Below are 72,089 nucleotides of genomic sequence, written 5' to 3'. Positions count from 1 at the left end.
TTGCACGCCGAGTGGTGTCGGTTTTGGCACCCTCGCCTGGCGACTTCCTAGGGCGCTTCGCGTTCGATGCCGTCTTGCGATTGCCCTTTCCTTTTCCCTTCGAGGGGAACTCGGTCGCCGCTCCGATCGACGTGGCTGCTCCGTAGAAGGTAAAGACCACTGTCTGTGAACCTCTATCGACCTTCTCTCTTTCCTCCCTATTGGAGGCCACTGTCTGGGTTTCTCTGTCGGGCCTCTCCCGACATTCCACCCTCTTAACATAGGCCTGCTGTTCCTGTCTTGCGACACGAACAGCTTTCCGGAGCTCCAGGAGGCTCAACTTCAACTATATTCTGCTTTGCGCTAGCGAAGTCGATTATAGAATCGAGTTGCTTCGCTACTTTGCGCATCGCAGATATTGGCCCCTCCGATGCATTGGTAGGGCTATTGCCTACCGCTGCTGGGGGGGTCACTGGTGCTTTCGGATGCAGCACTCATCGCTCCACTACTCTCCCCACGGGGGGGAGACCTCGCCAAACCACCTCTAGCGAAGGGGTTTGGCACCTCCGTTTGTTTAGTATATTTATTTTTGCTCTCCATATCAAATCCGACGAGTCGCGCGAGAAATAAATGTCCGCCACGCCAGAGCTCCGCATTAGCGTGGTAAGGGACGCTTACTGTGGGGGTTGCCCAGGTACCCCACAGGCTCCGTTAACGATCGAGCATCTTTTTCACCCCCTCGATCACTCATCCCTCGGCACGGGTCGCTTCACGCCTTGGAATTGGGGTTATGCCCTACCTTGCTTTACGTGGTGATCTCGGCCCGGATCATCACAACCATCCTCCTTTACCAGGGCTTTGGACCTGTAGCTCTGGTTCTCAACAGTTTTATGTACGTCTGTTATTACAGACATGCTACTATTGAGATCCGTCATTCGCTAGCGGAGTTGCGGTCATAGGTGTGACCATAAAGAACTGCACACAGTGTCAAATGCAACGGTGTGACGGTAGGTGTACAGTTAATGCACATAGGTTGCAGAAACTGGTTGTTCAGATAGCCTGTGCAATCGCATCCTGATAAATAATAAATAACAATAACAATTTTATTTTTTTTCATTTCTGGGAAAAATTTTCATTATGTCGTAAGTAACAATGTTAATCTTTTTGTTTACTTGATGCGAATATGAAATATAATATATTTTACGAAGCGTAGTATATTCTTCCAACTTTTGGTCACCCATACAATTCGCAATGTAATCCTTAGATGCATGATTTTTTATTTTCTTCGTTGTTTATTTTTTGGATGGATGCAATATTGTGGTTATCACTGGAAATTAGCAAAAATAGCGAAAAAACAAGATAGCTACAAGATCGCGACAAGATTAGGAAACCGCCATTTTTAAGATTTAACCTTTTCAATTCCGCAAAGCTACAAAAATGTAATTTGAATTGATTTTTATATGGAGTGTTCGAGCGACCATTGCTCTTGAACCAAGGAAAAACTTAGGAGGATGCAAAAGAATCGAGTTAGAAATCAAAAAGGCACACTAAGCAATAAATTAAATGGGTACCAAAAAATAGTAACAAATAATTTTCGATTTTCGCTCAACAGGTAGTGAAGGGGTGAATAAATCCATGAACTGTCAATTCATGACCGTCCGACACCAGACCAACAGGGCCTATATATTACTAGATGTTTGTTTTAAACTGGGCAGATAGAGCCAACAGGGTATATTTTCAATTCTTTCGCCATTTTGAATTGATTCCGTCGCATGCTAATCTTCGGGGGAAAGCACAATATTTACCTCTTGTTGAGGTGTTATATAACAAAAGTCGCTGTTGCCAAACTGCAACGAATGCATTTAAAGGTTAACATTGTTTTAGCACATCATCTAATTTCGAAGCTAATTGTTATAATCAATTTTTCACCTATCTGAAACCTACAGTTCACGGGGGAACAGAAAAGGCCATTTTGAATTATTTATTTCTTTTGTAGAGGTTTTAACCATAGGATCATTCATCTCTGTTTTCGGATAGATAACTCACATTTAGAAGAAAAAAAAAATCACTAACCCTATGCGCGGGGTTGGGAATCGCACCAAGGTGAGCTGTGTACAAGGCAATCGCACTTTGTTTTTTTTTATTTTGACGTCAGTATTGATTCCAAGTATGTTTTGAGTGTTCAACAAAAAAAACTGAATTTGAAACAAATACGCGAAATTAATAATTCGTGTATATTTTATAGTTAACTAGCTAATACCCTTCGCGCGTTGCTGCGATTTTCAACGAAATAGGAGGAAAACACAATTTGTTCCAAAGCGCCATCTGGCGGGCAGATAATCTCCAACTAATAGCACACAAACACGCCCCATACCAAATACCTACTGTGTGCAAATTTTTACGGAAATCGGTTAAGCCGTTTGGGAGTCTATAAATCATATACATACAAACTTTGACTTTTATATATATAGATAGATATTTAATATTCAATATTTCACACTCTTTGGACCATGTTGGAACAGTGTATCAATTCATTTCAACATAGGACTATTTTAACAGCTACGTGAGGTATTACAAATGTTAAACAAGCCGACAAGTTAATTCTAGAGATAAAGTCGATTGAGCAATGCAATTAGTGTTGCAGATTGTAGTTAATCAAAAAGCGAGATAAAATTCATAAGGTAGATACGTGAATGCTTAAACGATATTCAAATAGAATTAAATTATTTTATGTCTCATCCCGTCTGCTATGCCGGAATAAAATAAGGGTAATGAGTAAAAAGAAACCTATTTGATATTGGTATATTGCACCAAAGATAAGTGCTTGCTTGTGTCTGAGTGTATATGGAATCTGATGGGATTTTCGATTGACACCGGTGTAGTAGATTGCACTGGTTTTACACTTTCTAGCAGAAGTGTCAATGGAACATATCCAGTTTTCTGCACTTCTACTAGAAAGTGCAAAAACGGTGCAGTTTCAGTGCACTACACTACACCGGTGTCAATCAATCGAAAATCGTATGAATACAACTGAAGAATTGCAATCGAATTATTTGGGAGCATTCGGTAGCGCATCCTGCATGACAAAAAGATTCATCTTCTGCAGTCATATTCGTAAAGTCCGGCATCGCAACATCAGTGGAGTATGCAAGAGCTCCGGCAATGCTTCTGTATTTGGTTGACTATCTATCGGATCCTCCTTCCAATGTCACACATTAATAAAATTCGTAAACACGTCATTACTCTTCTTGTGATCTTCAAAGCTTATGAGGTATAGATATTCCTGAGTTTTTACGAGTGACCAACAGTTACACGGAGGTAATTAACTTGGTCATCAGCGACAAATGAAGAAAAAAGATTCATTTTTTTCCACTTTCGTCACTGTAACGTGACAGGCTAAGGCCAGGGATGGCCCATCCCACCAAAAGATTCATTCAAAACATATGGAAATGATAGCAAAAACATTGTCATTGTCATTTCTCAGCCCACACCCTGGCAGACGTTCATCCGCCCATCTAGACTCTGTCAAGATGAGGACCTACAAAGCCTAACTGTTCGTATGTGCTAGTCCGTATAGCACACCAGTTTCTTCCACAAGCAGGCGCCGGCTGTTAACCAGTCCCACAAGTTTCAGATACATTACATAGAGGATAGTTGGAGACAGAAAATGAAGAGATAGTAAAGAGATTTTGGTTTGCTGAAACGAGACAAGAAAAGCACAATGTTTGTGATTAGTTTTTTTTTTTTTTATCGTGCAGATGGGACTGCAGCTTAACGTAACGTCAAGTTCTCTATTTTGTCTGGTCCAATGTATCCTGCTCCTAACAACGCGTGCTAAGTCGTCAGTGATGCAATTAAAACTTCGCATTGATTCCGCTTCTATTTTCTTCCTGATCCCCTAGATCAGAAGCGGATCAATCGACTGTTAAGTAAATTAGAGATCGCAGTCAGCCGTGATGTCCGCGAATTTCATACATACATACAAACTATTTGGCGCAAGTTCAGAGCGTGTAACGTCGTTTTGCATTGAATCCGCTTCTGTCTCTTCCTAATCTCCTTTTTGTCTGCTAGTTCCGAAGCAGATCAATCGACTATTAATTGAAACGGTAAACATACTAGCAGTATTAGTCCTTACTCGCGAATACTTTTCCTTCAACTGTGCTGTTTCTTCTCTATCTTATAACATAACTCGATTAACCCTGTTCTAGTCAATATACATATTCATTACATTATGGACCAGGCAAACCCTTAATTTTTCTATTATTATTTTCCTGAGTAGCTATACCAGGTATTTTAGGATTTCGCAAAAAGAATCTCTGCCAATAAAGGCGTAAGAAATATTTATCCACTATTAACCATAAAGTTTGCTCGAACCGAATGTCCGCCTGGTTCGACTCGAATAGACCACACCGACCCGAAAGGGTTGCTTATCATTTCTGAGAGTCGGTGTGCGTGGTCGAGTTTAGTAATCATAAGAACAAGTCCTGAATAATTAACTATCTCTTAGGTGCCAGTCCTTTCCTGAACTAGCCTCATACTCACGATCAAAAGAGTCGACCACTAGTAGGATCCACATGTCCCCCACCCAAGCGAATTGATCAACTTGCAAGTAGGAGCACATATCTACCAACCAGCCAAGAAGACTTCCGAATCAATGAGAATGGACCATGCCAGTCGAAGGCCACAGGCCCAGCGCCATCTCGTACAGTGTCATTGTCATTTCTCAAGATGAGAACCTACAAAGCCTAACTGTTCGTATTTGCTAGTCCGTATAGATTTTGGTTTGCTGAAACGAAACAAGAAAAGCAAAACAATTGTGATTAGTATCGTAGCTATAAAAAATAAATAAACGATTTCTCCTCTGTTGTCGGTTTCCCTGTTCGCAGTCCTCCCTCCTATTCCTGATCTGTTTGGGCCACTGGCTTTCCGTTTCCTTGGCCGTCCCGCTCTCCCGCATACATCGTAGCAGGAGAAACAAATGAAAAGACAAAACAAAACAAAATGAAAATAAATGGACGTCTGCTATCTGTGCCTAAATTGATTTTGCTTCTCAGTTTTGCACGACCCAGGGGGGACTTGGCCTTGATCCCAATGCTCTGTCACCGATGTTACGTGATATTCGTTATGAAATATTCTTTGTTTGGGGGCCCTTCATAAACAATGTTGTACGTTTTTTTATCCCTGATCCGCTGATACGTTTAAAATTCATTTTTAGTTTTTTTATCTCGTTACGTGACGCTCTTCCCTATTGTCAATATCCAACATCATTTATGAATGGTCCCCAGGTGATATATTTAGAGCAGACAATCCAATGAGAAATAGGATTGACAGGATTTTAGTGCGCTCTTGGCACCTTGTGTCACATCTTCATGTTTGTTATACATACTAAGTATACCAAAGCATGCGATGTGATGACCGGAAGATTAGAGAAGCAACTCCTCCCCTTCCCCCCCCATATGGAAATGATAGCAAAAACATGGAGAAAAAATAAACAAACAACAGCTGATAGCGCTTTTCAGCTGTCAAAAGCGACATCTAACGGCAAACACACAGACTAGTTTTCGCGAGCAAATGTCAAAATTCCGCACGAAAAGCTTAGTATGCACCTCTTGCGAAATGAGGTCGCAAAATATTTTTCCTTCTTCCGTGCGGAATTTTGACATTTGCTCGTGAAAACTAGTCTGTGTGTTTTCTGTTAGATGTCGCTTTTGATAACTGAAAAACGACATCAGCTGTTGTTTGTTTATTTCTTTTGTATATTTCTGCTGTCATTTGAATGTTTTAAATGGTGTATTTTATTAATTCATCACTGATGTGTATGTAATCGGTGATAATTGTAAACCTATTTGCCATTCATGAAGCTATCAGGGAAGTGACGTACTCAGCGTGAATCATGTTTCGAGCATGATTAATCCTAATGCTTATTTGTGACGGTTCCGGATGTCTCAGGGAAGTTCAGTCTGACCAATTTAGGCAGCACAATTCCTGGAATCGGAATTTTAAATCATTGGCTGGCCATTTTCTATCTAAATTGGCTGCTTCTACCGTTTCTAGAAGAACCAGGGAAATTATCGAAATTCGCTAAACCAAATTTATTGCAATTATCCGAATCGTAAGTCTAAATCGGCGTGTGACCATTAAAAATCATACAAGTCTCGGGGAAACTACCTTTCGAAACACGTATCGGAATCTGGAACGGATTCCAGCGCAAATATAACAACCAACTCCGACTCAATCTGTTTCAGGTCGAACTAAACCCTAGGCTTTAAACTTTGGGTGACGTTAAAAATCGATTATGATAACAATGGCTACTACTAAAAGTTCTGGAAGTCTCAGCGAATGCTACCAATAATCAGTACAGATACAAACCTATTTTTGGTATAACAATTATGAGAATCGTAATTCAAATTTATTGCCATAAGTAATTCGTGGTAATTCTAATTGCATGAAACACTAGAAAAGGCTATAGAAAAAGTTTAAGGAATCCCGCGGAAGTGTTTCATGGTCTGAATCGTCATTCCAAATCACTGGATTATGATACTACTGTCGTCATCTTTTTTTGTGGCTGAGTTCGACAAAATTGACAACAGTTATTCCTCTACCCAGTCAAACTAGTCCGGAACCGGTTCAGACTTCCAGCATGAATTCCAGCTCAAATGCATCAACCGATTGAGTCGGAATCGGCTGTTTTCTTTAGTGCAAGATTCCACACTGAATTCATTCAGGATTTCGAACCAGTTCCGGAATGGATTTGACGGATAGTTGGGATAGGTTGGTGTGGCGGCGCTAGTGTTTATCGTATATTAATTCAAATGCTTACACACGTTTTTTTTTAATATTTTTGTTCGATCATGGATGTCTGTTCTCTGTGGGGTTTGTATTATCGCGAAATTCTCAAGCGTTGCTATGTGATGCGCGTATTTATGTGACGTGTCTAGTAGTGCATTCATAATCATTGAGTATTGCATATCAAATATAAAACATTGATCATTAAATACTAAATATCACGCATTGAATATGAATATTAAACATTGAATATTACATTTTCGGCCCCATTCTGCGCGGCGTGTGACTTGAGACGACTAATCTCACCTCACTCTAAGTGACTTTTCTCACCTAATTCTGAAGAGTCACTTCGGGTGATGTGAGACACCCATTTAACCGCAATGAGGAATCTCACATCACCCAAATCGATTCTCAGAATAGGGTGAGAAAAGTCACGTAAAGTGAGGAAAGATTAGTCGTCTCACGTCACACGCTGCGCAGTTTATATATTAAATATCAAACGTTAAATATTCAACAATAAATATTAAATATAAAATAAAAATATAAAAATATAAAATTTTAAATATTAAATACACTGAAGACCCGATTTTATCAGCCCCCGATTTTGTCACCCTCATATGAAAATTGATAGTTGGTAGTTTGATGGGCTCTAGCAGTCGAACCAAGTTGAATTCGAGTAAATCCTTTCTTGGGCATCCAAAATATGCAAAAATAAAAAACTGATTTTTCTTTATTTTGGACTGTCAGACCCGCTTAACCTATCATAACCCAGCTATGTTAAAACTTTTGGTAATTTATAAAATACTTCGTGAGCCCTCGTATTATGCCGGATTAAGTATGGGAAAAATAAAATAACCCATTTGGAACGCTTCATTTCGAAAAAAACTAGCATATGAAATTTCATACGCTGGGCTGATAGGGTATAAAATAATTATTACAGAGAAAATTCGGCTCATATCTTTATATTTAGCATAAAATCGAATATCTTCAACCTTGCGAGAAAATTCATTTAGCAGCTTTTTTGAATGATTTTAACACTTCTTTCCTCTTTCATGCCGTTTTGTTGGTTCGTTGCATCAAACCATCTTTCCCTTAAACTTTGTTCATTATAATCTGTACCTTCTCTAGTCCGGTTCGGAATCGATCCAGAGCGTCCAACCGTGGCTCCACCGTTAGATCACCGGACAGTACCGCTACCGAGTGACCATCCTGGGACATCCTACCGGTCAACCAACCGCCCGTTTTGCGTACCTGTTTCGATCGATTAACAGTTCCGAAAATAAGTTTACTTGGAGTTTACAACTGTCTTATACATCATACGACAGAAAATGATCGCTTGTCCGACGGTAATCATAATTTCTCGTCCTGGGTGCGGCACTTGACGTGGTACTGTTTTTTTTTTTTTCAATTTGTTTATTTGGTAAGGCACGTATGCGTTAGCTTAAAGGTGCCATTTTTTCATTGTTTTACATTTTGAATTTCTTAAAGCTAGGGGGTTACACATTTCAATATTATTTTGTTTTATATAATGAAACTAAAAAAAAACTTTACAGCTAACTTATACATATAAAAGAGGGTATAATATAATATTCGTAAGATTTGGGGGACGGGTCATTTTGTGTGTTCTTTGTATTGTAATTCACTTTATGATTTTTTGAAGGGAGTTTGTAGGAGAAATTAATTATTAACTAAGCTGAACATTTTACAAGCTTATTAACTAGAAATAACTAGAGAGAGTGGTTCAAGATTAAGAGGAATTAATTAGGGCTATTTAAAAGTAGTGGTACTGTTGTGCATTTCTTAACGAGATTAAATATTAATCAACTAAAACTAGAAGATAGGGGGGCACATAAGTTTTGGGAAGATATTCAAGGGGAGAAGGGGGTGAAGTCATACATCTGTGTGTCAGAGACATGGGAGGGGAGGGTGGACAAGGCTGAACGGAGGGGGGGGGGAGGGGTGAGATATAAACTTTCAGTTTCCGGCATCAGGAATTAACGGCCAGGATTACATTTTCGAACGGATTGATCAACTAAAACTAGAAGATAGGGGGCACATAAGTTTTGGGAAGATATTCAAGGGGAGAAGGGGGTGAAGACATACATCAGTGTATCAGAGACATGGGAGAGAGGGTGGAAAAGGCTGAAGGGGGGGGGGGGGGGTAGGGATAAAAACTTTCAGTTTCCGGCATCAGGAATCAACGGCCAGGATTACAGATTCGAACGGATGCATCAAGTATTGGGACGCCGGGCGGTTTTCCTCGAGTCGGCAGGGGTTCCTCCAGACGATTTCGTAGTACGGCTCAGATACGGATCGGGAACACATCGCGTTGCGCGTGTGATGTTGTACTGTAGATCTCGTGTTGTTGGTTCATTCGACAGATGTTTTGTCTCGTCTTGGAGTGGTATCAAACCATCGTTGGGGTACGGTAGTCGGAAGAGGGCACTTCTGGGAATGATAAGAGAAAAGATAGGGGCATTTAAATTTGGATATTGATGGTTTTGAGGAAGGTGTATATAAGGGACATGTAGAGAATATCGCGGCTTGCTAGTACATCTCGAACCGGGACATTGGGTGATCTTCCTCGGGCCCGAAGGGAATCGAATAGTTGAGATCTGGCAGAACAGTACTCGGCGCATGCCCAGACAACATGTTCGATTTCGTAATAACCGTTACCACAAGCGCAGATACCGCTATCCACGAGCCCAATACGCCGGAGATGTGCGTCCAGCGTGTAGTGATTGGACATGAGCCGAGACATCACGCGAATGAAATCCCGACCCACATCCATCCCCCCGGACCAAGGTTTCGTCGATACCTTAGGGATTATCGAATGTAGCCACCTTCCCAGTTCACCATTGCTCCATGAAGTTTGCCAACTTTCGAGGGTTCTCTGATGAGTAATACTGAAAAATTCGCTGAAGCTAATTGGTCTTTCATATATGTCACCTTGTAAAGCGCCCGCCTTAGCTAAAGAGTCCGCTTCTTCATTACCTGGAATGCAGCAATGCGAGGGAACCCAAACTAAGGTAATCTTGTACGATCTTACAGATAAAGCACGCAGGCGCTCCCAGATTTTCCCCAGAAAATATGGAATGTGCTTTCTAGGTTTCATTGAACGGAGAGCCTCGATTGAGCTGAGGCTATCCGAGACAATAAAGTAATGATCGGTGGGCAAAGTATCAATGATCCCAAGGGTATACTGAATAGCAGCAAGTTCTGCGACGTAAACTGAAGCAGGATCATTGAGTTTGAATGAGGCGGTGAGGTTTTGATTGAATATACCGAAGCCAGTGGAGCCGTCGAGGCTTGACCCGTCGGTGTAAAACATCTTATCTTATCTTAAATACGTTTATTTAGGCCCAAATGCTTTAGCTTAACGAGGCCGATAATTCATTTTTTTTTTTAATTACATGTCACATGTTAGTGGGGGAAAGGAAAGCCGTATTTAGGGGCGGCTTGCTCCCCTCTTATGTAAGTAAAGGAAAAAGGTAGGAAGTGGGATACATATTGTGTAATTGACATCGTCGTTTGCTGATTGATCATTGTGGCGGATATGCACACTTTGTTGTAGTGTTGTAGTTTCCAGCCTGTAATCGCAGGGGCGAGGGGAGGGTCGATATTTCGGATAATTATTGGCACTCTGATACTGTCATGATGTTCTCTATATCATCTGCATGTGAGGTATGTCATGATGTTCTGGGTAGACGGTTATCAAGAAGGGTATGCACCGAAGACTCGTGAAGCAATGCCATATTGTAGATACAGGGATAGGTTGGTGAGATTCTACTGTGAATGAGAGAGGGGAAAATGTATTAAACTTGGACATCAATGGTTTTCAAAAAGATATAGATAAGAAAAATATAGGGGTGGTCACGGCTTGCCAGGACGTCCCGGACTGGCACATAGGGTGATCTACCTCGGGCCCGAAGGGAATCTATTAGTTGGGACCTGGCAACACAGTACTCTGCGCACAGCCAAACAACATGCTCGATGTCGTGGTAGCCGTTCTCACAAACACAATGATTACTTTCAGCAAGCCCTATACGACGGAGATGCGCGTCAAACGAGTAATGGTTGGACATGATCCTTGACATCGTACGAATAAAGTCCCGGTTCACATCCAACCCCTTAAACCAAGCATTCGTTGATACCTTCGGGATAATGGAATGTAGCCACCGTCCCAGATGCCCATTGCTCCATGAGGTTTGCCAACTATCGAGCGTCCTCTGACGAGAGATACTGAAAAATTCGTTGAAGCAAATTGGTCTTTCGTAAGTGTCGCCTTCTAATGCGCCCACCTTGGCTAAAGAGTCCGCCTTCTCATTGCCCGCAATAGAACAATGTGACGGGACCCAAACCAAGGTAATCTGGTAAGATTTTTCAGATAAAGCACTCAGATATTCCCGTATTTTCCCCAGGAAATACGGTGAGTGCTTTCCAGGCTTCGCCGCACGGATGGCCTCAATGGAGCTGAGACTATCCGAAACGATGAAGTAATGGTCTGAGGGCAGGGTGTCAATGATCCCGAGAGTATACTGAATGGCAGCTAATTCTGCGACGTAAATTGAAGCAGGATCATTGAGTTTGAATGAGGCAGCAAGATTTTCGTTGAAGATACCGAAGCCTGTGGACCCGTTGAGAATTGATCCGTCAGTGTAGAACATTTTGGCGCAGTCGACTTGATGGTATTTGTTAAAGAAAATATTTGGGACCACTTGTGGGCGAATATGATCCGGAATTCCACAAATCTCTTCCTTCATGGATGTATCGAAAAATACAGTGTGATCAGAAGTATCTAAGAGATGAGCACGGTTGACGTTATACGTAGATGAATTGATGTTCTGTGCCATGTAATCGAAGTACAAGGACATGAATCGGGTCTGAGAATTAAGCTCGACAAGCCTTTCGCAATTTGCAATCACCAATGGGTTCAGAATATCGCATCGAATGAGTAATCGATATGAGAGGTCCCAAAATCGATTTTTCAGAGGAAGAACGCCCGCCAGCACTTCGAGACTCATCGTATGGGTCGAGTGCATGCAACCCAAGGCAATACGCAAGCAACGATACTGGATTCGCTCCAGTTTGATGAAATGTATGTTCGCAGCGGAGCGAAAGCAGAAACATCCGTACTCCAACACTGATAATATCGTTGTTTGGTACAGCCTGATTAGGTCTCCTGGATGGGCACCCCACCATGTTCCAGTTATTGTACGGAAAAAGTTGATCCTTTGTTGGCACTTCTGTTTCAGATACCTAATGTGACATCCCCAGGTACCTTTAGAGTCGAACCATACCCCGAGATATTTGAATGTTGAAGCCTGAAATGGCTATTTTCGTGTAAAACATCTTGTTGCAGTCGACTTCTCGAAATTTACTATGAAAGATGCTTGGGATCACTTGCGGACGTATGTGATCCGGGATTCCACGAATCTCGTCTTTCATGGATGTGTCGAAGAATACAGTTGAATCAGAAGCATGAAAGAGATTGACACGGTTGGGATAGTATGAAGAAGGATTGATATTTTGTGCCATGTAATCGAAGTACAAGGACATAAATCGGGTTTGAGAATTCAGCTCGACAAGCCTTTCGAAATTTGCAATTACTAACGGGTTCAAGATATCGCATCGGATGAGCAATCGATATGAGAGTTCCCAAAATCGATTTTTCAGCGGAAGGACGCCCGCCAGCACTTCTAAACTCATCGTATGTGTCGAGTGCATGCAACCCAAAGCAATACGCAAACAACAATATTGGATTCGCTCTAGTTTGATGAAATGTATGTTCGCAGCGGAGCGGAAACAGAAACTCCCGTACTCCATCACCGACAATATTGTTGTTTGGTACAGCCTGATCAGGTCTCCTGGGTGGGCACCCCACCATGTTCCGGTTATTGTACGGAGAAAGTTGATCCTTTGTTGGCACTTCTGTTTCAGATACCTAATGTGACATCCCCAGGTTCCTTTAGAGTCGAACCAGACCCCGAGATATTTGAAAGTTGAAACCTGAGCAATAGTTTGACCCATTAATTGAAGCTGTAGTTGCGCTGGTTCACGCTTCCTTGAAAATACGACTAGCTCAGTTTTCTCCGTGGAGAACTCGATACCTAGCTGGAGGGCCCAAGCAGACAAATTGTCCAAGGTATCTTGCAATGGTCCTTGGCAGCTTGCAGATGACGGTGTGGTCTCTATTACAGATCGATGGCTTTGGGACCTGTAATAGAGACCACACCGTCATCTGCAAGCTGCCTTAGCGTGCAGGAATTGACAAGACATTCGTCAATGTCATTCACGTAAAAGTTATAGAGAAGGGGGCTTAGACATGAGCCCTGGGGAAGACCCATGTAGCTAATTCGTGATGTCGATAAATCACCATGCGAAAAATGCATATGTTTTTCAGACAGCAAGTTTAGCAAAAAGTTGTTTAGAGTCGGTGAAAGACCATGCTGGTGCAGCTTCTCAGAAAGAATTTTGATAGAAACTGAATCAAAAGCCCCCTTTATATCTAGGAAAACTGATGCCATCTGCTCTTTGCTAGCATAAGCCATTTGAATTTCTGTTGAGAGCAACGCAAGACAATCGTTCGTCCCTTTGCCTTTGCGGAAACCAAATTGTGTATCTGACAGTAAGCCATTTGCTTCAACCCAATTATCGAGGCGAAACAAGATCATTTTCTTGAACAACTTTCGGATACAGGACAGCATCGCAATCGGTCGATACGAGTTGTGGTCGGAGGCTGGTTTTCCTGGTTTTTGAATGGCGATGACCTTCACTTGCCTCCAGTCATGAGGGACAATATTACCCTCAAGAAACTTATTAAATAAATTCAACAAGCGTCTCTTGGCAGAGTCTGGCAGATTCTTTAACAAGTTAAATTTGATTCTGTCTGACCCTGGGGCTTTATCGTTACATGACAAGAGAGCAAGTGAGAACTCCACCATCGAAAACGGTGTTTCGTTCGCGTTATTGTGAGGGGACGCGGCGCGGTAGATCTTCTGTGCCGGGGCGGAATCCGGACAAACCTTTTTGGCAAAATCGAATATCCAACGGTTTGAATATTCCACGCTCTCATTAGTACTGTTTCGGTTTCGTAAGCGCCGGGCCGTACTCCAAAGAGTGCTCATCGATGTTTCTCTCGTTAGTCCGTCGACGAACCGGCGCCAGTAGCTACGTTTTTTGGCTTTTATCAAACTCTTCATGCGCGTTTCCGCCATCGCGTACTGTCGGTAGCTAGCTGGCAGCCCGTCGTCCCGGAAGGTCTTATACGCAGCGGCCTTCTCCGCGTACACGTCTGAGCACTCTTTGTCCCACCATGGATTGGGAGGACGCCCGCGTGAGTTCGCGTCTGGTATGCGTTTAGTCTGAGCTTGAATCGCGGTATCGAGAATCAAGCCAGCCAGGAACCCGTACTCTTCCTCCGGAGGAAGCTCTTGAGTGCACTCGATTTTATCGGATATCGCGGACGCGTAACTCTTCCAATCAATATTTCGTGTGAGGTCATACGAAACATTGATTATATTCGGTGGCCCTGAACCGTTAGAAATATTAATTACGATTGGCAGATGGTCGCTGCCGTGGGGATCAGAGACTACCTTCCACATGCAATCTAACCGCAGCGATGTCGAGCAGAGGGACAGATCTAAGGCGCTCGGTCGCGCTGGAGGGGCAGGAATCCGTGTCATTTCACCCGTATTCAAAATAGTCATATTGAAGTTGTCGCAAAGCTCATAGAGTAGGGTAGATCGATTATCGTCATGAAGGCAACCCCATGCCGTGCCGTGGGAGTTGAAGTCACCTAAAACTAGCGTCGGTGCGGGGAGAAGTTCCGCAATATCGCAAAGCCGTCGGTGGCTAACTAAGGCTCTAGGGGGATGTAGGTGGAAGCAACCTTTGGTCTTTGCCTTTTATTCTGGTTTGGCAAGCGACAACTTCAATGCCTGGTGTCGAGGGGAGGTCGATCCGATTGAAAGAATAGCACTTTTTGATCCCCAAAAGTACTCCTCCGTAAGAGTCTTCTCGATCCAAGCGAATAATATTAAAATCGTGGAAGTGTAGGGTTATTTCTGAAGTGAGCCATGTCTCGCATAGGGCAAATGCATCGCATTTCAAATTATTTAGTAAGATTTTAAACGAATCGATTTTCGGGATAATGCTTCTGCAATTCCACTGTAGAACAGTGATTAAATCCTTGACCTCGTTCGATGAATTAGCCATCGAAGGATACAATCGCTGAAAGGAGGGGCCATTTCGCAGTAAACTGCATCAAAAATGTTTTTACTGCGGGGAGAAAGCTTATCAAGATACTTTTAAGGGGGTCAGAAATGTTTAACGCTGTAAGAATACGGTCCACAATGTCAGAGAAATTTATTAAGCCAGCGCTGTTTTCTTTCTCTGGCTGAGATATGGGAACACATGGGGTTTTTGATGTTCCTGGAAGTGCTGGGAACTCCTTTTCTGAGCTCAGGTTACTGAGACAGGGAGCGACTTGCTTCGGTTTTGCACCAGTATTTATGTGATGTGTCTAGTAGTGCATTCATAATCATTGAGTATTGCATATCAAATATAAAACATTGATCATTAAATACTAAATATCACGCATTGAATATGAATATTAAACATTGAATATTACATTTTCGGCCCCATTCTGCGCGGCGTGTGACTTGAGACGACTAATCTCACCTCACTCTAAGTGACTTTTCTCACCTAATTCTGAAGAGTCACTTCGGGTGATGTGAGACACCCATTTAACCGCAATGGGGAATCTCACATCACCCAAATCGATTCTCAGAATAGGGTGAGAAAAGTCACGTAAAGTGAGGAGAGATTAGTCGTCTCACGTCACACGCTGCGCAGTTTATATATTAAATATCAAACGTTAAATATTCAACAATAAATATTAAATATAAAATAAAAATATAAAAATATAAAATTTTAAATATTAAATACACTGAAGACCCGATTTTATCAGCCCCCGATTTTGTCACCCTCATATGAAAATTGATAGTTGGTAGTTTGATGGGCTCTAGCAGTCGAACCAAGTTGAATTCGAGTAAATCCTTTCTTGGGCATCTAAAATATGCAAAAATAAAAAACTGATTTTTCTTTATTTTGGACTGTCAGACCCGCTTAACCTATCATAACCCAGCTATGTTAAAACTTTTGGTAATTTATAAAATGCTTCGTGAGCCCTCGTATTATGCCGGATTAAGTATGGGAAAAATAAAATAACCCATTTGGAACGCTTCATTTCGAAAAAAAACTAGCATATGAAATTTCATACGCTGGGCTGATGGGTATAAAATAATTATTACAGAGAAAATTCGGCTCATATCTTTATATTTAGCATAAAATCGTATATCTTCAACCTTGCGAGAAAATTCATTTAGCAGCTTTTTTGAATGATTTTAACACTTCTTTCCTCTTTCATGCCGTTTTGTTGGTTCGTTGCATCAAACCATCTTTCCCTTAAACTTTGTTCATTATAATCTGTACCTTCTCTAGTCCGGTTCGGAATCGATCCAGAGCGTCCAACCGTGGCTCCACCGTTAGATCACCGGACAGTACCGCTACCGAGTGACCATCCTGGGACATCCTACCGGTCAACCAACCGCCCGTTTTGCGTACCTGTTTCGATCGATTAACAGTTCCGAAAATAAGTTTACTTGGAGTTTACAACTGTCTTATACATCATACGACAGAAAATGATCGCTTGTCCGACGGTAATCATAATTTCTCGTCCTGGGTGCGGCACTTGACGTAGTACTGTTTTTTTTCAATTTGTTTATTTGGTAAGGCACGTATGCGTTAGCTTAAAGGTGCCATTTTTTCATTGTTTTACATTTTGAATTTCTTAAAGCTAGGGGGTTACACATTTCAATATTATTTTGTTTTATATAATGAAACTAAAAAAAAAACTTTACAGCTAACTTATACATATAAAAGAGGGTATAATATAATATTCGTAAGATTTGGGGGACGGGTCATTTTGTGTGTTCTTTGTATTGTAATTCACTTTATGATTTTTTGAAGGGAGTTTGTAGGAGAAATTAATTATTAACTAAGCTGAACATTTTACAAGCTTATTAACTAGAAATAACTAGAGAGAGTGGTTCAAGATTAAGAGGAATTAATTAGGGCTATTTTAAAGTAGTGGTACTGTTGTGCATTTCTTAACGAGATTAAATATTAATCAACTAAAACTAGAAGATAGGGGGGCACATAAGTTTTGGGAAGATATTCAAGGGGAGAAGGGGGTGAAGTCATACATCTGTGTGTCAGAGACATGGGAGGGGAGGGTGGACAAGGCTGAACGGAGGGGGGGGGGAGGGGTGAGATATAAACTTTCAGTTTCCGGCATCAGGAATTAACGGCCAGGATTACATATTCGAACGGATTGATCAACTAAAACTAGAAGATAGGGGGCACATAAGTTTTGGGAAGATATTCAAGGGGAGAAGGGGGTGAAGACATACATCTGTGTATCAGAGACATGGGAGAGAGGGTGGAAAAGGCTGAAGGGGGGGGGGGGGGGGTAGGGATAAAAACTTTCAGTTTCCGGCATCAGGAGTCAACGGCCAGGATTACAGATTCGAACGGATGCATCAAGTATTGGGACGCCGGGCGGTTTTCCTCGAGTCGGCAGGGGTTCCTCCAGACGATTTCGTAGTACGGCTCAGATACGGATCGGGAACACATCGCGTTGCGCGTGTGATGTTGTACTGTAGATCTCGTGTTGTTGGTTCATTCGACAGATGTTTTGTCTCGTCTTGGAGTGGTATCAAACCATCGTTGGAGTACGGTAGTCGGAAGAGGGCACTTCTGGGAATGATAAGAGAAAAGATAGGGGCATTTAAATTTGGATATTGATGGTTTTGAGGAACGTGTATATAAGGGACATGTAGAGAATATCGCGGCTTGCTAGTACATCTCGAACCGGGACATTGGGTGATCTTCCTCGGGCCCGAAGGGAATCGAATAGTTGAGATCTGGCAGAACAGTACTCGGCGCATGCCCAGACAACATGTTCGATTTCGTAATAACCGTTACCACAAGCGCAGATACCGCTATCCACGAGCCCAATACGCCGGAGATGTGCGTCCAGCGTGTAGTGATTGGACATGAGCCGAGACATCACGCGAATGAAATCCCGACCCACATCCATCCCCCCGGACCAAGGTTTCGTCGATACCTTAGGGATTATCGAATGTAGCCACCTTCCCAGTTCACCATTGCTCCATGAAGTTTGCCAACTTTCGAGGGTTCTCTGATGAGTAATACTGAAAAATTCGCTGAAGCTAATTGGTCTTTCATATATGTCACCTTGTAAAGCGCCCGCCTTAGCTAAAGAGTCCGCTTCTTCATTACCTGGAATGCAGCAATGCGAGGGAACCCAAACTAAGGTAATCTTGTACGATCTTACAGATAAAGCACGCTAGCGCTCCCAGATTTTCCCCAGAAAATATGGAATGTGCTTTCTAGGTTTCATTGAACGGAGAGCCTCGATTGAGCTGAGGCTATCCGAGACAATAAAGTAATGATCGGTGGGCAAAGTATCAATGATCCCAAGGGTATACTGAATAGCAGCAAGTTCTGCGACGTAAACTGAAGCAGGATCATTGAGTTTGAATGAGGCGGTGAGGTTTTGATTGAATATACCGAAGCCAGTGGAGCCGTCGAGGCTTGACCCGTCGGTGTAAAACATCTTGTTGCAGTCGACTTCTCGAAATTTACTATGAAAGATGCTTGGGATCACTTGCGGACGTATGTGATCCGGGATTCCACGAATCTCGTCTTTCATGGATGTGTCGAAGAATACAGTTGAATCAGAAGCATGAAAGAGATTGACACGGTTGGGATAGTATGAAGAAGGATTGATATTTTGTGCCATGTAATCGAAGTACAAGGACATAAATCGGGTTTGAGAATTCAGCTCGACAAGCCTTTCGAAATTTGCAATTACTAACGGGTTCAAGATATCGCATCGGATGAGCAATCGATATGAGAGTTCCCAAAATCGATTTTTCAGCGGAAGGACGCCCGCCAGCACTTCTAAACTCATCGTATGTGTCGAGTGCATGCAACCCAAAGCAATACGCAAACAACAATATTGGATTCGCTCTAGTTTGATGAAATGTATGTTCGCAGCGGAGCGGAAACAGAAACTCCCGTACTCCATCACCGACAATATTGTTGTTTGGTACAGCCTGATCAGGTCTCCTGGGTGGGCACCCCACCATGTTCCGGTTATTGTACGGAGAAAGTTGATCCTTTGTTGGCACTTCTGTTTCAGATACCTAATGTGACATCCCCAGGTTCCTTTAGAGTCGAACCAGACCCCGAGATATTTGAAAGTTGAAACCTGAGCAATAGTTTGACCCATTAATTGAAGCTGTAGTTGCGCTGGTTCACGCTTCCTTGAAAATACGACTAGCTCAGTTTTCTCCGTGGAGAACTCGATACCTAGCTGGAGGGCCCAAGCAGACAAATTGTCCAAGGTATCTTGCAATGGTCCTTGCAGATCGATGGCTTTGGGACCTGTAATACAGACCACACCGTCATCTGCAAGCTGCCTTAGCGTGCAGGAATTGACAAGACATTCGTCAATGTCATTCACGTAAAAGTTATAGAGAAGGGGGCTTAGACATGAGCCCTGGGGAAGACCCATGTAGCTAATTCGTGATGTCGATAAATCACCATGCGAAAAATGCATATGTTTTTCAGACAGCAAGTTTAGCAAAAAGTTGTTTAGAGTCGGTGAAAGACCATGCTGGTGCAGCTTCTCAGAAAGAATTTTGATAGAAACTGAATCAAAAGCCCCCTTTATATCTAGGAAAACTGATGCCATCTGCTCTTTGCTAGCATAAGCCATTTGAATTTCTGTTGAGAGCAACGCAAGACAATCGTTCGTCCCTTTGCCTTTGCGGAAACCAAATTGTGTATCTGACAGTAAGCCATTTGCTGCAACCCAATTATCGAGGCGAAACAAGATCATTTTCTCGAACAACTTTCGGATACAGGACAGCATCGCAATCGGTCGATACGAGTTGTGGTCGGAGGCTGGTTTTCCTGGTTTTTGAATGGCGATGACCTTCACTTGCCTCCAGTCATGAGGGACAATATTACCCTCAAGAAACTTATTAAATAAATTCAACAAGCGTCTCTTGGCAGAGTCTGGCAGATTCTTTAACAAGTTAAATTTGATTCTGTCTGACCCTGCGGCTTTATTGTTACATGACAAGAGAGCAAGTGAGAACTCCACCATCGAAAACGGTGTTTCGTTCGCGTTATTGTGAGGGGACGCGGCGCGGTAGATCTTCTGTGCCGGGGCGGAATCCGGACAAACCTTTTTGGCAAAATCGAATATCGAACGGTTTGAATATTCCACGCTCTCATTAGTACTGTTTCGGTTTCGTAAGCGCCGGGCCGTACTCCAAAGAGTGCTCATCGATGTTTCTCTCGTTAGTCCGTCGACGAACCGGCGTCAGTAGCTACGTTTTTTGGCTTTTATCAAACTCTTCATGCGCGTTTCCGCCATCGCGTACTGTCGGTAGCTAGCTGGCAGCCCGTCGTCCCGGAAGGTCTTATACGCAGCGGCCTTCTCCGCGTACACGTCTGAGCACTCTTTGTCCCACCATGGATTGGGAGGACGCCCGCGTGAGTTCGCGTCTGGTATGCGTTTAGTCTGAGCTTGAATCGCGGTATCGAGAATCAAGCCAGCCAGGAACCCGTACTCTTCCTCCGGAGGAAGCTCTTGAGTGCACTCGATTTTATCGGATATCGCGGACGCGTAACTCTTCCAATCAATATTTCGTGTGAGGTCATACGAAACATTGATTATATTCGGAGGCCCTGAACCGTTAGAAATATTAATTACGATTGGCAGATGGTCGCTGCCGTGGGGATCAGAGACTACCTTCCACATGCAATCTAACCGCAGCGATGTCGAGCAGAGGGACAGATCTAAGGCGCTCGGTCGCGCTGGAGGGGCAGGAATCCGTGTCATTTCACCCGTATTCAAAATAGTCATATTGAAGTTGTCGCAAAGCTCATAGAGTAGGGTAGATCGATTATCGTCATGAAGGCAACCCCATGCCGTGCCGTGGGAGTTGAAGTCACCTAAAACTAGCGTCGGTGCGGGGAGAAGTTCCGCAATATCGCAAAGCCGTCGGTGGCTAACTAAGGCTCTAGGGGGATGTAGGTGGAAGCAATGCAAAGGTCTTTGCCTTTTATTCTGGTTTGGCAAGCGACAACTTCAATGCCTGGTGTCGAGGGGAGGTCGATCCGATTGAAAGAATAGCACTTTTTGATCCCCAAAAGTACTCCTCCGTAAGAGTCTTCTCGATCCAAGCGAATAATATTAAAATCGTGGAAGTGTAGGGTTATTTCTGAAGTGAGCCATGTCTCGCATAGGGCAAATGCATCGCATTTCAAATTATTTAGTAAGATTTTAAACGAATCGATTTTCGGGATAATGCTTCTGCAATTCCACTGTAGAACAGTGATTAAATCCTTGACCTCGTTCGATGAATTAGCCATCGAAGGATACAATCGCTGAAAGGAGGGGCCATTTCGCAGTGAACTGCATCAAAAATGTTTTTACTGCGGTGAGAAAGCTTATCAAGATACTTTTAAGGGGGTCAGAAATGTTTAACGCTGTAAGAATACGGTCCACAATGTCAGAGAAATTTATTAAGCCAGCGCTGTTTTCTTTCTCTGGCTGAGATATGGGAACACATGGGGTTTTTGATGTTCCTGGAAGTGCTGGGAACTCCTTTTCTGAGCTCAGGTTACTGAGACCGGGAGCGACTTGCTTCGGTTTTGCACCAGTACTTCCTTGAGTAGTTATTTTAGGGGGACCATGAAGAGACACCTTCTGGCCTTTACGACGAAGCTTGGAAGAGGAAATGTTCTTCCTTTTTCTACTACTTCTAGGCACAGCAGAAGATGTTCCCTCCTGGGGTTCATCACAGTCGCCTTCGTCAGTAGACAAGTTGGTATAGATGTTCGTAGAGACAGGTGGCGTAGCTATCTTAAGCATTTCTGCAAAAGATCGCTTAGAGCGTCCCTGAAAGGAACGCTTAAGATTCTCCTCGCGCTGTCTGTACGCGGGACATGAAGGGAGATCATGTGGGTTTCCCCCACAGTAGAGACACTTTTCGACATCTCTACCACAGGAATCATCCGCATGATTCCCACCGCATTTCCCACAGCGGGCTTTATTGCTACAATGGGAGGCTGTGTGTCCCAATTGTTTGCAATTAGTACAGTTCATGACCCGCGGCACAAAGAGGCGAACAGGTAGACGAACCTTGTCAAAGAGGAGGTAATTGGGCAGGGCAGAGCCGGCGAAAGTCACCCGATAAGAGTCTGAGTTGACGTATATTTTCTTGCCGCCGGCTGCGACTGATGCTGAATGCAAACGTTTGCATTCCAGTATCTTCACTGGCTTAAGCATGGGGTCTTTGAAACAGCCAGTCCCATATTTTAGCAGGTCCTCGCAATTCAGACTCGAATCGGAAACGACCCCACTGACTTCAACCCTGCTAGCTGGAATATACACCCTGTACTCCCTCGTAAAGGGCTCGTAGCCAGCAATATCGTTTGCCTGAGTTGAACTGTTAACCACCACCCGAAGCTTATCAGGGCGAATTTTCGATATTTCTGTCACGGCCGAATACCGATCCGTCAGAACTCGAGAAATCTGCAACAGATTCAAACACTTTTTTTCTTTGGTCCGAAAGAAGATCACAAATGGCCCGGTGGCCGTGCTCGGATATACCTTGAGCCGATTTTATTTCGACGTCCATCTCACCTTGAGATGAACCGCCGTCAGGGGAAGTCATTTTTGCACGGGCCTATTGCCCAGTGCACGTTATTAAGACAACCAAGAAGGGGAAACGAAAACTAATACTTAGCTTGTGTACGTAACGGTATCCAGACGGCTTACTAGAAGAACACTCTTTCACTTCACTGACCGGCTAACGGTACTCAGAAACAGAAACACAAAAGAAGGGAAAAAATACTGAAACCTCAACTAGGCGTAGAGTGTGCAAATAACCTTGAACGCGGATTAACACTATTTGTCGCTATAGAGTGTACGGACCGATGACAAAAGACTTCTATCTCGACTGAGTGCTCGATAACGAATGATGTAGTACTGTTTGATGTTATCGAGTGATTCTTGCTCCCGCGCCAGCCGAATGACGATCGGATTGGGTACGATGTACTCGGCGAACTCCATCACCTCACGCTCGTGCGTAGCCAAGAAGAACAGCGACCATAACACCCGCCTCGTCCAGTACAAAAAGGAAAAACTTCTAGGTCGTACGTCCTGAACTTTATACCCCAGTCCATTAGCTTGCCGGGTGTTCCGATGATGATATGATTAGTCAGCTTCGGCCCTTTGACGATATCCTCACCGCGAACGGCGTGAGGAAGTTTGATTTCCGGACAAAACTTTGGTATTTGGCAGCTACTTCCCCCTTCTGAATTGCCAGCTCATACGTGGGGGAAATGCAAATCACCTGCAGATAGTTCAACTGATGGACTCAACTGAGCATTGCCAGCACGAAGGCAGCGGTTTTTCCTGTTTCCGACTGACTCTGAGCGATTATATTCCGTGGCGGACCGGCCAACAGAGTAGATAGAGCCGACTGCTGAATCTTGGAAGGGGCGTTGAAACCCATCGCATAGACTCCTTGGAGAAATTCCGGCTTCATGTGCAAAGCTTGGAAAGTTTTAACCAACCAACCGGCGAAGAAGAATCCTTCCGCTGCACCTCCAGATCCAGCTTTGATTCTACTAGACCTTAGCGAACATCTTTCATTAGCAAACTTGCATCCGCCGGGCTAAAAGATTAGTCATGGATAATTTTAAAGCTGATACAAAATATGTCAGCAAAAAATTTAAAATAGGACGTAAGCAACAATGAGATTCTCTTTGGGGTCTTTCTCATCTGTTTATTAGCCAGTCATTTCAATATTTAGTACTCAACTCTTTGCCTAATATTGTAGTAAAAACCATTGGCTATGTACTGGAAAATTGGCGGTGTTATAGTGACGTCATAATAAGAGAAAGTAATCAAAGAGAGGCTCTCAATGTTTTTTATGTCCTAATCAAAATTTTCTCCAGATTTCGACTTACTTGAATGCCTCTGCGTCTTCCGCGGAGGAAGCTGTTTCTCCATTTTCTCTTGCAGCCTGTTTTTCTTCAGGAGCTGTTAGTCAGAATTTCCGTAGCTACCGAACTCAAAACTGCAGGTGCAGCCGTTTCTACGGAAGTACCAGCTTTGGTTGTGCTTGACTCCGATATCTCTAAATCATGAAGGCTATCGCTGGTAAAAATAGTGGCAGACAAGTTTTAAGGCAGAATGTGCCGATAAAATGTTTTCCGATGTGTCCATCATTCGTAAACTCCTGTTTGTTTGAGCTGTAATTTCTATTGCGTTCTAGATGTGGTTCTTTTTTGAGGGGTTGTTGGCTGCTGCTGGATTTGGAGTTGTCGGTACTGCTGCGGTTGTATCGATTTAATGTTGGTTGGCTGACTGCCAGAGCCAGGATGTTGAGACAATATTAGTTGAGCTGATTTGTCGCATCTGGTTGTTGTTGAGGAAAACTTCCAAAGTTGATCGATGGCTGCTGGTTCTGCCGCTGACCAAAAAATATTGCTCCGGTGGCCGCTTTGTTCGGGTGTGCTGTAAATAATATTAATTATTTAAATTTAATTGTTAAAGACTACAAACAATCACACTTCCAATAATATTTCTAAACTTACCATTCAAATTCGAAATATTGAATCTCTAAAACTACGAAATTTTGACAGGTTGCGATGACAAATACAAAAAATTACCAATCTTGTGTTTTTTTTATATTTTTTTATTGCAACCTGTCAAAATTTCGCGAGCCACCATGCGAAATAATACCTCTGACCATTATTTCGCAAGGAAAAAGTTTGGCTTGGTGACAGCGCATAGAAATCAGCGCTATCTCATGGAAGTATTATGAAACTTATCGTTTGTCGAACCGTGTCTCGGCTAACTGCATTTTTCGTTATCGTTTTCGCGAGAGCTGCGTACCGCTTACGAAATGGAAACGATTTTTTTTTTTCGCGTGCATTTCGCGACGTTTTTATGCATAGGTTTTGTATAGGAAATTTCATTTCGCAAGAGGTGCATACTTAGCTAAAGAAGGAAAAATATTGCTCGACCTCATTTCGCAAGAGAGCGACGGAGGGCGGTAGCATATACCCGGTCAAACCATTCGGAATTTGATTCGGAATCCTGAATGGAGTCAGTATAGATTCCAAATAAAATGCAACAACCGATTCTGAGTCGGAATCGGTTGTTGCATTTGATTTGGAACCCATAATGACTCCATTCAGAAATCCGAACCGGTTCCGGAATGAGTTTAACTGGGTAAATGCGAGATCTCAGTGTGCGTATTTTAAACGTCAGATATCTCAATTAAAAATGGCTAGGAAATTTATTTATTTATTTATTTATTTATACTGGTCTTCGATTTTCTCGTACAGACAGGTCCTTAATTAATAATAATTCTATGTTTAAAGGTAGTCTTAGCAATGTTAAAATCATACTTGTCAGCTACATCATTAAAATTACGACAGCATACATTGAACGGATTGTTTTGTGAAAAAAGAGTACGATACATCGGTAACCGAAAGAAATCAGTTCGTCTGGTGGGTCTAGGTGGTACGTTGAATCGGAGCTGGCTCAGCAACTCCGGGCTATCTATATTGTTTTCCAGAAGATCGAACACGAAGAGCCGTTGCAGCATTATCCTCCGACTTGCAAGAGTTGGCAAACGTAGAAGATTGCATCGATGTTCATAGGGCGGTAGACGAATAGGATCAGTCCAAGGTAGTAACCGCAGAGCGTAACGAACAAAGTGACGCTGAATTCGTTCGATGCGATTAATTTGAACAGCATGGTAGGGTGCCCACACAAGCACGCCGTACTCCAGGATGCTACGCACGAGTGCACAAAATAGCGTTTTTAGGCAATAAATATCGCTGAATTGCTGCGTGTTTCGCTTAATGAACCCCAGCACGGCATAGGCCTTGGCTGTAGTCATTGCAATGTGCTGCGCGAAATTTAGTTTGTTATCGATGAGAATGCCTAGGTCCTTTATCGTATTAACTCGGTTGATACTGCTTTCTGCCATTCTATAATCAAATGTCAGGACATGCCTGTTTCGACAGAACGATATCACATTGCACTTTTGCACATTTACTTCCATCCCGTTATGAGTACACCAATTTAGCAGCATATCAATATCAGCTTGAATAGCACAGCAATCGACTGCCGACGCAATTACACGGAAAAATTTCAGATCATCAGCAAACATATACTTAGGAGACTGTATAGCGGAGCACAAATCGTTTACGAATAAAATAAACAGTAGCGGGCCCAAATGACTACCCTGAGGCACACCCGACTCTATCACAAACGGAGATGATCTCGTTTCATCTATGCGCACAAAAGCACTACGCTCGGTGAGGTATGACATTATCCACCGTGTCAACCACTCAGGAAGTCCCATGCGCTCAAATTTGGCCACGATTAACAAATGAGGCACCCTATCGAACGCTTTTGCAAAATCAACGTAAACGGCATCAACCTGCTGACGTTTTCCAAGCGCGCTACTAAGTGACGAAACGTACGCCATAAGATTAGTACTCGTCGAACGTTTTTTCACAAATCCATGCTGCCACTCGGAAATGATGTGGTGAACCTTCGGGTACAGCAAATCATGAACGAGGCTTTCAAAAATTTTCGGTAAGCAGCTCAAAATTGAAATGGCTCGATAATTTTCAACATCGTGGATGCTACCTGCCTTGTGGATCGGTGTAATAGATGCTGTCTTCCAGACACTCGGGAAAATTCCTTCGGACAATGACCTGTTGAAAATTATACTCGCAGGAACAGCCAACGTTACAGCACAGCTCTTGAAGAAGATAGGCGGTAAGCCATCCGGACCAGCACCCTTAGAACCATCAATAGACTGCAACTTCAGCTCCACATCACGCGGCGAGAAATTGAATAGCGACATATTCAAATCGAACAACGGCAGGCTATTCAAATACGCTTCAGACAAAGGTGGTCGGTTATTACTTTGCACACTTTGAAAAAAGGATGAGAATAGATTTGCCGATTCAATCGGGGACTCGGCTGTAATTGCGTTGTAACTAACACGTTGTGGGATTCCGGACGACTGCTTACGGCTTCTTACAAATGACCAAAATGAATTTGGGTCCTGCTTCAGGTTCTCCTCCGTGCGATGAATATAGCAACGAAAGCAATGCGCAAGCAAAGAGTTATATTCGCTCTCAATGGCATGCAGCTCAGCTTTGTGCCGATCATCTCTCCAGCGAAAGTATCGTTTCCTAACCTTGCGAAGACGGTTCCGTAGATTCTGTAGCTCGTTATTCCACCAAGGCTGCTTTTTACCACGCGGACGACGAGGTCGCTTCACAGGAACAACATCACGAAATATTGCATACATTTTGTCATACATATTTGTCACAGCTTCATTAACACTGCAACCAACAAGAAATTCCTCCCAATGAACTTCGGCGAACAATGTGTTGAGCCTCTCGAAATCACAGCGGGTAAAATCAAAGCCAAGGGAATCAACAACAATACCAGGAGCGTTTTGCTTAATAACGTCAAGCTCGAATAGCAAGATAAAAGGCCGGTGATGTTGGTCGATCTTTAGCAATGGTAACGGTGGCTCACACAATTCAACACAATCAGTGTCACTAATGAACGCTAAGTCAAGAAGTCTCGCGTTTACGTTTTCGAGATCGTTTATCTGAGACATTCCGTTTGCCAAAACCGACTCAACCAAGGATATTTCCTGTTCAGATGAAGCATTTACCGGTATCATACAGTTTAAATTTTCATCCGACATCCAACGTAATTGAGGGAGATTATAATCCCCAACAGTCAAAACCACACCACGATCACCCGCAAGATCAATTAATTTTTTTACACATATTGCATGTTGCTCGTACAACAGGGGCTCACTGTTGGGCGGCAGATATATACAGCACACTATCATATCAAAGTTTGGTGATGAGATGCGAACGATAATTTGCTCCAATTGATCACAGTCAGCAATACAAATAGCAGAGCTCTGAAGGCCGTTTTTTACTGCTATCAGGACCCCCCCTCCTCGTCTGTGCTGGCTGGTTTGGGGGTTTCTATCACAACGGTAAATAGTATAGTTCAGAGCTAGCTCAGAGTTTGAAACGTCGTTATTCAGCCAAGTTTCAGTAAAGGCAATAACGTCATAATCGCACTGAGAAATATTTAATAGTAATAAATTTGTCTTCGTCCGGATTCCACGAGTGTTCTGATAATAAAGCGAGATTGGACGGTAACTTTTTTCACGATTCGGACCACGTCTGTTGGAGTTGGTAGCAGAAAACTGATGTGCAGACGGAGGTGTGCGGATGCAGGTTAAATCCGCTGGTAATTCTTGAGCATCAGTAGAACTTTCTGTGTGACAGTAGGAACGTGCGAAGAGTGGCTTATTGTGATTTAGTGTCTGCTGGTGTTGGCAAGAAGCGAAAAATATTACGTGTGTTCGACGATGGCTGGAAATCAAATGGTCGGAAAACAATTCCCTTCTGCCATGTTGATTTGGATAGGGATAAATCTTTCAGCTGCAAATCAATACCAGCCTTGAACGATACGAATGAAAGTTCATCAAGTGTTCTGCCTTTAGGTACAAGTTTAACAACGTTCACAGCTGTGTCTGTTTTCAAATTGTTCCTGATCAGCTTTTCGATTTGATGCACTGTTGCCTGAGGATCGAAACCAGATAAGTACAGCCAAAACTGTTTATCCTTTTTAGCTGCCACCAATGGTATAGCGTCGTCCGGTTCGATATCTTTAGTACCTTCAAAAATGTTATCGCGGTGCGGTGGTTCATCCGGGAGTAATAGCCGTGGTCTCTTGCGTGAATTTGGGTTTAGTTGTGTTCTACGTGGTGTGGTGGGAAAGGGCGTTCGCTGAAGTATTGTATTGATTTTCGTGGTGTTGAGTGCAACTTCATTCCTCAGTTCGTCCAGCACCTTGTTTTGCTCTCTGGTTATATCTGGGGAACGAACTTCTGAGCATTGGTTTATTCTGGATAAGGCTTTTCCGAGAATGAATATATTCTGGAACTTTGTTTTCTAGGATATGTTGCTTTTGAGGGAATGGTTTTCTGGAGAACACTTCTTTTTGGAGAAAACACTCTATTTGTAGTTTCTTTTATGCGGTAAAGTCGTAGAACCAAATTTTCATTCCAATATTCAACAAACCATGAATTAGCAAATTCTTAATTTTAATTCGAAATAAATAAATTCATCCTAACTTCCGGTTTCAACACAATGCAAACCATTTCAAATGTGACCGAACTGAAAACGAAGATGGAAGTGGGAACGAGTAGTACGTTTGTAAAAGATGTAATCAATCAAAAAAAGAAACTTTTCGGGGGAATGGTATACAATCAAGTGGAGATTTTGTCAGCCTCATGAAAAAATATTTTATGAGCTCTAGCAGACGAAGGAAATGTGAAGAGTCCTTTGCCTTCTGCTAAGTAGGAGGTGGTAGTCTTTGATAGAACATATCTCATCATCATATTTTACCGCCGACGCCGGCGATGATGATGAAAATAGCCAACAAAATCGATACAGTAGAATCTTGCGGCAATTGAAACATAGTAACATATAGGGACTATAGAATATTTTAACAGCTTCGATCGATTAAAAAGAGAGAAAAAATGTATACGAATTTTGTCAATAACCCGATTCTGTCATCCTAAAATAATTGATTTATTTATGGGGCTGATAAAAACGGGTCTTCGTTGTATAACCATTCGTTTATTTTTAATGGGTTCAAACGAACAAGAAGACATTGTTTTTTTCCTGTGTATTTCTCTATTGATATATGCGAGCATGCCGGTAGATCAGACGATATCATACATTTTCGTATTTGCAAATTACAGAAAATGTTTCTCCACCGAGACGTTTTGCAAGCCACTCATTTTTTACGACGGCTAGTTTCAAAGTTTCACAGGTAAATTTTGTATTGAGGTTTGTATGGAGCGCCCTTGCCATTCCAATGATAATAACCAAATCACTTTCTGCAATCTCGTCACACAAATCTGTAAAATACACAAAATTGATTAACGCTCCTAACAATCATATAGTAGATATTTAGAACTCGGATTACACTGTATTGAACAAATAAGAATTGAGAAAACATACCAGGTGTCATGAGACTGAAGTCAAGACATGGGCCATTTTGCTCATTGCCAAGGATTTTCAACATGCCAGTATCATAAGCATCACTGATAACTTCACATTCGGTGCAACATTGTGTAATTACTTCCTTCAGTTCATTATAAGTGATATCATTCAGTGCGGGGTTGGTATTGGCGCAAAGTAACACTTTCGTTTGGCGCAGTAACAGTTCTCTCACCAAAGGAATTATACCCAGTACTATGTCAATACCTGAGTTATCAGTGAAGATCGTTGCGCATCTATGCGGAGAGCCCTAGAAGATGTTCTAGTTCTGCTAATGGTTATCGTTTAGGATAAAGCAGCATCAAACCTGCATTCTTTCCAGCCACTGATCCAAACAATCAATTAGCCAGGGACGTTTTTGTATGCGTTCTAGAGCCTCTTTCAATCCGAAATTGGCGTCACTTTCAAGTATTTGAGAAACAGCTTGCGCTCCCCAGTCGAACATATTACCTATTAAAGTACATAAACAAATGGAATAACATCGAAACATTAAAAAATGTTTTAAATTATTCAATCTTAGAGGTAAATGTAACAGGATAAATGTTATTTCATAGCTATCGATCGTTCAATATTACTGGCTAAGATAGAATTGCAAATTAAGGTACATTTATTTGAAATAGTTGAACGATTTAATCAATCAATCGAACAATAAATTATATGAAGAATATAAATTATCCGTGAAAAAAGAATATAACTTAGTTAACGCTTAAAGTTTTAAAACAATAATGCAAATAAAATCTCAAAAGAGTAATGTTAAAAATGAGAAAATCCACCCAACATTTAAAAAAAGGTGAATTTGTGCATTGGAGTGTAAAGAATATTTTTTTTGAGACAGTATTAACCACAAATGAGCGATCGAGAATAAACGTCGCAAGGACATGCTTCGTTAAACCCATTTAAAACATATAAGCGACCGAAATTAAAAGTCTTAAGGATATAACATGCTTCGCAAAACCCGTTTAAAACAGCAAAATCGGAAATAAAATTCAAGCATAAAAATCGGACAGAAATCGTTCAGCATAAGATTGCTATTGTTATTTATTGTTATTTATCAGTGTGCAATCGGGGTGTCTCAACAACCTATTTCTGCAACCTATGTGCATTAACTGTACACCTACCGTCTCACCGTTGCACTTGACAGTGTGTGCAGTGCTTTATAGTCACACCTACGACCGCGCACCCGGTTTCCCATGACCGTTTTGGCGACTCAGAGGCTGTCCTTCCATGTTGCTCAGGGATACATTGCTCCTATACACATCCATGCATACAGGCATACATATGGGCTTACATTCGTACATACATTCATACATACATACAAACTATTTGGCACAAGTTTAGAGCGTGTAGCGTCATGTCATCTAGTCTGTCATCCTATGGAAAATCATCCTACCATCGCCTTGGGGTCAACGTCATTTTGGCAAATTTTGCATTGAATCCGCTTCTGTCTCTTCCTAATCTCCTTTTTGTCTCCTAGGTCCGAAGCGGATCAATCGATTTTTAATTGAACCGGTAAACATACTAGCAGTAATAGTCCTTACTCGCGAATTCCTACAACTGTGCTGTTTCATCTCTATCTTATAACATAATTCGATTATCCCTGTTCTAGTCAATATACGTATTCATTACATTATAGACCAGGCAAACCCTTAATTTTTCTATTATTATTATCCTGAGTAGCTAGACGAGATAAGGTATTTTACGGTTTCACAAAAAGAATCGCTGCCATAAAGAACAAGAAATATTTATCCACTAGTCCCTATAAAGTATGCTCGAATCGAACATCTGCCTGGTTCGACTCGAATAGACCACACCGACCCGAAAGGGTTGCTTATCATTTCTAAGAGTCGGTGTGCTTGGTCGAGTTTAATAATCATAAGAACAAGTCCTGAATAATTAACTATCTCTTAGGTGTCAGTCCTGCACTCCTTTCCTGAACTAGTCTCATACCCACGATCAAAAGAGTCGACAACTAGTAGGATCCACATGTCACCCACCCAAGCAAATTGATCAACTTGCAAGTAGGAGCACTACCAACCAGCCAAGAAGACTTCCGAATCAATGAGAATGGACCATGCCAGTCGAAGTTCACAGGCCTAGCGCCATCTCGTATAGTGTCATTGTCATTTCTCAGCCCACACCCTGGCAGACGTTCATCCGCCCATCTAGACTCTGACAAGATGAGAACCTACAAAGCCTAACTGTTCGTATGTGCTAGTCCGTATAGATTTTGGTTTGCTGAAACGAAACAATAAAAGCAAAAAAAAAAGGAAAATTATTGTGATTAGTATCGTAGTTATAATAAATAAGTAAACGATTTCTCATCTGTTGTTTGTTTCCTTGTTCGTAGTCCTCCTTCCTGTTCCTGATCTGTTTGGGCTATTGACTTTCCGTTTCCTTGGCCGTCACGTTCTCTTACACCGAGTTGCATATATTGTAGCAAGAGAAACAATGAAAAGACAAAACAAAAAATGAAAATAAATGCGAAATGCTCTTCTCCCAGACCCCGCACATAACCCTTGCTTTCCCTTTGCTTATCATTTTGGTACCAGCCAGGAAGCACTTGGCCTTGTACCCACTGCTCTTCCACCATCCTTGTGGTCTTCTCCATTTATCACTGGTGTCACATGTGATATTTGGGTACGAAAAATGATTTCCTGAGCAGACAATCAAATGAAAGATGATTGATAGGTAATTAGTGCACTGCACCAGGTATCATATCGCATTTGTAGATACACATATTAAATGTATCTACTATACGATATGATGGCCGGAAAGATAGATAAGCAACCCAAGCTCCCCAGAAATCCTTCAGCATAAGAATCGCTTAAAAAGTTCTCACCTGTTAAACTGAGCAAGGGATAACCTCCAGTAGAAAAATCTTTTAAAAATAAATAAATCGCTCGTAGGAGCATCCGTATATCTTGATCAGAGTTAAAAATAATCGAAGCTCTTTTTTGACGGCTGAAAATGAACCTGATGCGACTCGCGGTGAATAGAAAAAATATTCATTCAAATATCCATGTTATTCATTTAGTTGAATATCGTACAGTGTATTCATTTCACTAATTATATAGGAAAATGTTTTCAAATGCCGGTAAAGCATATGAAACAACAATCATCATCGCTTACATTGCGCCAGGGCCTACTTTGATGCGTTTGATTCGTTGCTGCACGGCCGCTTCGTGTAATAATTGGAGACGAATGAAAATCTGCATGGGTGAATGGGCGGTTTGTTCGTTTGACGTTTTCAGCTGCGTCACTGAATATTGAAAATGAATGCGGCTGAATATGATCAATTTTCATGCAATGAATTTGAATATTTTTAACTCTGATCTTGATGTTCAAGATTAAAATTCGGCTGACAAAAACTACTACTAGTTTTCCGATCTGTTTACTTCACAAGCTCGACCCTCATTATCAGAAGGCAAAAATTAAGCCCGCACGATATTAAGCCTGTTCTAATGACTCTGCCACTTCTAGTTTTCCGATCTGTTTACTTCACATCCTTGCTCTCACTTGAGTACTATGGCTCTAAGTTTCATAACTTTCCCTACCCAGTAATCTCTAGCTAATTGAATGTCGTTAAAACGTAAAAAAAAGAAAATGTGACTAACATAGTCGAAATAAAAAAGGAAAAAAGAAAAGGAAACTGATGGGAATCCATCGGCAGCGGTGGGTAGCCGCTGTAGACACAGCCATTACCTTACACAATGTAGCAAACCCGCCACGACTGTAAGAACAGTGACAATAGTCTAATAAAAATCTATCCCGGCATTCAAAAGGCATATAAAGATGAACAGCAGCAATCATCATTAAGATTGATGCTAATCGTCGACAGGTTTTCAGTGGTGATCTTGCGTGGCTTAATTTTTGCCGCTTGTCACGGTAAAGATAGATACGTACGTCGATCTATCAGGACACATGATAGTGAACTCGGGTGATTCGTAGTTATTCTGCGTAAGCTCGACCCTCATTATCAGAAGGCAAAAATTAAGCCCGCACGATATTAAGCCTGTTCTAATGACCCTGCCACTTCTAGTTTTCCGATCTGTTTACTTCACATCCTTGCTCTCACTTGAGTACTATGGCTCTAAGTTTCATAACTTTCCCTACCCAGTAATCTCTAGCTAATTGAATGTCGTTAAAACGTAAAAAAAGAAAATGTGACTAACATAGTCGAAATAAAAAAGGAAAAAAGAAAAGGAAACTGATGGGAATCCATCGGCAGCGGTAGACACAGCCATTACCTTACACAATGTAGCAAACCCGCCACGACTGTAAGAACAGTGACAATAGTCTAATAAAAATCTATCCCGGCATTCAAAAGGCATACAGAGATGAACAGCAGCAATCATCATTAAGATTGATGCTAATCGTCGACAGGTTTTCAGTGGTGATCTTGCGTGGCTTAATTTTTGCCGGTTGTCACGGTAAAGATAGATACGTCTACCTTTATCAGGACACATGATAGTGAACTCGGGTGATTCGTAGTTATTCTGCCTAAGCTCGACCCTCATTATCAGAAGGCAAAAATTAAGCCCGCACGATATTAAGCCTGTTCTAATGACTCTGCCACTTCTAGTTTTCCGATCTGTTTACTTCACATCCTTGCTCTCACTTGAGTACTATGGCTCTAAGTTTCATAACTTTCCCTACCCAGTAATCTCTAGCTAATTGAATGTCGTTAAAACGTAAAAAAAGAAAATGTGACTAACATAGTCGAAATAAAAAAGGAAAAAAGAAAAGGAAACTGATGGGAATCCATCGGAGCGGTGGGTAGCCGCTGTAGACACAGCCATTACCTTACACAATGTAGCAAACCCGCCACGACTGTAAGAACAGTGACAATAGTCTAATAAAAATCTATCCCGGCATTCAAAAGGCATACAGAGATGAACAGCAGCAATCATCATTTAGGTTGATGCTAATCGTCGACAGGTTTTCAGTGGTGATCTTGCGTGGCTTAATTTTTGCCGGTTGTCACGGTAAAGATAGATACGTCTACCTTTATCAGGACACATGATAGTGAACTCGGGTGATTCGTAGTTATTCTGCCTAAGCTCGACCCTCATTATCAGAAGGCAAAAATTAAGCCCGCGCGATATTAAGCCTGTTCTAATGACCCTGCCACTTCTAGTTTTCCGATCTGTTTACTTCACATCCTTGCTCTCACTTGAGTACTATGGCTCTAAGTTTCATAACTTTCCCTACCCAGTAATCTCTAGCTAATTGAATGTCGTTAAAACGTATGTCGCAAATATTAAAACGGCCAGGCCTGTTTTATTCATATCATTTATTTGATTTATTTTATTTCAATTATACTTTTTATTCATTTTATTTGTTTTGTTTATTTATTTAATTTTTTAATTTAATCTTTTATTTTATTTGAGTTATTCATGCTATTCTTTAAATCGAATTCGTTAGTTTGAAACAATTTAATTTAATTATTTAATTTAATTTGAAAAAAAAAATTATCATTGTTTAATTATGCAATCAATATACTGAACAAATTTGATGTAAGTTATTAATTTGATTTGCAGTTTAATAATATAGAAGTCCTTCTTACTACGAAATCATTATACATGTGTAATTCTCACTATTTATAAAAGTAGTACCTGACACGATAAAAAATTAAGACGTACTCAAATACCTGTTGTATATGATTCCGATTTTCATTCAAACAATCGCCGGGTAAAATTAGCATCAACACGATGCACCACGAAAAATTTGTCGCCCGATAGAAAAGTGAACGACACAGTTTTAATAAAACATAATTAATGCTCCGCATAGCCGGCTATCTGGAGTTAAAGATGATTATTTGCCCAATCATATCATATCTGTTCACGCTGCAAAGCGAACGTGAATACTGGAACTTCCTTGACGGCACAGTGAGTGGAGCAAATCGTCTGTTTCTCATTAATTCTGGTTCTGAAGGGTCCTTTTCCTGTGACGATGCTCCAACTCAGGGAATGAGTTGTGGAAAATTACGCTGTATTCACTACTATGATGAATTTTATTTCTTCCGGGATTTCTTCTCTACTGCTGCTGCTGCTGATGTAAATTGTATCACATTTGAAAATTAACTGACTGCTATCTTCATCTAGCACTGCCTTTATACCTACTACTAATGCCATCGTACTGTTGGAGGCGGGGCTTTGATTGCGTTTGTGGGTGTTAAATCGAACATCCTCCCCCCGGTTGAGACGACGTTTCAACATAATTCAGACTAATGCGTGCCTTGAGTAGAGTCCTTGAAGTTGTCCTCTATAGGAAGAACGGATACCCTTGTAATTGGACGTCGATATATAGATCCATCAATTAATACGTCGATAGTTCTAACCAAATTATCGTCGCCGGGATAAACCGCCACAATACGACCCAATTTCCAATACAGAGGAGGATGCGATCGGTCGTGGAGAAGAACAATCATCACTCCAGAAGTGTTGGCGCATTAGCTGCAGGTGTTGCCAACGTTTTAGACGACTCTCTTTGACGTCCTCCAATGATGGTTCCGGTAAGGCAATGAGCGTACGCCCTATCAAATAATGCACTGGGGTTATCACTAGTGGATCAGACGGATCATCCGAAATGCTAAAAAGAGGACGTGAATTCAAAACTGCTTCTATCTCAGCCAGCACCGTCGCTAATTCTTCGTAAGTCAGTCGAACATTTCCTACGATGCGTTTAAGATGCGTTTTCGTTGACTTTACAGCCGCTTCCCACAATCCGCCAAACTCAGGTGCTTCTGGTGGGATGAAGTGCCACTCTATTTCTCGTACATGGCAGAACTCGTGTATTCTTTGTAGAGTTCGCTCGTTCTGAAACTGTCGAAATAGTTCATGTAACTCATGGTTGGCGCCCTTGAAATTTGTTGCATTGTCGGAGTGCAGATGTTGTGGTAGTCCTCGACGGCTGACAAAACGTTGGAGGGATGCCAAAAAGGCATCGGAACTTAGGTCCGTAACGGCTTCCAAATGAACGGCCTTAGTTGCCATACATACGTACACAGCGATGTATGCCTTTATTAGTGCAGGACGACGCAATCCTTGTTTGATGAAGAACGGAGCAGCGTAATCTATACCAGTTACGGCAAAGGGTGGGGAAGGAACAACTCTTGCCTTTGGTAGTGTTCCCATTAGCTGCGTCGTGTTGGTTGGGTTTGTACGGAAGCATCTTACACATCTGCGAGTTATTTGCCTTATGGTGGAACGAGCCTTCAACGGCCAGTACCGCTGACGAATTGCGTTCAATAATCCAGTTTGTCCAACATGGAGAAGGTCGACGTGCCTTTCCTGTATTAGATTGCGCCCTAGAGGAAACTTGTTTGGCAGGATAATTGGGTGACGATTTTCAAAAGAAAGTTGAGAACGATCAAGCCTTCCGCCGACACGAAGTAAATCGTATATGTAAATTGGTCGAAGATTACCGATTGTCTTACTTGGTTTGTTCAACAGAACCCGACGAATTTCGTCCTCTAGATGAACGTGTTGAATTACACGAAGTATTGTTTCTGTAGACTTACGTAGCTCTTCAATAGTCAAATGTCGAGACAGGTTTTGTTTAGCGGTTATTTTCTTTCGACAGTTTCCAATGAACCGCAGCACATATCCCATTATGCGTTGTACTTTACGAAAACTGCTAAACATGTAGAAAAATGAGAATGGCTGAATACTCACGACTGGCATGGCAACCACTGCTTTCATCTCAGGAAGCAAATCATCCGGTATATCCTGCAAGTTTGTAATTTCATAGTGTAGCTTGTGAAGGGACCCGGTGTATTTCTGTATCTCAGCGATCCGATTTGTCACGAACAACTGGAGCTTATTAAGGGGTTTCGTAACCCAAGCCAGCACTATTGTACTATCACTCCAAAGTACAACGTCTTGAAAATCCATTTCTAAGGCAGGTCGACCAACCGTGTTAAAAGCAAAGCGGCGCACAGTTCTTTCCTTGGTACAGACAGCTCGTGGAGGGGGGCTAACTTTGACTTGCTGCTTAAAAGACGCAATTTTGCAGATCCATCGGTGAATAAGCTTCGCACATACACACACGCTCCATATGCCACCGTCGACGCATCCGCGAATCCATGCAATTTGTAAGCGACTACATCATTGAATGTACACACCTTGGGACCTGGATAAGATTTATTTGCGGTAAAGCACGTTTGAATTCATGCCATTCTTCTGCCAACCCTTCTTCTACTGGATCATCCCATCCGGCCTTCGACTTCCAAACTTGTTGCGCAATTAGTTTCGCTATGACAATGACCGGCGAAAATATTCCAAGTGGGTCGTACATTTTTGCAACTTCGGCGTATATCATTCTTTTCGTAACGATCTGTGTGGGCTCTACCGTTTGTTGAGGATGGTGAGCAATGAACAGGGTGTCTTCATTAGGATCCCACAGTAAACCTAATACTTTGATGACCTTATTTGCTGCGTAGTCCGCCAAGGCAACTTGTTTCTCATGATCCTGTTGTGGGATGTGCTGTAGAAACTCTTGGGAATTCGAGCACCATTTGTGTATAGGAAAACAACCTCGACTAAGTAGTAGTTTTAACTGATGTTGGGCTTCAATGGCTTCTTCTACTGTTTCTGCTCCTGTAAGAATATTGTCCATATACACCTCTTGTTTTACGATACGGGCAGCGATTGGCATCGCTTCAGTTTCTTCGTTGGCTAACTGAATTAAACATCTCGTTGCTTGTTAAGGTGCAGATGCGGTTCCGTAAGTTACTGTGTCCAGTTCCAAAACTTGTAGCGGGTCGGTCGGTTGCTCTCTCCAGAATATCCTTTGGTAATGTTGGTCATCTGGTGCCTCAAGTATCTGGCGGTACATTTTTGAAATGTCCGCAGAAAACGCAATCTTATACTTACGGAATCTCAACATAATAGTGTACAAATCATTCTGCACAACAGGACGAATGAGGAGCACGTCGTTCAAAGACAAATCAAAAATGATTTAGCGCTGGCGTCAAAAACAACACGACATTTAGTGCTGGAGCTGGATGGCCTCAAAACAGCATGATGCGGCATGTAATAGTTTTTTTGATTTGGTGGATCGTTAGCTTGTATAATTTCATGACAATGCGCAAGGTCCCTGTACTCACGCATAAACTCTATATATTGCTTTTTCAGATCGGGGTTACGTACCAGTCGTCTTTCTAGCATCCGAAATCTTTTTAGTGCGAGTGCACGACAGTCGTTCAGCATGACAACATTATTCTTCAGTGGTAATCTCACTATGAATCTTCCAGAGGCGTCGCGGGTGAAAGTTGATACAAAATGATCTTCGCAGGCTAATTCCTCAGGGGAAAACTTAGGTACATCTAGGACTTCTTCCACTTGCCAGAATCGTTGCAGCAATGTTTCGATGGTTTCTATGGAGGCTAAGTTGGAGTGCTGAAGAAAACCGCCGGACTCATGAGGTTCGTTGATTGCACCTGTTATAATCCATCTGAGGTGGGTATCGCGTAAATGTGGCACATTAGATGTTGAGTTCAGCTGATCATTCTTTAAGACATCAAAAAATAGTTCGGCTCCGATTAACATGTCCACCTTTTTCGGTTTATAAAACTCTGGGTCGGCAAGACTCACTCCCTCCGGAATCTGCCATCGGCTAATGTCAATTTTTGACGTAGGAGTAGTTCCAGTTACCTGAGGTGTAATTAGACATTCGATGCTAGCTTGAAAACTAGATACACGGGACCGGAACATAATGTCCACTTTATCGCGAGCAAGAGTTCGCAATGCATTAATACCAGTGATTGGGACATTTGCTCGTTGCTTAGGAATACCGAGTATATTAGCCATTTCCTCTGTTACAAAATTCACTTGAGAACCGCTGTCTAAGAGAACACGACAGAGATGCGGCTGGTTGTCCTTGTCGAAAACTAAACCGCTTTATTTTCAATGGAAGTGAAAACATTAGACGATATGTCATCTTTGTTGGGTGTCCTCTCTTCGTGAAGTAGTGTGTGGTGACGTCGTTGGCATTTTCTGCACGTTTTATCAGAAGAACACTCTCTGGCGAAATGTCCTTTTCGAAGACAATTGAAGCAGATTCCAATACTTCGAATCTTCTAACTTTTTTGAGCAGCAGTTAGATTATTTAACTCTGAACACTGGAAATTGCGGTGTGAGCCACCACACATGTCACATTCAATTTCGACCAACGCGGAACTAATTGAGACCGCATAGCTTTTTTGCGGATGGATTTTCTGCGATGTAATTGCTTGTTTTGGCTTAACGAGTGATGACGATTGTTCCTGATATGCTGCTTCACAGTTTTCTAATATTTGACACCGTGATTTCAAAAATACGATAGTTTGAGCATAGCTCGGCAGATCTCCCTTCGTTTGTGTTGATTCCCATGCTTTACGAGTAGACTTGTCGAGCGAACTGATGATTAGATATACGACAAAGTGTTCCGACACGCCAATAATATCCTGTTCAAGAAAACGAAGATTTTCAACATGATTTGTGGCTTCGTTTAATAATCTTCTCAATTCTTTGTGTGATTCAGATACCATCTTTTTTAGTGACAACAAACCACGGATATGAGACTCTATTATTGCTCGCTTGTTCTCATATCGATCTGTCAATATTTCCCAAACATGCTAATAGTTGCCTTCGCTTACCACCTTAGCGTCCAATATTCCAGCGGCATCACTTACGAGGGCTTTATCTAGGTGATACAGTTTTATTGCGTCTGTATCTCCCGAATTGGACATTAAATCCTGGAATATGGCTTTGAACTTTGGCCAATTGCAATAATTCCCGTCGAAAGTCGGAATAGGCACTTTCAAAGGCTGTTGCTGTATGACAACCTGAGCACTCTTAGGTACAACTGCTCTGTTTGTTGTCCGCAGGATCAGTTCCTCGACCGCCATGGAAACATAGTTGTGAAGGTTTTCAAATGATGCATACTCTTCCTCTTGCTCGACTACCGCATCCTCTGGTATGAGCGCCATTACTTCGCTGTGAAACCCGCTGTATTCTGAATACGTTGCGGAGAGATTTTTTGACATGACATTTAACTGAGCCAATCCGATTGGTTGTTGAGACTGAAGTGACCTTTGGATCCTCACTAATTTTTGTTGAACCTGGCTTCGTTGGCGAAAAATCCCCATTAACTCTTTCATTGTAGCAGCATCCATTGCAACTTCCCATTCGCGAAATCCATGGAACGATCCTGATTCACTGTTTGCTGGAAATTGATTGGATGATGCAATCACATTGGAATTTGCATGATGCTGCTCGGACGAGACGTTTTCTTGGTTGACTGAAGGTGGAGAACGCGCAAGTGGCATGTTGAAATGCACGACGAATACTAGCTTGCACGAACACGATATGACACGTTTGAACACGAAACGAAATTAAATGGCTTCTCTGCTGACGCTAGGTTAGTACACCGAAGAAGCATCAACACAAGTTTTCAAACTCCGGCACGAGCGGTGGCCTGGCAGGCATCCGGTTCGATTAGGACCAATTTACGTTCACGCTGCAAAGCGAACGTGAATACTGGAACTTCCTTGACGGCACAGTGAGTGGAGCAAATCGTCTGTTTCTTATTAATTCTGGTTCTGAAAAGGACCCTTTTGCTGTGACGATGCTCCAACTCAGGGAATGAGTTGCGGAAAATTACGCTGCATTCACCACTAAGATGAATTTTATTTCTTCCGAGATTTCTTCTCTACTGCTGCTGCTGCTGATGTAAATTGTATCACGTTTGAAAATTAACTGACTGCTATCTTCATCTAGCACTGCCTTTATACCTACTACTAATGCCATCGTACTGTTGGAGGCGGGGCTTTGATTGCGTTTGTGGGTGTTAAATCGAACAATATCCTTGGTCTCTAGCAGCGACATATATCGGACTAACATTTCTTTCTTTCCCAGAAGATGTGCTTTCGGACGTGGTCGGCGTCAGTATTGAGTAGCATGCAGGAATCAGTATAGATTGTACGATGTGGCTCATCATGTTACTCCCAAACATGCTGTTCTAATGAACGTTTTGCAATCTCAATTGGTTCTGGTCAATAATGAGAGCGAGTAAAGGTGCTTTAACCGAGGCTTTTAGCCAGGGCAAGGTGTAAATATCTCTGTCCCATCACAAAGGACCAAAGAAGTGACATTAACTTTCTTAGCCAAGTCACTCCCAACGATTTATTATATCTCCTTCAAACTGAAACGGTCGGTACGGTTGTCCTCGTTTCTTTCTCTTTTAAGATTCAAAACAATTCTTAAAATTAACTGAATAATTTAATTGCCGTCTAATTTTGAAACATCTTCAAACCCAACTCTGCACAGTAGGCCTGGCCGTTTTAATATTTGCGTCATATGAAAATATGCTTCAAATATTAATATTGACAAGAAAAACACTACAGAATACCGGCAGTGTTTTCCAGGATGCTTTTCAATACTGGCTGTGTAAGGGTTAGAATAGAATAGAATAGAAATTTAGATATAATATGCATCCGCAGTTAAGTTTTTTTCAGTAGGATGTTTTAAACCTACTTGTCTTGTGAATAAGGAGCTAAACAAATCTTACAAACTAACTTATAAACTATAAAGAGAGCTAATCGTTGCAATTGAAGATTGCAACGATTTTTGTCGGAAGTTGCTTATAATACTGTTCGTCATAATTTCTAATGTTTCTATGTTTGCGAGTCCATGCAACTCATTTGTGCTAAACCAGGGAGGACACTTCAAAATCATTTTCAGAATTTTATTCTGAATCCTTTGAAGCGTTTTCTTCCTAGTAGCACAACAACTTGCCCAGATTGGCACTGCATATAGCATTGCCGGTCTAAATATTTGTTTATAAATTAATAGTTTGTTCTTTAGGCAGAGCCTTGAATTCCTATTTATAAGAGGGTATAAACATTTTATATATTTGTTGTATTTTGTTTGGATTCCTTCAATGTGATCCTTAAAAGTGAGTTTTTTATCGTAATCAAACCCAAGTATTTAACTTTATCTGACCACGTTAAATTCAAAACATTAAATTTAATAATATGGTTATTATTTGGTTTAAGAGAAGAAGCTCTTGGCTTATGCGGAAACATAATTTGTGTTTTTGCCGCATTAGTGGAAATTTTCCATTTTTTCAGGTAATCATTGAAAATATTTAAGTTTCGTTGCAGTCGACTGCAAATAATACGAAGACTCCTCCCAGTGGCTGAGATGCTAGTATCATCACATAAAAGTGACTTTTTACAGCCTGTAGGTAGATTTGGAAGATCAGAGGTAAAAATATTGTATAGTATTGGTGCGATGCTTGATCCTTGAGGGACGCCTGCTTTAACGGGTTGCTTATTAGATTTACAATTCTGATAAGGTTAGTAAGATAATTTTTAATTATCTTTATTATGTAAATTGGAAAATTGAAATCCCATATTTTGGCAATTAATCCTTTGTGCCAAACACTGTCGAAAGCTTTTTCGATGTCTAGAAGAGCAACTCCAGTGGAATAGCCCTCTGAGATATTTGCATTTATCATGTTAGTTACTCTCACAAGTTGATGACTAATTGAATGTCCAATACGAAATCCAAACTGCACAGGAAGAAAAATAGAATTCTCATTGATATGTGACATCATTCTAGTTAGGATGATTTTTTCAAATAATTTACTAATAGAAGAGAGTAAACTAATTGGTCGATAGCTAGATGCTTCTGCTGGGTTTTTATCTGGCTTCAAAATAGGAATAACCTTGGCATTTTTCCATCTTTCATGGAAGTATGCTAATTCAAAACATTTGTTGAATATTTTGATCAAGTATATCATGGTGATTTCGGGAAGGTTTTTAAGAAGAATGTTGAAAATTCCATCATAACCTGGTGCTTTCATATTTTTTAACTTTTTCATGATGGATTTGATCTCATCATAGTTTGTTTCAACAATATCGTCTAGAGACAATACTTGATTTGAAACGTTTTCATATTTTTGTAAGACTTCGGTTTCAATAGGACTCACGTTTTTTTTCGAGAGTTGTCCTACTGGAGCTGTAGAGCTAGGTTCTCGGAAGGGCTCCCCGTCAGAATCACATACTACAATTTGCAGACGAGACAGGCAATGTCGCCCAATAAAACACTGCATTAGGCCAATTGTAGCGGGCCGTGATTCTGAATGTGATATTCATTGTACGGTTCAGGTATGTGCGGGCGTAGGGACTCGCGATCGCGTGTATCATCGCGAAGGGCTCGAACATTTGTACGTTAACGTGCTCGATCGCGTGTGCGTTTGTATGTCGCGTGTGCGTTTGTATGTCGCGTGAGCGTTTGTATGTCGCGTGTGCTAACGTGTATGAACTTCGCGTGTATAAATTCTATTTGATAACCGTGTGCCTTTCGCATATTCGCATGTGTTTTAGAATGATCGCGCGCGGACCGTGAATCTGATACTTAATTTTTGGTGCACGGTTCAGATTCCAGAAGAAAATGGGTTCTTACATATCATTAGAATTCCCATTTATGTCGCCGTAGAACGCGTATTCTAGTGGATATGAGCTTTATTTTTTTTGTTGATCCAACTGAATGTATGGACCTAAATTGCTAGAATGAAGGCTAAAGATTTCCGGACGTGACCGATTCATGATCGCGCGCGTTTGCGGGTTCGCGTTTGAGACCGCGTTTGTAACGTCGTAATTACTAAAACGTTCACACAATTGCCGGAGTGTTATCAAGTTTACGCGATCTCGGGCATAGGTGTGCGTAGATGATCGCAAAGGGCTTAAGCGTTCGTATGTTGACGTGTTTGTCGCGTGTGCTCGCGCGTATGTGACTTCGCGTGTATAAATTCGATTTTGAAACCCTGCGGCCATTCATATATTCGCGGACCGTCATTCCGACCTTTAGCTTTCGGTGTACGGATCACATTCTGACAGGGAGAGAGTTACCCCATATCACTAGAGTTTCCGATCATGTCGCCATGGAACGTTTTGTCTAATGGATATGGGAGTTATTTTTCAATTTTTTTTTATTGATTAACAAGGACCTAGATTGTTGGTACCGAGGATAGAGACTTCCGGACGATCCCGATTCATGATGGCGCGAGCGCGGGAGTTTGTAGGTTGACGCTTGAGATCGTGTTGCTAAGTTTATGAGTGCTGAGATTTTCACCTTATCACCGGGGTGTAATCACGTTTGCGAGTTCGTGGGCGTAGGTTGCTTGGAAAATCGCGAGGGGATCTAACGTTTGTGCGCTGACGTGATTTTGTAACGTGTGTTCTTGAATGGTCGCGCGAACCGTGAGTCTGATATTGAATTTTCGGTGCGCGGTTAGAATTCTGCCAGAGAGTGGGATCGTTTATATCGATAGGGTTCCCGGTCATGTCGCCATGAGACGTGTTGTCTAATAGGTATGAGCGTATTTTCTTAATTGGTCCAGCTGAAGGCATGGACCTAGACTTCTAGGATCAAGGGTAGACTTCCGGACGTGATCGATACGTAACCGCGTGCGCGAGGGCTTTTTTATAGGTTCATGCTTGAGACCGCGTTTGAGAATGTGTGAGTGTTAAGACGTTCACTATCACCATCTTTGTTGACCCAGCTGAAGGCGGGTGTACAATCACAGTATAGGACTTGAAAAGAAGAAATAAAAGACAATATATGAGAGACGTAATAGATTAGATATGTACAAGATACAGCTGAAGTTATGATCATCACATGAGACATACATTAGTACTTCAAACACTACTAATACTTGAATAGCCAATCACCACACATAGCACATCCTTTCTCAATTATCTATTTGTTATTGGTTGATTGTTGGTTATGAGCTGGTAAATAGAGGAAAGGTATAGAACAGAAAAAAGGCTCATATCAGCCCTCCCGGCCTCCTCGACACACCACTATCGAGGCGTATTGTAATCAACATCTTGAAGCGGGCTTCTTATGTAAATCAAATCCTCAGTAGTCATAAAGTTTGGTGGATTATTAACATGAGAACTAATTAACCTTTAGTAGTAGAACTTGGTGCAAATAAAAACTAAAAAGAGCGAAGGTCCTTATATTTAGATAACTCTATTGAATCTATTGTGGCTTGATGATATTTACAATACCGTCAATCCCATCAACCTGCGAGAGGGGGTTTCAATAGGACTGACAACGTTGAGATTAAAATTATGGACGCTTTCAAACTGCTGAGCAAGTTTTTGAGCTTTTTCTTCGTTTGTAAGAAGTATGTGGTCACCTTCCTTCAAAGCTGGAATTGGTTTCTGAGGTTTCGTAAGAACCTTAGAAAGTTTCCAGAAAGGTTTAGAATTTGGCTTGATTTGTCCAACCTCTTTCGCGAAATTTTCATTTCTTAAGAGTGTGAATCTATGCTTAATTTCTTTTTGTAGATCCTGATAGATACATTTCATAGCAGGATCACGAGAACGTTGATATTGACGTCTTCGAACATTCTTCAAGCGAATCAGAAGTTGAAGATCGTCGTCAATAATAGGAGTATTAAATTTTTCTGTGTTGTTGGTACTGATAAATTTCTAGCATCAACTATAGATATACTTAAATTTTGTAATGCCGTATCAATGTCAGCTTTATTTTGTAAATCAAGGTCATGATTAAAATTATTCTCAATATAAGTTTTGTACCTTTCCCAATTCACTTTGTGATAATTGAACACTGAGCTAATGGGATTGGAAACAGCTTCTTGAGATAGTGAAAAAGTTACTGGAAGATGATCAGAATCAAAGTCAGCATGTGTAATCAATTCGCTACAAATGTGACTTTGATATGTCAAAACCAAATCAATTGTTGATGGTTTCCTTACAGACGAATAGCACGTAGGACCATTCGGGAACAAAATTGAATAATAACCAGCAGAGCAATCATTAAAAAGTAGTTTACCGTTGGAATTGCTTTGAGCATTATTCCAGGCTCGGTGTTTGGCGTTAAAATCACCGATTATGAAGAATTTCGACCAATTTCTTGTAAGTTTTTGTAAGTCTCCTTTCAAGAAATTAATTTGCTCGCCAGTGCACTGAAAAGTCAAATAGGCTGCAGCAATAAAAATGATACCAAGATCAGTTTCAACTTCGATACCCAAACTCTCGATCACCTTGGTGTCTTTTTTTTGTAAAAAATTTTATCGTCCAGGGTTATTATTTCTTATTTAGTTACAATTTAAATAAAATTTGTATCCGTCTACAGTGCGCTCATCTGGTGGTACACTTGTCATGTAGCATAACATCTGGCTGAAGTTCTTCAATATACGCTGACGTGTACGTCTTGATTGGTGTTTTAGAACCGGGTAGATCCAATCCTCTGGCTGTAGTTGGCTCAGCCTTCGATCCATCGCTAGGAAGGTGTTCCGTCGGAATATCCAAATAATTTTGTTTACACTACATTGAAGTAGATGGTGCTCGATGGTATCGGTTTGATCAGAACAATAACTGCAGTCGGAGTCGGTTCTTCTTGTCATTTTATGTAGTAGCTCGTTGGTGAGTAGCTTGCGATGTATAACTGAGAACCACGTAGATCGTTGACACGAATTCAGTAATTTGGAATGGATGTTTTTATAGATGATTTTCCAGTCGCGTAGTGGATTCTCTCTCTCTCTCACACTATTTTAGGCTCCTTTAGTTGTTTTATGAAATAGGAATATATTACGCTGGAACAAGGTGCTCTCGCGATTTCTTCGGTTAGAAATGCGGATTCTTTCACTACTGTACGAATGTGCTCGTATTTTCGGGGAAAGTTTGACAGATTGGGTGGATTCGCGTTGTACTCAAGAAAGCTCCAGAGAAAAGGTAAGTCCGAAGCCATTTGCATCATGCGGTTCGTTAGCAAAGCCTTGGCTTTGATGGGTGGTGAAAGCAATATTTCTATTTTTATTTCGTTTCCCAGTTTGCCATTAATTAGCACCCTTGAGAAGCTATTGTTCGTACAGTAAATTGGCAGGTTGATCAACTCGGGATTAAAATTCATTTTGCTCATCGTACTGTAAGCTGTACTCTACCCTATCAAAGGCATGGTCGAAGTCAAAAGCAACCAGTAATCCGTTTCTATGGTTCGCTTTCAGCTCACAAATGCGGTTAAGCATTCGAGCAGTGGCTTCGAATATGTTACGCTTTCCATTGGAGCATTTTTGATGTTTGGATAGCACCAATGGAAGCAAGGGGGCAACTCTGCTTTTTATTATTCTAGCGAATATTTTGTAATCAACATTCAAGAGCGAGAGCGGTCTGAATGCCTTAACGCTATTATCACCCTTCTTCTTTCTAACAAGTACGAGCACGCCGTCAAAAAATTCTTTGGGAGCATTAGAGGACATTGCTTCATTTATGACAAAAGTGAACTCTCTCCTCCGACAACAGAGATGCCAGGTACTTTTTTCAAATGTCTGCAATAATAATTTTAAAAGTCTGGGAAGAACAAAAAATGTGAGGCAAGCTAGTGTAACCAAAAGCCTTTATATTCAAAAATCTGCAAATATCTGCAATCAAACTAAAAAATCTGCAAATATCTGCAACCAAACGGAAAAATCTGCAAATATCTGCGTCATCGAAAAAATCTGCAGCTTAAATTAAAAGTCTGCGAATTTGCAGACTTGTCTGCAAATCTGGCATCTCTGTCCGACAAACTGACATGACACTGTATTTTCAAATTTGGCAAGATATTATTAGAGAGTCGACGCAAAATTTTGTAACTCGTACTGTCAAACGGACGTTCGTTTGACAGTACGAGTTACAAAATTTTCAGTCAACTCTCTAATAATCATCGAAGTTACTCTATGTAACTAGAGTTCCTCCAGTAGAAGTTTGGACAAGAGAAAATAGACAACCATAGTTTCAAGGCACTTGGCTCAAAGAAATTGGGCTATACTTGAAATAGTTAAAGGAAACTATAACCTTAGAAATATATGTTCTAGTTTTGTTGAACATTTGATAAAGAGCTGAATAAATTTTGTAAACATATATATAAACAATATTTGACAAAATATGAGGTAAATTAGGCCAAATGGCATACACTGCATTTTCGGCGAAAGATCTACAGTTCGATCGTAAATGGTTTCATTCTCGGAAATGAAATAGTTTATTAATGAATGTGATAATAAATCCCGGAGTTGTTGTAACGGCATTTAATTAGCAAGACACTGGAAGATGAAGTATATTTTTCAATATTATGAGTACTCAAGGGAGAGCAAGGATGTGAGGGAAGAAAGTTTAGAAAAGCGTGGAATAGGGTCATTTGAGCAAGCTTAGTTTCCCGGCGACTTAACCTTTTGCATGCTACCGCAGGAGTTAGGATCTTTTGGCGTTAGAATACAAATCACCTGAGTCTGCGGCATGTCCGGACGAGCGTAAAGTAACTTGTTACTTCATGCTGTCGGAACCGACTTGAAGTTGATTCAATTTTTTCGATTCACTTTTCATGAAGTCAACCAGAGAACAAAGCCAGTCAATACCGCAATATTGCCCGTGCTTTTCCAAAGGAGACACGACGATTATTTTTCGTCGCAGCAAGATTCGAAGCGCTATTAGGCGCAAGATTCGTCGCAATGTATTTCTTATGGGAGGACACTTTAATAAAAGATGGTGCAATTTTGTGTAAAAACATACGAAAACCTGAAACTTTAGAAGCACGATGCTCGATGCTCCGCTCATTTGAATTCGAAAAACTTCTGCTCGTTTGAATATGTCGTGTCCAGACTTTTACTAGAGGACATTTGTATTCTTTTACGAAAGACACGTTAAGTAATGATGTGTAACTCATTATACAGATGGAGCTACTGTTCCGAGTCTAAATTATGTGCCAAAAATTTTCACTGAAATCATTCTAGTTGTCATGTCAGTTTGTCGGTGCTCTCTCTCTCTCTCTCTCTCTCTCTCTCTCTCTCTCGATTACTTGTCATGCCTTTAGATAAAACTCATTTGGTAAACCATCATTGCCGGGAGATTTTCGTGAACTGCTCAATTTAATTGCTTCTAGAACCTCATCGGAAGATATTTCGTTCATTAGTCGTTGATTGGCCTCATTTTCGCGCGGGATGCAATGTGCTGGATTGAAGTCGTCGCTCTCGACAGGATGAGTGGAAGAGTACAATCTAACAAAATATTCTTGTACACGCTGCTGTATCGCATTTGGCTCTCGTATTGTGTCAACTTCATCCTGCAGTATATTTATTGACGTTTCGGTCCGACGGCTTTTCTGGTTCGCTATATGAAAAATTGATGTGTTTTCCCCTGCTATATAGATTTCGTTCCAGCGCCGTGTGCGATGTGCATAGCTGCGTTGGAGAGAGAGCATCCTTTCTTTAAGGTGATTTATTGTTTGCAACTGTTGAGGATCGCCATAATAACGATCATAGGCTGAACGAAGCATGGCATAGTACAGTTCTATTGTATCATGGAATGAGCGCCGTTGAATGGACGATTTCCTTTTAAGGAAGGCGATCAGTTTTGGCTTCACGAATTGAATCCACCAGTCAATCCACGTACGAAAGTTCCGTTGATGCCTTGTCCAGTACCTCCATTTCACGTGTAGTTCCTCAATGACCGCTGGATCATCAACCAAGCTTGGATGCATACGCCATATTCCACGACCTGGTGGATTTCCAAGTGTTGGAAGAACAGTGCGGATTATGTATGCTTTGTGATCCGAGAAGGCTGTAGCAACAAAATTTGCGGTTCGGATACAGCTTCGCATATTCGGCGTGACGAGAATTCTATCTATTCTAGAGGCAGAATCGGACCTAATAAAAGAAAATTCGACGTGTTGGCGTTTTAGGACCTCCCAGCTATCGTCTACACCTGAAGCGGTCATGAATCGTTTGAGCATTGGGCTGTGTGCGTTTGAACCAGTAGCATCTTTTTGGTTTACAACTGAATTGAAGTAACCACCAATGATAACTTGGTTCGTGGAATTGTAGAAGTAGTATGGTAGCACGTTGTTGTAGAAGTTTTCCCGCGCGTTTCGATTTTGCGTTGCCGATGGTGCGTAAACGTTGATGAGTGTGACGTCACTGATCCGTGCGCAGATTAATCTCGAGTCTATGCTTCTATCAACATGCGTGAGGGATAGAAAACTTCGTGCTGCAATCGCTGTTCCTCTTTTATGCTCATCTACATTGTACTCTATGATGAAGCCTGGTATGTTGAGATTTGTTGTTGCCACTTCCTGCAGGAGGATAACCTCTAGTTCGGCGGACCGGATAAAAGTATTCAGGGCATCGAGTTTTGTCCCGTTTGTCACTGCGTTCATGTTGATTGTAGCAATCTTGTAGCTCCTCATATCAGCCATTTCGATCGTGGGAAAACTGTTCGTTGACATGTTGACACCGCCAGCTGAATGTTGTCACGGTAGTGGCAGGAGCAGGGAGACCAACATAACTGGTTGTGTAGACGGAAGTAGCAACAATAGCTGAGAATAGTGGAATCTTGCTGAGGATGGCAGTATCATATTTTGCTTCGGCGGGACATATACTGTCCAAAATGCTTACCGAGGAAGCTGTAACCGCTGCTGGCAGATTCATTCCACCACAGGTGGGGAGCGCTGGTATCTTATTGTTACACCGACAGAACGACCTGATGGTTGCTAAGGCTGCAACGGTATATAGTTTTTGGCATTTTTGTTGATTTGCAGTAGGCACGAGTAGTTCCTTGGCGCAGTGGAGGCGCCGTGAGCTGGGAAGGGTGAAAGCAGCGAAGCGAAAAATTCTGCTTGTATATACAGTTTGTTGCTACGGTGTTGAAGCGAGTAGCTGGTCAAAATTTCACGGGTGGCGAACAGTTCAATGATGTTATTGCACCAACAACTCGTGTAGTAGATGAATGCAACTGCATGAAGGAAACGTTGCATTTTGGGTTTGTTTTTATTTCGCCTATGAGACGAGTAGCACCAGGTCGCAGCGAGAGCGGAAAAAAACTGGGAGCATTGGAAACTTGCTGAGGATGGCAGTATCGAACAATACTTCGGCGGGACATATACTGCCCAGAATGCTTACCTGGGCAGCCAAAAAAGCTGCTTGCAGATTCAGTTTGTTATGGCGGTGGCGAAACGGGTAGCATGTCACTTTATCATCTCGGATGGTGTTTTGTTACGCCGACAGGATAGGTTGGTGGGTATAGCAGGTTTATCAGAAGATTGTGTTGTGATGTTTGTCTTTCGCTGTCGTGGTGAGTGGTGGCGGGACGTAGTAGCAGCGACGGCAGCTGAGGATAGTCTAAATTCGCTGAAGCCGGCAGTATCATATTTCACTTCGGCGGGACATATACTGCCCGAAAAACTTACCGAGGAAAATGTTATGTTGTGTTGATACTTTCGGTTGTTGATAACTATAGACGAACTGTTCAATGTAACAGTAGCGGGAGTGCTTCACGGTGGCATATTGTTAGTTGAATTATGTATTTGGGTGCTGCGGCAGCGACGCAAAATGAGAAGAAGAAGCTAGTATATATGTTTTTGATCTGACTAGGCTGGTTCAGGCTGGATGGCCTTTTCATTGCTTGTTTCGTGAAATTGAACGTGTGTGATGTGGATGTTGCTCTTGCCTTGTGTCAGTCCGTGACTCTCTTTTTTCGTTATTTTTTCTGTCATTTTCAAGAGGGGATGCTGGTCTTTTTGTGTTTACTGTGATGGTCCTGGTTTTGTCCATGATGGAATCATCTTCTGCGAAGCCAGCAAATGGGCTAGTAAGGCTAACGGTGTTAACATCGGTTGTAGCTTTGGAAGTACTGATTGTCATTGTTTGTTGCTGGCCTCTGCTCTCGGATGTGTTTTGGGATGACTCCACCACCATTGTAGAATCACTTCCAGCAAGCGATGTATTTGATCCGTGGTGCTGTGTACCCTTTTTAATTCTGAGGAGCTAGCATTTTTAGGCTAACGGTGTTAACATCGGTTGTAGCTTGGGATGTGCTGATTGTCATTGTTTGTTGCTGGCCTCTGCTCTCTGATGTGTTTTGGGATGACTCCACCACCATTGTAGAATCACTTCCAGCAAGCGATGTATTTGATCCGTGGTGCTGTGTACCATTTTTAATTCTGAGGAGCTAGTGTTGTTAGGCTGACAAAAGATCTGCTGTGAAGTTGGTCTATCATCAACATTTTTACTATTTCGGCAAGAGTTAGGCGGGGAGGAACGTGCCATTTGAGCCAATATATTCTGATTCCTGATGAAGAGTTAGGCGACCGCTAACGCTCGGTTTCAGTGATTTTGCATACTCAGAGCACTTTTGAGCATAGTGAACTCGTTTGTTACAATGTTTACATGTGGTGACTTGACCTTTGTAGGTGACGAGAGTCATAGTCGTGTCCATCATCACATACGACGGTATCGGTTTTGTGAGTTTCATGCGCATTATTCTCACACCATTGGGGACTCCAGGAAAAGTCTTTCCAGACTACATCACGGTTTGAGATGGTTTCCCCATACTCACGCATCCTGTATGCTAGTTGTCTATTACTTGTGCTCGGGCGGAGATCATGAACTCTAACCTCAACAGACCCATCTTCCATTGACAGTGGGATGCTGTAGGATTTTCCATCGTGTTCAAGCTGGTGTTTCATGTTGTGTTCTTGTACTATATCCTGAGCAGTTTGGGTCGAGTCGATGCCTAAGAAAACACGTCCATTGCTGACTTGCAGGTGCTGTAGCTGGGTCGCTTCGATAGCGAGATTTTTCGTAATGAATTCTGCTATTGCGGGAAAGTTTAGTTTTGTCGGTATAACTCTGAAGTTGATGACAAATGTTTTGTCAACCGATGATGCCATTTTGGCAGTTGCTGGTTCCGTCTATCGGAATATCACTTGTATGTCGGACTAGGTCCGGGAATTTCGCAAAAAAAAAACAATCCAGATATTGTGAAAACACGTGTGCTCACAACAAAAGTTTGCTGTCAACTGGTGTCAAGAGATGGCGTAACGGAATGTTTGATCCTGCGATTAACCGCTATTGCGATTCCTCCGCCGAATCCAACAATTCGATCAAATCGATGAATAACAAAATTAGAGTTACTCTTCAGTTTAATATTTGGTTTTAAAAAAGTTTCGGTCACAACGGCTATATGCACATTATGTATCCTCAAGAAGTTGAAAAAAAATCTTCACACTGTTTTAGTGAACGACCATTCCAATTCAATAAATTTAAATGATTATTTAAAGTCATTGCTAAAATTTAATTTCATTGCAATTTTGTTAGCAAATTCCCACCCCGCTTGAAAAGGTAGAATTTAACAAGGCAATCATCGTAGGTAACATATGGTCTTGCAAGTATTTTAATTTTTCTTCCGTTACGCTACCTAGATCCATTGGACTAAAGGAAGCGTTGGGTGCAAATGAGTTTGTGGGCGTGGTAACTGTAGCCGTTATTTTGGCCTTGTTACCTGCCACTGAAGCATAAGATGACACACCATTGTAGGATGGTGTAACGCAGGTAGAAGTTGTTAATCTATTTTGAATCGGATTAACACGTTTGGACGCGTTTTCTTGAAGTATACCTGAAGAAGTAGGTACATTTTTTATTTGTTGTTTTTGTTGTCTAGAACGAGAATTTATAATTTTTTCTCGAACTGGACAAGCCCAGAAATTCGATTTATGATTTTCGCTACAATTAGCGCATTTGAAACTTTTTGTGGTTTTTTTCACCGGAATCTTTAGTGTGCGATTTATCACCACAGATCATACATTTGGAATCCACATGACAATTTTTTGTGCCGTGCCCAAAGCCTTGGCATCTACGACACTGGGTCAGATTTTGAATTCTGCCCCATGTCGTCTATAATGTTCCCACTTTACTCGAACGTGGAACATAAAACGTGCTTTTCAAATACTTTCAAATTATTAACCTCATTACGATTAAAATGAATTTAATAAAGCTCCTGGATAATTCCAGAGCGTACTGGCGTGTTCTCGCCGCTAGCCTTTCTCTCCATAAGAGCAACTTGTGAAGGAGAAAAGCCAAGTAAATTTTTCAATTCGTTGGATATTTCATCCAAACTTTGACCTTGTGGTAGCCCTTTCAAGACAGCCTTGAATGGTCTATTTGTCTTGAAATCATATGAATAAAATTTATATAACTTCTCCGTAAGATACTGGAGTAGTCGTTTGTGGCCAATCAATTCTTTCGCTGTAACTCGACATTCTCCTCTTCGGCCAATCTGAAAAGAGACTTTCACGTCCGGAAGGAACGTCGAAAGCTCAGTTCGAAAGGCTTTGAAGTCGGAGATCATCACTGTTATATGTGATTGCGTTTTCTTCTCATTGGCATTATGCGCAATGCGAGGAAATTTAGAAATTTCATCAGCTTCACATTCGGATAAAACATCGAATGAGTTGCTGCAGTCAATTGAATTTTCGGGTGGAGAAGATACCCTTTTGCGTTTAGCTTTAATTTTTGGCACACGGCCTTTCTGGGAGGACCCAGGCATGTTGGAAGAATTAAATATTTCTTTAGGCTGAATTGTTCTTAAAAAATGTTTTAGTCTTGAAAAAGACTGATTGAGTAGAAAAGTAGGTAGTTTTGAAAGACGAAAAAATATAGGTAGTCTTGAGAAAGACTGATCGTGCGAAAATATAGGTAGCCTTGAGAAAGACTGTTGCTGTTGAAAAACTCTAGGTAAACCAGGAGCTATCAAGATTTGTGACCGGTTCGAACGAAGGTTCAAGCCGGTATGTCCTTGCGACTTTTATTTTCGGTCGCTCATATTAGAATCGGAAACAAGCTTCATGTGTAAATATCGGAGTGATCCTTCAGCATAAGAATCGCTTAAAAACTTTTCGCCCGTAAAACTCGGCAAGGTTGAACCATCAGTACAAAATCCGGTCGAAAAGAATTAAATCGTACGCAGCAGCATCCGTATATCGTGATGTTCAAGATTAAAAGTCGGCTAAAAACCTACTTTGAAAGAATCGGAAATGTTCTTTTTTTCCATTTTTTTAACTGAAGGTTTTTTTATTCGACTGTTACAAAGGAGAGTTCCTGTCCAATTTTTATACTTGAAGTTTATATCCGGTTTTTATATTTTAATATATTTGAAACGGGCTTTACGAAGCATATTCTTTCGACTTTTATTTTCGGTCGCTCAAATGTTATTCCCTTTTTTAAAATTTGTAATTTTATTAGTGTTAACGAGAACCTTGTAGTGAAAACTGGTTTTCGGGCCAAGAAAGGTATTTTTGTTCAATAAAATGAAAACGCGCTCTGACTCAAACGTTTAAAATAAAGACCAGTAAAGCTACCTGCCAATACGCCTTTGACAATTTCGATCCATTTTCCAGTCATACTTTCCAGTTGATCAAGTTGTTGAAGCCGAGCATTTAGCTTTCTGATGGACCCTGAATTCTCAATTCGTTTCTGATCCTTCCACGGATCATCAAATCCGAACATCCTAAGTGTTGACTCATTGAGTTCTAACAAATTTCGAATAGACAGTGGTCGTTTATTTCTAGAAAAAATATAAGATGCGTTTGCATTAGAAAACACTTCATTTTTTAACTTACAAACTACAATCTTCTTGCTTTAACTGGTTCAGTTGAGCCAAATAATGTTTCCTATATTTAGCAGCACGGTCTACCGCCGTATTATCAGAAATTTGGCTTTTGGCTGCTTGTTGTTCAAATTTCAACACAAGTTTGTAAAAACAATTGAACCAGTATTCTTTTGCCTCTGCATCCTGGTGAAGATCAAGTGTGTCTGGGTTGTAGCCATCAATGTCTTGAAGTAGATGAAATCGCGTAGGCGAGGACATTTTTTGATTCTTAAACAGGATACCTTGTCTAAAAAGTTGGATTTGTCAACTAAAAATATGGCTTTCTAAAATCTACACTGAACCAAGAAATCTTGTAAAAATTATTAGAAAAATCACAGATCAACTCTTATGACAATCGCATTGATACTATATGTATCCATTGAAAATGATGTGCATATTACATACAACTCATGATGACACACAAATAATTATCTATTGTCATCATGATACATTGTATTGATAACGAACGTTATCTGTAATATCATATTAAACATATATGATTTTCAGATATGAAAAAACAGTTTTAAAATGGTGAATTTGTTCAATCAATTGTTAACCAACTCGGATTTCTTGTATGTCTGGAACAAACACAATGTAAGTTTTATCGTTTAGCAACAAAAGCATCAACAATACAATACTTATCCCATTCATCTGAATTTATATTTACAGAAGATGACACCATTCTTTAAACGTCTAATATGTTCTACAAAAAGTACACTTCAGAAACTGACGTCTCCTCGAGCACACGGAATGATGATTGGGATATAGTAAGATTGAATGAACATTTTGTTACTTTAATTTCATTATTTTACAAAAAACAATAATTTTGTACAATAAAACCTAAAAAATCATCTAAAAATATTAAAATAACACATGAATTTTATTATCACAACCAATAATACTCATAAGTATTGCACTTGAAATCCATTCCCTAAATCCAATTACTTTAAACGGCAGTGCATATAAAATGTATATGATTTTTCCAATGAATGTAATCAAAACCATATCTCTCATATTTATGTGATTTGCACATAAAAGTTATGGAAAAAGCTACATGGAAAATAATTAAATGTATTCTCAGATAAATTTTACGTGACTTTTACGTTCAGTGTATAGAGCGATGAAAGGATACTACACGCTCATTGATAACAACTCAAATTTGAGTTGCCAGCCACTCAATTTCATAAAAAGTGCACGGAGTCAAAAATTGAGTTTTCCTAGTTTATTCAGTTTTGAGTTTGGGACACAAATGTCAAATTTGAGTACATTTAACTCAAAAGTATACTAAGAGAAGATACGACAACAGGCTTCTTGCTCTTCTTAATTTTCTCGACTTGGCCCTGCCGTAAATGTGAAAACAAGCGTTCATCGTTGCCAGATTCCCTTTGAATGCTTTTTACAATTGTCGAAAGTAATTGTACCTAAAAGATCGCACCTCTACCAAGAATTTACAATGCTAGCTGCATTTAAAAATTAAATAAAATATTTATTCATGTCTCTCTTAACAATACACGTAACTATATCGTCATTCAGGTCTTTTATTCAATTTGCACGAAATGTTTATGTGTATGAAAAATAACCAGAATAGATTCAGCAGCACTGTTTTCCATCCCGATTGTAAATATAATGAACGCTCATGGCAAAATGACCAATCAGAAGCTGGTTCAATATTGAGGTTAGGACTGGATCAAATTAGCTACGCGATTGTCTTCTCTTCTCTTAAGCGGACTCTACACGAGCAGAAATATTGACAATAAATCATTTATTGATCAATATATTGATGGTGTAAGGTCATCTTGAAAATATTGATTCTGTAGAATTTAAATGGGATTGATGGATTGAAGCAGTCTTGTCAATATATTTATTGACAATATTTCTGTCTCGTGTAGGGTCCGCTTTAAGCGGACCCTACACCTACAGAAATATTGTCAATAAATCGATTATTGATCAATATATTGATCGTGTAAGGGTATCTTGAAAATATTGATCATGTGGAAATCAAATGGGATTGACGTATTGAAACAGTCTTGACAATACTTTTATTGACAATATTCTCGTCCCGTGTAGGGTCCGCTTTAGGGATACTATAGGTCTGTTCTACACGGAGAAAAAGAAAAATACTAAATAGCATAAACTTTATGCAAAAACCATATTCGGTCTATTCACCCATCGGGATGCATAAACTGGGTAATATGCTATCATAGCATAATGTATTTTTATTCTCGGAATGCTTATTGATATTTTATTCTAACAATGCATAAAATAGGATTAACCAACGGTAGATTAGTTTTTTAATGCATTTTTTGTTTTCTATACATTTTATCCTGTGAATTGAAATGAAATAAAAAGAGTAAAACAATTTTATCAAATATTCTCTCAATTTCATTCTAATTGTCGTCTATAATTGTAATGATAATTTACTATATGCATTAACGGTATAGTTACATACTAAGCGAAACATTTGAATGAAATTGATAGAGCATTTAACAAAATCGCCTATCATACATATTCGATTTTAATGTTTATTACAAGGATTTTATAAGATTTTATAGTATCCACGCACAACTTTCACATGTATGGGGATTCCCATAGAATACCTACAGTAGCAGTAGTTTATCATTTGTTCTTACATGTTTTAGTTCCAGATCATAGGAGCTAAGTGGTGACACTAAAAATCTTTCAAATATGCGACGAATATTCTAAGGTTTCTAAGACCTGATCATTATGGGATCACCTAAATCTAATTTTACATGTTAGTAGCTGACTTAATTTTTGCAAAAAGATTATTTACACTGCTAAGTCTACTATTTGAGTGCAATCCATAGATTAGGTCAAAAAACTCCAAAACTTTCTTAGCCTTTCCTGGTACTTCGAAATTGAAAACTTTATATGCCTTAATAAGTAAATCTAAAGCCTCAACGAACATAAATCCACAATCAAAAGCCGTCCTCAAAACAACAATATAATACTTATTTTCGGCGAAGGCCATTGTTGAACATAGGATATACGGTGGCTCCCCTGGGACATGTTCAAGGAAATGATCGATGTCGGTTCCCGGTTGCAGCCATCTAACAAATACTGAAGCGAATTCTTCGAGAGGTGGTAATCCTGATGGTTCCGCTTTGCGAATATTGCCTTGCGATGTTAGTTCGGACATCACCTTCAGCAATGCTTGAATCGAGGCTGTTGGAAATAAGAAAATGTTAATTGTTGGAACAGTGTCTATTGTGTTTTATTATTATTACTACATGTATTACTACATATTTTCTGTGTTTAGGGATGACTTAATGTCATTTCACACATATTATAAATGATGTTTGTAAGTTATAAATGTTATAAATGATGTTTGTAAGTTGTAAGCAACTTAGCAACTATCAAATTTCTAATTCTGACGATCAAATAATATTAAATATTTAAAGGTAAAAATGTATTCTACACTGCAACTACAGCCATAGCCATTTTGCCTTTTAACATTTGGCCTGTGTTAAGCCAAAGAGGACCAAGCGCCATTTTGAGGTACTTTATCTAAAATCGCTCCAGCATCCAATGTAGCACCAGGAACTCTAATATCTGTTATGTTTTGGGAACCCAAATAGCAAACGAAAGCAAGCCAGTGTTCTTTAACTTTCTATGTAAATGATAAGTTATCGAAAAATTAATTTTGGTACGAAAAATACACGAAATTATGGCGCTTAGCTCGGTTTGGCTTAACGCAGGCCATTTATCTGTCGATCCAACTAACAAACCAAGTTAGATAACTTAGTCGAGCCCATAGCGTAGCGAATGAATCGCAGCTGTATTTAAATAATGTTTTGTTATGAGCGATTGCACAATATTTTTTTTGTATGTTGACTAAAGATATTTGAATTCAATTAATTAAAAAAATATAGCAATTAATTATACATTAATTATAAAATTAATTTAACAAGCTGGACTTAGCGTCACGCAATTAACAACATTTAAATGATAATTATTTAGGTGACGCTAATTTTTCATCAGTCAAGTCTAGTTAGCATTTAATTGTACTTACGACAAGCTATCTCATTGTAAGAATGATCGAGCATCATGCAGAACGACGAAATTGAAGAAATTGTTCCAATAGCGTTTCTGTTTGGATACATTCGATCAAACTCATCATCGATCTGAAAAAAAGCAATCAATAATATAATAAGGAAAACTCTGCGTAACGAAAGGGGTCCATAAAATGCTCTTGCAAAGTAATGGTGAGTATTATCATTATGATACCATGCCTCAGCAGGTGTGAGAATTCCATACATAACATCGAAGGAGCAATTTTCCGCTGACGTAGCATTTGGCGATAGGGTAATGTTTTGGACACCAGATGGGAGACATTCTGGTAATCTCTTTCACTGTCGAATGCGGATAGTTCATCAATTGCTTGCAATTCATCTTCATTCAATTCTGGAGCTGCCTGTCGCTTACGTCGAACAGTTTTAGGAGCATTGTTCTGTTGATTTCGAACCCAATTTTGAATGTATCCTGTGTGTTCTCCATTGCTACGACCGCTGTGTTTCCAAAAAAAGTCAGCCTACAAATAACATTAGCAATAGACGTTAGTAACGAATGATATGTAAGGGGCCGTACACAAATGACGTAGCTTTTTTCAGCGATTTTTGACCCCTCCCTCCCCCCTCGTAGCATTTGGTCACAAAATTCTAACCTCCCCCTCGTAAATAACGTAGCATTTACCTACCCCCTCCCCATCGTCCCATGCACAGCGCCCGGGTGATGAAAATAAATACATATGTTTTTCAATTATTTTAAATACATGTCCTTTCAAAATGTTTGGCGACTTTTATCAACATTTTCATTATAACAGCAAATTGCGTGCAAAATAAGCCCATTTCATGACAAATATGTGTTGATAGTTTTGTTTTGAATTTTATATGTCAAGGAGAGCATGAAGACAAGTTCTCTCAGTTCACAATCGTGCAGCTGCCTGTATGATTCTAAGAACCATACGTTCATCTAAATTACTAAATTTTGTTTGATTGAATCCAAAGTGAAAATTTAATTCAGCTTCCAAACTAAGTCTACTAGTTAGCAACATTAGCTAACTAATGCAGCAAATTAAATCCGCATACAAAATCTTTTCGTATTATTGTAATTCCGTGAATCGTAAAATTTACCTCATGAAAAACCGCATCAAAAGTAACTTGGTTGAATTTAAATTAATTTCTCTTGGAAATGTAGGATCATTAAATTGTTTTCTCTAAACAATGTGTTTTAAACTTAATGCTACGTCGCACAACTTCTGACCCTACCCTCCCCCTCGTCACACTTCGTCACAAATTTGGTATACCCTCCCTACCCCCCAAAATGCTACGTCATTTATGCATGGCCCCTAATGGAAACTTTCCCTAAAAACCTAATTTATCGATTTATCGATAGCATACCACCAAGCATTTTTCTTGTACATACTCAAAAACGTTACACACACATGTATATACATTTAGACTGGCAACAATTTTGACTTTCTTACGGAACACTGCTAATTCGAATGGTAATTGGTAATGATAACCATATGCAAAATATGACCTTTTTCCGATAGCTCTAGTCCACCCACAAGAGGTTTCATGTTTCTATAGTAATATATATGGAAACTCGGAAATAAAAACTTAAATTCCAATAAAAAATTCCATAATAACTCTACGTACCTTAAAGCTTACGGTCGCGTAGTTTATTTTATAGCGAATAGCTTTGTTGAAGATCGCATATTGATTGGAGGTTCCCCTAAAAAATTATTTAACTTTGAAGACCAACCAATTTTTTTTGAAATTTCCTTTTCTAAGCATGTGCGAGAAAGAAAGGCAACATATAATTTTATATGAGAGTATCTTTATACTGCAAAACCGGATCAATTTGCAGTCTTCGGCAATGTTGATCCTTACACCTTAAGCTATATATCTACCGATTTTGGGATGCACAAGATGATACTGGCATTATGTACTGAATTTATTGTTTCAATTGCCTAGTTTTCATATATTTTCTCATACAAACTTGAATACTCTTGTGAGTGAACTAGAGCTATCGGAAAAAGGTCATATTTTGCATATGATTATCAATACCAATTACCATTCGAATTAGCACCGTTCCGAAAAAAGACAAAATTATATATATATATATATATATATATATATATATATATATATATATATATATATATATATATATATATATATATATATATATATATATATATATATATATATATATATATATATATATATATATATATATATATATATATATATATATATATATATATATATAACGTTTGTAAAATCATCGAAGATACTAAATTTGTGGAACGGAAAATGCCATTATTCATAAATTTCCCCACTTTTGGAAGGTGGTTTTCTCGTTATTAATTCTATAACGTTTTCGTCTCAAATCGACGCATTCCCAAAATAAAAATATTTTCAGCAAATGTTGGAAGTAATGCAATTTTTCGATGCTTTTCATGTCTATCAAATCAGGTTCATTAATATTTGTTTATTTGACACAGTTCTGTTCGCTCGCTCAATAGAGCTGTGTCTTTTCTGTATTTACAGTACTGCTTACTGAATTTGTTATTACGAGTGAAGATATTCTTTCTCTTAGAGAATCCATTTGCCGATTCGCCATGTGCTACTTGAGGGTCAGTAAGTCCGCTTTCTATTCACCTACCATACTCGTCATCGCTGATGATGTTTTGGGGACACTATTGTATGTTTTTGTTTGTCCGTTGGTCTTACGGGTCTTGTTTGTCATCTGTTTGTTTGCTGGCAGTACTGTGTGTTGGTTTAGAGGAACCAGACTCAGTCTTTATGGAGCAAGTATTCGTTGCTGCCTGAACAGCGCCTACTATTCATACGACGGGTTGTGATATAATTAAAAATATTAAAGAGTGTAGGCTAAATTTGAGTGCAGCACAAGATCTTCAATGGTGTGCCATTCGATTTTATAACTGGCACGTAGGAATCTGTCTACCTGAATCACGTAGTATCAGGTGTAACAAGTTTACCTTTTTCCGTATTTTGTAATTGGTTCACTGGAGGTACGCGACGCTAAGTTGTGTAGCCGTACCTCTATCTTATCAGCTATTAACTCTATAACGTTTTTGTTTCAAATCGACGCATTCCCAAAATAAAAATATTTTCAGCAAATGTTGGAAGTTATGCAATTTTTCGATGAACAGTTCTAAGTTTCATAGACATTAAAGCAATCCCAGTTTCGCTTCTTATTAAAAAATTACCCCAATCCATATTGCAGTAAACCCTTTCAAAACTGAACTCAATATGATAGGAAATTATGATTATGATTGATTTCAGAACACTGGAATGAATTTCTATTGGAATGTTTTTAGGCAGGCGTTTTATATTGATGTTATTAGACAACTGTGAGATCAAGACCAATAGATCAGTTACAGATCAGGATCGCATTCCCACAATTTTTCAAAGGTCCTCATGATGTTTCAAACAATAGGTTATCAATGTACCGATCAGATAATTATTGTAATATTGAATTAAATCAGGCAGCATCAAAATTTTTTTAACTTCAATCCAATTTTTTTGGGTATTGGGGGGAAGGGGGTGTGGTTAAATCCCAAAGCATCCTCTTGGCTACACCACTGCTTAGAGTTATTTATTTCGCTTTTCATTTTTCGAGATATGTTTCAGATCTATCCGATGGTTATAAGTCAAAAGGTTCGCGCAAATGAATTTTTTGCACCGATAAGTGATCAAGTTCCATCTAGACAACTTGGAATTGTTCGGTAGTTATTCTAGCGGTTGTAGATAGAAAAATGAAATGCGAAATTCGCTTTATCGAAATAATATTTGGCTCATTTAAATGGATTATTATTGAACAATAAATAGGCGACAAAGGGAAATCCAGAAACAACAAGTCATAACTTTTAAAGTATTTGAAATATGTATTTGATGACTTCAGTAAAGTTATTCGCAAAAGTAAAAGCTACAAATTTGCTAAAGGCATTATTTCAATAAAATCACTTCCGAGAAAATTCATGAAAATATCTCACTCTTAGGAGGTTTAATCAGTAGAATTACAATGCCAAAAGAAAGGGCATATCGTTTTTTTTTTCGAGAGTTGTCCTACTGGAGCTGTAGAGCTAGGTTCTCGGAAGGGCTCCCCGTCAGAATCACATACTACAATTTGCAGACGAGACAGACAATGTCGCCCACTAAAACACTGCATTAGGCCAATTGTAGCGGGCCGTGATTCTGAATGTGATATTCATTGTAAGGTTCAGGCACAGAGAACAGACATATAAGCTAAAACAAACTTTCCCGAAAAACCTGTGTAAACATTTAAATGAAAATACGTTGAAAATCACCATCGCATACAGGTTTGCATACGTGAATCACCATTGTATCCAAGTTTGCACACAGGTTCCGTATAGCGATTGCTGGCCGATCGAAGCGCCGACCAATGGCAAATTGCTACTCGCTGTTTCAAAGCGACAGTTTTATTTCTTACACAAGTTGAAAACTTAACTTGTATGTCAGTTATCAGTGGTTCAGGTATGTGCGGGCGTAGGGACTCGCGATCGCGTGTATCATCGCGAAAAGCTCGAGCATTTGTACGTTAACGTGTTCGATCGCGTGTGCGTTTGTATGTCGCGTGTGCGTTTGTATGCCGCGTGTGCTAACGTGTATGTAACTTCGCGTGTATGAATTCCATTCTATAACCGTGTGCCGTTCGCATATTCGCGTGTGTTCTTGGATAATCGCGCGCGGACCGTGAATCTAATACTTTATTTTTGGTGTACTGCTAAGAAGCTAAAAGAGTGTGAGATCCTCCATATCACTAGAGTGGACCTAAGTTTTTAGGACAGAGAGTAATGGTTTCAGGACGTGACAGATTCATGAGCGCGCGAAAACGGACGTTTGTAGGTTCGTGTTTGAGACTTTGTGAGTGCTAAAACGTTCACCTTATTATCGGGATGTTACTAAGTTTGCGCGATCGCGAACGTAGGTGTGCGTTGTTAATCGCGAAGGGCTTAAGCGTTCGTATGCTAACGTGTTTGTCACGTGTGCTCGCGTTCATGTGACTTCGCGTGTACAAGACTGGATTTTGTAACCGTGTGGCATTTCCTATATACGCGTGCGTTCTTGGATGGTCACGCGGACCTTCATTCTGATAGTTGATCTTTGGTGCACAATTCACATACTGACAGGGAGTAAGTTATCCCCATATCACTAGAGTCCTCGGTCATGTCGCCATGTAACGTGGTGTCCAGTGGATATGAGAGCTTTCTTTTTTTAATTGATCCAATTGAAGGCATGCACCTGGTCTGCTGATATCAAGGATAGAAACATCCGGAAGTGACCGATTCATGATCGTGCAAGTGTGGGAGTTTTTAGGTTCACGCTTGAGACCGCGTTTGAAAATTTATAGGAGCTGTGACATTCACTTTATCACCGAGATGCTATCATGTTTACGAGATCGCGGGTGTAGGTGCCGGGGATGGTCGCGAAGGGCTCAAGCATTTGTATATTAACGTGATTGTCACGTGTGTGTGTGACTTCGCGTGTATAATTTTGATTTTATAATGATGTAGCGTGTATTCTTGTTTGATCGCGCGCGGACCGTGAATCTGATGCTTAATTTTTAGTTTATGGTACGTTTCCCTATGGGGAAACTTGAGTTCTAGGTCATGTCACCATGGAATGTGTTGTTTAGTGAATATGAGCGTCACTTTTTTGATTGGTTCAACTGAAGGCATTAGCCCAGACTGGTAAAACTTTCGGACGTGACCGTTGCATGCTGTTAGACTTTCATCGTGCTATGCTGGCCGGGAATGGATGACTCACGTGCGTCGGTAAATTTATTTTACCCTAATTTATCCAGCCCGACTTTCCCTAATGAATAGAACCAAATGCTCAGATTGATCACCAGAAGTATTAGCCACTATTCTATCATATACGTCAGTTCTGCATCCATTCCCTAACCCAACTGTCACAAATACTCAGACGAATACATACATAAATACACATACGACTAGCACATAACAGTTGTACACTAGTACGAAAAACTACGATTATCACAAAGCTACAACTAATAGGTTTCTACTTATTCTACTTTATTAAATTAATTTAATTATTAAATTAATTTAATTAGTATATGCACGATGACAAAGTCGACCGATAAATGGACACACAATGACTCCCTCCGTGAGCCCCGTCAATATTTGCAAACACGGCACACAGCAAAAGTCAATCTACGTCGATCCACCAGTCGGCCACGCCACCGCCCATAGACCAGTGGTTTAGCGTTGGTATGCGCTGGTGCGGAGTATGAAAAAACATATAACATAAAAAAGGCGCATAAGCCCTCTCGGTCTCCTCGATGTACCACTATCGAAGCGTAATGCAATACCCATCTTAAAGCAATTGATGCTTGATGATGTTTGCAATACCGTCAAACCCCTAAACCTTGGGGAGGGGCCAAAAGAAAGGGCATATTGTATGCTTTAAATTCTCCGAAGATACTATTGACCTAAAATAATTTGTTTTGATGCTAATAATACATTGAATGTTTTTGGTCTTATTTCTGGCTATGGAAAATGATAAAAATCTTGTCCGCATTTAATGTTAAATATCTCTTTTGATGATAGTCCGATTTCAACAATCTATAGCTATCTTTTTTTTTGTTTATTGGGGTTTTAACCATCAGGTCATTCACCCGTAGTCTATAGCTATCTATAGTTCGAAAGGTATTCGTATAAACTTTCTAAAAATATATAAATTGTTCAGTTACGTTGTCAATTTCGGCAGAAAATTTCAAAAGACTGCAAAGAACGCGATTTTTGCACCTTCAAACATTCATATATTGGAAACTAAACATCAGAATCAAAAACTATTTAATATCGTTCTGTCTGGGTGATTTGCCTTTCATTTAATGAGGCCTATCATGAGAAACACGAATGAGAGTTTGTCCGTTACACACACAGACATTGTCCCAAATCGTCGAGCTGAGTCGATTGGTATATAGGACTCGGCCCTTCGGGCCTCGGAAAAAATCTTGAAAGTTTGATCGAATTCTATACATTTCTTTTCTAAGAAATGTAAAAACTTGTTGTTTATTTCACAGAAAAATGTTCTGCCAAAATACTATAAGTTTGATGTAATGAAATCGTTGATTTATGCTTTTACCTAAATTCGAACTTGCTTGACATTTTTCGCAAAAAAGGTATGTAACCCCTTAACTCAACAACGATCGGGCTCACCCGGTCAAACCATTCCGAATTTGATTCGGAATCCTGAATGGAGTCAGCATGGATTCCAGCTCAAATTCAACAATCGATTCCGAAACCGAAATTCCGAAGTCGGAATCGGTTGTTGCATTTGAGTTGGAATCCATTCTGACTCCGGAATATGTTTAACTGGGCAGTACCACTAAACCAACTACCGTTACGAACAGCGAAATTACAACAATTATGCCAAATGCTTCCCAACCAACTACCAACACCACCAAAAATTGATCAGATGCCGATGAAAACCGATCTACAACAGCGACCCGTAAGCACAAAAAAACAAATCTCGCAGCTGCGTAAACAAGACCCAATGTACAGGCATAGTGAAAATTAACTTTTCTTTTTTACATATTGTAAAAATCAGAAAAACTCGCACGGCTCAGTTAGGCTAACGCATCGAGCCGTGGTAAATAAAAGAAAGAAAAATAATATATGAATAAATAACGATATAAGAATGGATCCCATGGGTGGGTGATTTATGTCATGATACCTAAAATTTCACAAATATCGATTGCACGATAAATATCTAAAATTGTTTGAAAATATTATAACATCTCTTGAGTCTATAATACAATTTTATCGAAGCACTCCATTTTGTCATATAGAGTCTGATCGGGAAACACTTTTGTTGGGAGTTACCTCACTGGGTTTTGTACAAAACTTTATCTACTGTTCCATGGAATGGTATCTACAACGTAGAGAACGGGATATTTTAATTATATTCAATGATTGATCACCAACGTAAATATAACATCGTGCATGAATTGAATACTTTACAGTGACGTCATAAATTAAAATAGTTTGCTAGTACTATTTACATCGACTTCAATCCTTCGCGATTTACTGCGACCGAATCGAATCGACAAAGTTCATGTAAACAACACTCATAAACGTCAAGAAAATAGAGTTTACTGTATCCGTAAAGAACTCTATGGACGCATAAATCCACGAAATTAAAAACCGCAAAACTAAGTCGCCTTTGAAAAAATGATAAACTTTTACCTTTCAAATTATTCCCAACATCTTGCCCAAGTTCTTCGTATACTGGTTCCATCATACGGTTCTTTGTACGATTATTGATTTGGGGCCGGTTGAAATAAATTAGTTCAGAGTCGGTTCCTGTAGATAGAAGAGAAAGATCACCCAGGTAACCAACAAGCATTAGTGTATGCAGTAAAGTAGCGTAAAATTTGCATTCCGGATGCTTCTTGCAGTATGCTGGCATTCGTTATGCATAACTGTTGTTAATCAGCATTTGAAAAACTGTTTAAAAACTTCTTGCCAGTAAGCAGCATTCTGAGTGCACAACAGTAGTAAAAAAGCATTTTCATAGCACAGCAGTAATGTAGCCGTATATTTTGCCAAAAGCGACTTTTAAATAGCATTTAAAACGACTTAAGTGCTTATCAAGTAGCCGTTAAGACGCATTCAGCATGCTTATTGGTTACTTGGGCAGTATTAGAAGCAGCGGGCTTTTTATGATGGATTATCACATCCACAGATCCATTCTTCCCGGTATTAGATTTATGTTTTAAATGCGTATAATTTACCTGCAGTGCAAATTGGATTTAATTTGCTGTGGCTCAACCTCCCGCACACGGATGACTGCTATATCCCACGCAACTTCGGATCTATTTTGACCCGTTTTATCCTAATTTAGCCGCAAATACCGGCGGAACGAAACTGGAAAACTGCAACTCGAGCAAACGTGAAAAAAATGCACTTCAAAAACCAATTTTTTTAAGCGTCAGTGCAGTGACGAATCTTTACCAGCAAAGCAAACGAAAGAAGAGGAAAAATTGTTAAGTCCCAAGAGTAACGCTAGTAACGCTTTATGCACGGAAAATAATAAAATCGTGAAATGCATGGCTATGCATAAAATTTATTCTTGCGATGCATACTTAATATGCATATCAATAATTAAAAGAAAATAATGTTAAAATTGTGATAGGGTGATGTGCCTATTATGGCAGTAGAGCCTATTGTGACCCTATTTCGTACCCCTTGGTTTCGAACCAAGCATATGAGATAATGACAATATCGATTTGGCTAAAACAGGTGTGCAAAAAAAGCTCAAGTTATATTCTTTATTTGTTGTGCACATACGTATTCAGAACTATCCACTAAATCCAACTTTTAATTAAAACAAAATCACCTTATTGAAATATCTGCTGATCCGCCTCACTCGCGTAGTGAACCGAAACAGGACGCAACGGCGCTTAGCAAAATAAACACTTTCGAGCCAGCATTTACCGCCTCATATCTCGTTATTCCGGCACAAATATATCAAATATTGCACTGATACATACCTTTATTTTAGCTGGAGAACCTTTTTACGATTATTTCACTTTAAAAGCACTCGTCAAACACTAGAATAGGCCTAGTGTTATAATAGGATAAAACTAAATACGGGGGTTCCTATTATTGGCATGTTTTGCTGATACACTACCACAATCAAAACCAACTTTTTGCATCCATCATACAGAAAAGAATCACCAGTGCGGCCAAACCAAAACATGAACTTGAAAACATAATGTTATGCAATTTCAGGTATAAGTAATCAATTATTTCAAGTTATTCAACTAATTGTTGATCGCAGATATTTTATTTTCAACTGCACATACAATTTGGATCGGGAGGAAGTAATGTGTGATGTGAACTTTATATTCCAGTTGTTAACTTTCGCATGGTTATTTCCTGCATGCGCAGTTCTGGGCGCTCTTCTACTAACAGCTGATGAGTTTCTTTCGTGTGCGTAATGTTTACGTTTGTTTTGATCGGCTGAAAAAAGCAGAATAATTCGTTTTACAAATCACGCGTTGGCGTCCATGATCTGGATACCTAGTTAGAATCGACGCAAATGAAATATGAGGCATTGCGTTTCAACTAGATTGTTTTTCGATGAGGTGGAAATCGGCACACCCATGAGGCGATAATTGGAACGTTCAGGTGGGAATAGATGCACAGAATAGAACATTTATTTTCTAAACCTTGGGGAGGGGCCAAAAGAAAGGGCATATTGTATGCTTTAAATTCTCCGAAGATACTATTGACCTAAAATAATTTGTTTTGATGCTAATAATACATTGAATGTTTTTGGTCTTATTTCTGGCTATGGAAAATGATAAAAATCTTGTCCGCATTTAATGTTAAATATCTCTTTTGATGATAGTCCGATTTCAACAATCTATAGCTATCTTTTTTTTTGTTTATTGGGGTTTTAACCATCAGGTCATTCACCCGTAGTCTATAGCTATCTATAGTTCGAAAGGTATTCGTATAAACTTTCTAAAAATATATAAATTGTTCAGTTACGTTGTCAATTTCGGCAGAAAATTTCAAAAGACTGCAAAGAACGCGATTTTTGCACCTTCAAACATTCATATATTGGAAACTAAACATCAGAATCAAAAACTATTTAATATCGTTCTGTCTGGGTGATTTGCCTTTCATTTAATGAGGCCTATCATGAGAAACACGAATGAGAGTTTGTCCGTTACACACACAGACATTGTCCCAAATCGTCGAGCTGAGTCGATTGGTATATAGGACTCGGCCCTTCGGGCCTCGGAAAAAATCTTGAAAGTTTGATCGAATTCTATACATTTCTTTTCTAAGAAATGTAAAAACTTGTTGTTTATTTCACAGAAAAATGTTCTGCCAAAATACTATAAGTTTGATGTAATGAAATCGTTGATTTATGCTTTTACCTAAATTCGAACTTGCTTGACATTTTTCGCAAAAAAGGTATGTAACCCCTTAACTCAACAACGATCGGGCTCACCCGGTCAAACCATTCCGAATTTGATTCGGAATCCTGAATGGAGTCAGCATGGATTCCAGCTCAAATTCAACAATCGATTCCGAAACCGAAATTCCGAAGTCGGAATCGGTTGTTGCATTTGAGTTGGAATCCATTCTGACTCCGGAATATGTTTAACTGGGCAGTACCACTAAACCAACTACCGTTACGAACAGCGAAATTACAACAATTATGCCAAATGCTTCCCAACCAACTACCAACACCACCAAAAATTGATCAGATGCCGATGAAAACCGATCTACAACAGCGACCCGTAAGCACAAAAAAACAAATCTCGCAGCTGCGTAAACAAGACCCAATGTACAGGCATAGTGAAAATTAACTTTTCTTTTTTACATATTGTAAAAATCAGAAAAACTCGCACGGCTCAGTTAGGCTAACGCATCGAGCCGTGGTAAATAAAAGAAAGAAAAATAATATATGAATAA

General features: G+C 40.3%; 2 protein-coding genes across 2 annotated transcripts; both read right to left on the bottom strand.

The window, feature by feature from the left end:
- Positions 1–29,635: 29,635 nt before the first annotated feature.
- On the bottom strand, positions 29,636–56,991 carry LOC131690205 (4'-phosphopantetheine phosphatase). The gene is made up of 5 exons (XM_058975787.1): positions 56,529–56,991; positions 56,268–56,473; positions 30,389–30,531; positions 30,043–30,331; positions 29,636–29,939 (listed from the first exon to the last, which is right to left on the bottom strand). The coding sequence occupies exons 1-5, from the start codon at positions 56,774–56,776 to the stop codon at positions 29,752–29,754; spliced, it is 1,074 nt and encodes a 357-aa protein (XP_058831770.1). The 5' UTR covers positions 56,777–56,991; the 3' UTR covers positions 29,636–29,751.
- Positions 56,992–59,065: 2,074 nt separating this feature from the next.
- Positions 59,066–69,767, bottom strand: LOC131691035 (uncharacterized). Its single transcript, XM_058977175.1, has 4 exons — positions 69,389–69,767; positions 68,841–68,957; positions 60,588–61,106; positions 59,066–59,740 (listed from the first exon to the last, which is right to left on the bottom strand). Exons 3-4 carry the CDS (start codon positions 60,832–60,834, stop codon positions 59,304–59,306), a joined length of 684 nt encoding a protein of 227 aa, XP_058833158.1. The 5' UTR covers positions 60,835–61,106; positions 68,841–68,957; positions 69,389–69,767; the 3' UTR covers positions 59,066–59,303.
- Positions 69,768–72,089: the final 2,322 nt, after the last annotated feature.

The sequence above is a fragment of the Topomyia yanbarensis genome, chromosome 3 (assembly GCF_030247195.1).
Source record: "Topomyia yanbarensis strain Yona2022 chromosome 3, ASM3024719v1, whole genome shotgun sequence".
NCBI lineage: Eukaryota > Metazoa > Arthropoda > Insecta > Diptera > Culicidae > Topomyia > Topomyia yanbarensis.
This window is presented reverse-complemented; position numbering and strand designations above follow the sequence as displayed.

Bases quoted from the DNA above. Each gene is read 5' to 3' on its own strand.
- LOC131691035 (XM_058977175.1), bottom strand. From the start codon at position 60,834: ATGTATGGAATTCTCACACCTGCTGAGGCATGGTATCATAATGATAAT. The intron at 59,741-60,587 runs GTAAGTACAATT...TATTTCCAACAG, and splicing joins TTACAATGAGATAGCTTGTC to CCTCGATTCAAGCATTGCTG.
- LOC131690205 (XM_058975787.1), bottom strand. From the start codon at position 56,776: ATGTCCTCGCCTACGCGATTTCATCTACTTCAAGACATTGATGGCTAC. The intron at 30,532-56,267 runs GTAGCTTTACTG...GTACTTTAATAG, and splicing joins TGTCAAAGGCGTATTGGCAG to GTAATATGTTCGACTGGGGA. The intron at 30,332-30,388 runs GTTTGATGCTGC...AACATCTTCTAG, and splicing joins AGTGGCTGGAAAGAATGCAG to GGCTCTCCGCATAGATGCGC.